Source organism: Poecilia mexicana, unplaced genomic scaffold, assembly GCF_051168715.1.
Source record: "Poecilia mexicana isolate PSO_F unplaced genomic scaffold, ASM5116871v1 scaffold_18, whole genome shotgun sequence".
Classification (NCBI taxonomy): domain Eukaryota; kingdom Metazoa; phylum Chordata; class Actinopteri; order Cyprinodontiformes; family Poeciliidae; genus Poecilia; species Poecilia mexicana.
The window spans coordinates 6,230,420-6,291,591 of record NW_028263387.1 but is presented as its reverse complement, the minus strand read 5'-3'; the positions used below and the strand labels follow the sequence as shown (position 1 = coordinate 6,291,591).

The 61,172-nt window shown below is 40.8% G+C and overlaps 1 protein-coding gene across 2 annotated transcripts; it reads left to right on the top strand.

Annotated features, from left to right (window-relative positions):
• Positions 1–10,190: 10,190 nt before the first annotated feature.
• Positions 10,191–59,236, top strand: arhgef40 (Rho guanine nucleotide exchange factor 40). Of its 2 annotated transcripts, XM_014985553.2 has the most exons (27): positions 10,191–10,470; positions 19,326–19,415; positions 21,600–21,707; positions 26,113–26,398; positions 27,280–28,414; positions 28,584–28,819; positions 28,915–29,106; positions 29,221–29,335; positions 30,009–30,102; positions 30,240–30,326; positions 31,632–31,748; positions 32,210–32,308; positions 32,395–32,546; positions 35,724–35,862; positions 36,778–36,897; positions 37,299–37,490; positions 38,278–38,793; positions 40,266–40,645; positions 41,014–41,263; positions 42,107–42,196; positions 44,282–44,488; positions 47,304–47,483; positions 47,576–47,756; positions 49,136–49,246; positions 51,666–51,775; positions 52,458–52,501; positions 53,631–59,236. In XM_014985553.2, the coding sequence occupies exons 1-26, from the start codon at positions 10,468–10,470 to the stop codon at positions 52,482–52,484; spliced, it is 5,217 nt and encodes a 1,738-aa protein (XP_014841039.2). In that variant the 5' UTR covers positions 10,191–10,467; the 3' UTR covers positions 52,485–52,501; positions 53,631–59,236. The 2 variants fall into 2 exon arrangements, with proteins under 2 accessions (XP_014841039.2, XP_087871293.1); XM_088015167.1 differs by lacking the exons at positions 52,458–52,501; positions 53,631–59,236 and having other exon boundaries at positions 51,666–52,446.
• The last annotated feature ends 1,936 nt before the right edge of the window (positions 59,237–61,172 follow it).

Genomic DNA, 61,172 nt, shown 5'->3' with positions numbered 1-61,172 from the left:
CGTGTGTGTGTGTGTAGAAAAAAGTGATAATACTTGGGGTGCCATAAACTGGAAAGTAACACTCAACATATTTCTTTATGCATAGTCAAATGTCACAAAATATCCCCGTTAAAGTTTGAGGTTGTGACTTTACAAATCGATTTCTTCATGGCCATTTTAAGTTATACAATAGCAATTACAGAGTTAATTTGAAGTCATGCAGCTCTAATTGAAAGGCTTTTGTGAACAGCTACTGATTCACAGAAGGAAACTAAAGACTGAACATGTATGAAACTCCACAGACCAAAGCCAAAAGAAAGCAGGATTAGGTGTGCAACTGATCTGCAGTAAACTCATGTGAAAGTTACTAAAGGTTAAGACAGCTGATCTAACAAGAAAAATCCACATTGCATGTCTTTGACAAAAACTGATCAGTGGTAGTTTTTCTCTGGCTTGTTCATTTGTCTTCAAAAGTCTCGTAATTATAACTCTTTAGTTATTGTGTGCAAGTCATTCAGTAATTCTTCATTAATCGTGGCTCTGTCACACCGCATTGTGCTCCGCTTCAGTGGCACTTCGACTTCTCTTTAGTTTATCACCTTGCAACTGAAGTTCACTTAGCAAGAAAAGCCTCTTTCAAAAGTGAATAGTTACACATAACTGAGGCCAACAGAAAGTGAACAAAGTTCTTCCTGTACGTATGGGGAGACTTGCCTGTTCAACTGGTTGAACAGGAAAGGCACTGGTTCCTCCAAACTGAACTGATAGTATGAATCTGAGGGGCAGGAATGTGATGGAGAGGGTGTTGCTATGTGATCAGTGGAAGAAGCATGCTTTCCACCGTCAAAGTGACTGAGGTGTGTGCACAGTATCACAGCACTCATTGCCTGTTCTGGTTTAGTTACTAGTGCAAAGTGAGATACACTAACAGAACCAGTCGTCCACGGAACCATCATTTGTATTTTAATGAGCAAGATGACTTGTCTGCCTACTGGGTGCAGTCGGAAAGTATCGACAACGCGTCACCTTTTTTCCACATTTTGTCGTGTTAGAAAATTTTATTCATTTGTTTCCTCAAAATTTGACACACATCGCCTTGTGGTGGCATAGTAAAAGAAGCTATTTTCTCATTTTAGTCATTAGCTGTGGCTATGTATTGATAAAGCAGCTTTGACAGCAAAGTTCCCTTGGGTACGTGACTCTCAGCCTGGGGTATTTTCTCCAGTTTTTCTGTACGTGGAATGCCTCAGCACCAGCATCTTCTGATTTGGTTCACCATGTTTTTAAAGCAGGAAAACAATCCATAACTGAGGTGAAAGGTGAAATATCTGAGGTGACTGTACGCCAGCAGACCTTGGGTCTACAGAGGGTGCTAAGGCCTGTTTGCTTAGAGACAGGAGATGAGGAGTCTGAGCTAAATTGAACCTACTGAAGGTGTTTCAGTCACTCCAAATGATCTGATTTTGTTCGAGATTATATATGTTCATGTGTATTTGGACAATTTATCTTTGCTGGTGAACTTTGCACCTATGAGTTTAGAGGCACCTTCTTGCCAGCTGTCACCGTACTCTTTAGCTCCCTCCAGTGTCTTGACCAGATTCAAATTAGGACTCTGTTTAAATAAATCCCTCCACACTCCACCTCAGTGAACTTTATAATCTGAAATATTGACATTTTCCGGTTCGTACAACCAAACAATTGCGAGCAACATTCCCCATACATCATCGCACTCACAGAATTTGTCCTTTCTGTTTCTCCAACAAACATTTCCTCCACTGTAGCCTTGGTCTCGTATACCTGCTAGAAAAGGCGCATTGTCCTCGTTTTCGAAATCAATCATCTTCCCCGTCTGCAGTTATTGTTGTAGGATTAGACTGCGCGATATGAGTCACAGCTGATTGACGTTATGAAGCTAGGTGGAAAGTTATAGGAAGGTGAACGACTAACGCAAAAGGAGTAAAGATTTCTGAGTTTAGCTCAAAATCAAACCAGATTTCTTTAGTACAATGAGAGAGTTCAGTCTACTTCAGGCCTTGTTAGTCTGCTGCTCAGTTTTCTCCCTGATTCTCTAAACCCGGATCTGTTTGCTGGCAAAAGGGCTCATTCATTGTAAAACCCAACCCGCTTTGGTTTAAAACCTACATTTTGGTGTGAGAAACATAAAAGATGACGGATAACTGAAAAGATAAACTGAAGACTATAATTCATAAACAATATCTATTTAAAATAAACCTGTGCGATCGTTTCTCTTTGACCCATTGTATTGTAGTTATAACCAAAATGACACAGTACGAGATGGACAATGAGGAGGAGGCATTACGAGAGTAATGAGGTGTGCTTGTCAAAAACAGAACAATATGTTTACTCTGATTCATATAATTAATGTAGTGGGTCTATTTTAATCTCTGATTAAAATAAACTCGTGCACTCCTCTTCTTATAATCTATCTCTGACCCATTATGTTATAGTTATTACACTAACGTCACAATAACAGATGGACAATGAGGAGGAGGCATTGCGAAAGCGATGATGTGCGACTGGCAAAAACAGAACAAAACGTTGCTCTGGGAGCGGCGCGATCCTGAGTCTTTAGCACATGGCTAATTAAGATGACCGTTGCAGGAGTGACTCGAGTGTTGCATAAACTGGGACAGTGAACTCCCAGAGACTAAGGGTGAGTCTCAGTAACGACTTCACCTGGTCCTACTAGTCCTTCAGGCCTGGTTTCTCTACAGCAGGTGTGGCCAGAGCCACGTTGTTATTCACATCCAAGATAAACAGGGACAAAAACAGCAACAGATAAAATGAATAATACGAAGAATAAGAATTATATTAAGAAGAAGAATTAGTTGTTGTAAGTATCAAATGACATCATCTAGCTTCATATTGTATTTGGAATCTCCAAAGTGCAATTAACCTCCTTTCTGAGATTAGCGTAATAATCCGCACGACACACTTGTTTGACTTCAATCAAAGTTATGAATATATCAAATGTGTATGTTGTTCATAACAAGAAGAGTTTTGAAGTAGGAGTTAAACACAGATGGAAAAATACTTTTCAATTGGAGCAGCTTGTTTGCTCTAAAGGAGGGAAACTGAAATTTAAAATGGATACTTTCAAAAATCTAACATCAGTAAATTAACAGTACTGTTGATTAAACATTAGCTTACAAAAGTATTTGCAACTTTTGAACAGCTTTTTTGTTTTTTTTTACTTTGTCATGAAAGAACCAGAAATCTCAGCACATTTTAATTTGAATATGACAGATCAGAAGGAAATTTGGAGTAATTGTCGAGGAAGGAAAAGGATATGTTTTTTAAATAAGAAAAAATAACACAAAAATCTGAATGGTGTTTCAGATGCCAATCCACTCACCCACATTTCACTACAACTACAAATATTTTGGGGAAGTGCTAAAAAAAAAAAAAAAAAAAAAAAAAAAAGAACAAAATCACCTCCCAACAGCCTTACGCTGCCTCCTTTGTGTTTTATAGGATGATGCATACATAAAGCATGTAACCACAAAGCTTTGCTTTTGGTCTCATCTGACTACGTACCACAGGTTTTCTGTGTCACCTCCATTGTTGTTGTAAAGTTACCAAAAGAGGAAGCCTTCATGTGGTCTACATTCTGCTGCAAAAAGATAGCAAAAACATAAAATAATATTGCTCTAATCAACCCAATAAACTTAAAATAAACGTTGTATTCATGTTGCAACCCGTATCTTTGGGCCTTCCACAGTGGCTTTTAAAAACTGTGACCAAAAACAACAATAAAAAAAGTCAACAGAGGTTTTTAAAATAGACTTAACAAATGCAAGCTTTAGCAATTTTTCAGTTTTTTCATTAATCATATTTAATTTCCACAACAGTGACACTTAAAATACCACCCATTTTTATTTAGATCTATTTTTTTGTAATACATGAATGGAAACTGTGTGCAAATGTCCCATGTAAGACAATGTAGCCATTATTATTATTATTTTTTAAAAGGTGTATGTTTTTTTTATTATTATTATTTTAAAGCCTAAAAATACAAGTGAAATAGTTGTTCAGATTATCTGTAGGAGATATTTATCAAAAATCATAAGTCGTCTTTTTTTTTCTTTCTTTTTTTTTTTTTTTAAAGTTGTGTAATATTTGCGGCTCAACCAGCCTTATTTAGCTGGATTGAGGAAAAAAATGGCTCTTTGGATTGTAAAGGCCGCAGACCATGCTCTAGATTTGTAGACAAATTTAATATTTTGACACTTTTACAATCCATAGTTTTGAATTTTATTCAGCATTTTGTACATTTTATGATTATACTGCCAGAAGTTCCAACACATTCTTACAAGTTTTAATTTATTTAATTCATGGGTGAATATTAGGCCGGTATTGTTCCTGGGATTTCCTGGTGATTGAAATGCAGTTCGCCATACACTAGAGGGCGCTGTCTATCTTTCAAAAAGAAGGAGATAGACTTTAAATGTTTCCCCCTTGCAGGAGCAGGAACACAAAGCTGAATTAAAAGCGAGTTACTGATAAATCAAAAGAGAGGTTGATTTTAGAACTTCAAATCTGTGACAAGCCACATTCTTTCTGGAAACTCTATATTATTACTTCCTGTAAACATAAATCTTAATATCACCTAGATAACTATGTGTTTTCTGTCTTGAATCAGTCTGGGATTATCCTGAGCTCAGATTAAGAGGTTAACTAATCCAACCTGTCAACACTGGTTTAGAGAACTTGTTTAAAGGGCTAGTCGGTAATTATAAGCTTCATAAAACGTTTATTCGTCTCTTTGGGAGTGGTGAGGACTGAATGAATAATGTCTGCGGTATACTCAGAGGGTTTAGCCCAAGTGCTGTTTTTGCTATTTTGTATGGTTTTGACTGATACAGGGGAAAGTGGTGAACACTTTACGGTAAAGGAAAAGAAAACTGAAAAAAGGCTGTAACCAAGCAACTCACAGCTTCCCCTGAGGGACTTAAACAAGACGACTGCTTTCAGGTGTCACTCCAATGGTTGACACGATGCCATGGGCCTGGGAGGGAGGGAGGGAGGGATGGATGGATGGACGGATGGATGGATTTGCTCTTTACTCCAATGTGAAAGAATTTAGGATGAGAACTGGTCACGTGAAGTGCAAATGCTACGAATGTATCACATTTTCAAATATTGTTTTTGAACAGCCACAACAATGATGTCAGCCTATTTATTACTCCATTGACAAAATATTTCTTCCGGTATAGACTTAAAAACCGTGTCTCATTATCAAGTTGTTACATTAATGACTTCATAGCAAAAAATAGTATCTTATACATACTTTAATGTCTGGGATATAGAAAGACAGGCTAAACGTAAACAAGAAAAACTGGAAAAATTGTTTGTACAACCTTCAAGACCTGACTTAGATTGATTTTTTAAAATAATTTTATTAGTGCTGTGTTTTGCTATGAAGTCCAGGACAGGACACAAATGGGATCAATTAAAGTGTATTAATCAGTACAAATGTCATCAATTAAATTATATCAGTGATTACCAAGGGAGATGAGGGACTTTATTTTTTTATAACAGGGCAGGTTGGTGTTGGCAACATTTTTACCTTAATGTATAAAATTATGACTATAAAGCAGGATTTAGTTTGTTTGTTTTTAGTTGCCCATTTGGGACCTGAATAAATCTGAATCCGAATCAACATTAGTGTGAACAACAGTGGAAACAGTACTTGTCTAACATTACATTTTAGGAGGGGCTTGTCAGGGGGAGGGGAACCCAGCTTGGAACGGTTCGTGCTGAGACCACGGTTGGTCTGTAATGGTGCTCTTTGCAACATTTACAGCCTGCTAAGATTATCTGAGAGCTTTTAAATATCTCATATGTAACCTGAGGTCTACCTGGTTTCTGAAGATGTTTCACCCTTCTGCTTAACTGAGTAAGAACAATGGGTTCACTGTTTAACTGTGTCTGAGTAATGAGTTTGAGTTTTCTTTCTCTCACTGCCGAAGCATAAAACATCTTAAGGTGTTAAAATAAATCCAGAACCAGTTGATCTGAGCCCGTTTGAAAAGAGGTGGTGATTTTGGATGTTGCTGAACACAAACAAAGCTCTAAAGGGAATTCATGGTTTGACACGGGCCCCTCGTGGTCTCCTGGGTGCATGTGTGGGTCAAACATCTGTGACCGTGCAGACTCAGCTACTTTACCCATTGGTTGGTCTCCTTTTTAGAAAAACAACTCTGACAATAGCTCTGGAACTACATGGATGTTTGCCATTATTCACACATCAATGCTTTATAGAGTGCAGAAATTTCAGCTGGCTGGTATAAAGGAGGTATGACGAAGGATGTGAAACAGATATTACACTTTGTTGAAAACAGGTAGTTAACCTAAATATAGAAAGATTTGACCAGAGTTGCAAACTATTCAATGTGAACTGAGGGGATAGATACTGCAGATTGGTGATTTTGGATATGGCCCCATGTGGGCAGTTGCCCAGGGAGGCATTAGAAGGGGAAACATATGGTTTACATGAAAAAAGAATTGATTTATCTGTCACTTTTGCCCACAATAAGTGTTGTTATTCTGCGACTTCTTTGAGTTGGATGTGTCTGAGCTGAACCTTTAGCTACAGCTTACCAGAAACACTGATGGCATTATAGTGTAGCTCAGGAGTTAGCGGTAAAAGAAGGATGTATTTTTCGACTCTGCTCAGCTATCAGGACCAAAACTCTGAATTATTATTTTAATATTACGACTATTATTATGTCCACCACTAGTGTAGAACATGTCTAACTGTATAAGTTGAAATTGTAGCACACAGTGCTCCTTAAAGTTTAAAGATTAAAAAATAAAAATCATAAAAGTAGTTTGTAGATTCACCTTTGAAGAAACAAGTTTTTGGGGGTATGCTTCAACCAGCGTTGCACTTCTGAAGACTGAAACTATTGTCTATCCATCCATCCGTCCATCTACACGTATACATTCACCCATCTTCCATTTATCTGAGATCGCATCACAGATACAACAGTTTCAGAAGGGAAACTCAAACATTCCTCTCCACAGCGACATCCTTCAGCTTATTCCGGAGACATTCCAGCACAAGACAAGACCTATAATCCCTCCAGCAGGTTTTGGGTCTTCCCCAGGGTCTCCTCCCATTGAGACGTGCCCAGAAAACCACCAACGGCCATCCTGATCAGCTGTCCGAACCACCTCAACTGACTGCTTTCAATGCAGAGTAGTAGTGCCTCTACTTTGAGTTCCTCCCAGAGGACATAGCTCCACCCCTCGCCTCAGGCTGAGTCCAGTCACCATCTGGAGGAAAGTCATTTCAGCCACTTCTTCAGCCATGATTCAAATCTAATGACCACGGGTGAGGTTCAAAACGAAGATACTCATGCAGATCAAGAGATTTGCTTTTTGGTTCAAATCTTTCTTCACCACAGCAGACTGGAGCAGTGCCTTCATTACTGCAGACAAAGCCCCAATCTGTCAGTCCATCTTCTTTTCAATCACTTGTGAACAAGATGCTTCAACTCCTCTGCTTGTTGCACATTATTTTTCATAAAATTGATGATGATTAGTCAGACTGGGTGGGCAGAGTCGGTGAAAATCAATCAATTTTCTGGCCAAACTGTTGAACTGTGAGCTGTCTGAAAAAGCAAAATTCTAAGTTTGCGCGCTTTAAATCTACTAATCGCAGACAAAAACAAGACAGAGCTAATAAAACATTCTCTTTGTAGATCCGCCTTTCACTGCATGACAGCTGCAGGGCTTTTGGAGTATATCTCTACACGCTTTGCTCATCTACAGGTTAGAAATTTTGCCCATTCTTTTTAAAATATCTTAAATCCAGTCAACTGACACACTTCCACACAACCCGAAAGGTTTCCAAAGTTTATTACGGAATGACTTTTGATGAATAAGAAGTCAGTGCTTTCTCTCATCTCTGCAACAAGATTCTAAGGAGAGAGAAACAGTGACTAATAAACAACGTGCAGCAGGTACTTTGTCTGCTTTCGCTCCATTGACTCAGACCAAGATCCTCTGGAGCATGAAAAGTGATTGTCAGATCGTAGAGAACAATTTGGCAGTTGATTATCGCAAAGGAGGAGTGGAGGTAATGGTTAGGGAAAAACTGACGAGAAAGAAAATGATGGCAGGGTGAGTTTTGGCAATAGTGATGAAGGGTTGCTGCCAGGGCTGGTTAGAGAGGAGAAGTAGGCAGAGAGACAAAATCCACCACTTCCAAGTAGGATGAAAACAGTCGGCCACTGGATACATGAACTCGATTCAACAGAGGCTTATAGACCGAGTTGATGAAACAAACAAAAAAAAAAAAGAGAAAAAAAACCACACACTTGACACATGAACTTAACAGTGCTGGAACTCTGACACCAAAAGCCACAAACAATCTGGCAGGAAGAAAAGGGAGCATATGAAGCTGAGTCAGCACACTCAAGCAACTAGCAAATCAGAAACAGAACCGTGGACTGCAACAAGTTGCACGTATAAGCATAAACTCAGAGCGACACATGATTAAACTGGGACCATTCCTCTTTTATCCACTATTGCAAACCTATTTTCACTCCACTCCGATCTTTTTTTTGAAAATAATTATGAAATAATTATGGGGGCATGGAGGCAAAACATGAAACTGCTCCTACATACTCAGGTGTAGTGCATATACACATTCTCTGGACCACTTCACTGTCGGCGCATGGTTGAGATTTCATAGTCAAGTCATGACAAATTCTTTTATTTCCCAAAATCAAAATGGATGCTAGAAAATCTGATGAGCTAGTTGGGCACTTGGCCTAATTTTGTCTCCACCATTGTAGCCTCCGCACACCTTTTAGCACACACAGAGAGCGCCAGTCATGCTGCGTGTAACGACGACTGGTTACGCTCAACAATGTCAGCTCGGTGTTGCATACAAAACAACTCAATGTAAACCCTGCTTCCCGCCGAGCAGTTCACATGTGGATCAGTGTGTCACTGAGTATGCGTTGGCAGTTGTAAAACATTGACCTTTGTGGGGACGTGTCCATAGAACGTCCGGTTTGAGTCCCTCTCGAGTGCGCACTGACCTCCAAGGGGCAGAGTATACTTGAGTATGTTGGGGGCAACATGAAACTGCTGCTGCTCATGTTGCTCAACAGGTTGTTGCTAGGTAACACATGAGAGAGTGAGTTGAAGCCACCAGTCTTAGACGGGCTGTGAGAGGTTGAGTGGCCAAAGCCTGCCGTCTGCCTACATGCCCCAGAATGCTGTGCAGTTCTGGAATGCAGTTCAGTGAAATCATTCAACATTTTATCAGGCCAGCGATGTACACTGACAGACTCTAGGGGGAGCTGGAGCACCTGTTCATTTTTCTTTGAACAAAATTAAAAAAAAAACTGTCCTTTTTAAATCTTTTTTTGTTTTGTTTGTTTTTACCACATTCTTTCAGTTTATTGCAGTTTGAAGACATGCATCTAAAACAGATTTCTCGACAATCCGAACATGTTTAGGACTGGAATTTGACTGGGCCCTTGCAACATCTAATCTTCTTTTCAGCTGTTGTCTTTATCATTGTTGTGCTGATGAGCCCAAATCATCACCCCTTCACCACCATGCTTGGCAGTTTGCTTCCATGCTAAACACTAGGTTAAGCTAAGATCCAATGTATGCCCAGTTGAGATGATTGAAAGATAAGAGGCAAGTTTGAAAAGAAAAAAATGAATTTGAACAAATGAGGTGTTGGACGTTTACAATGAACAGCCAAAATTCCTATTTTTTTAAGTGTTAAACATGGCTATATCTCTTGGTTTTGTTTTACAGTGTATGTAGTATTTTCTGGATATAACAGCTTACATTACAAACACGTTTGGTCGTGAAGTTTGGAGCTGTTTGGTGCAGAAATAGGCTCCTTTTGAAGCCTAATTACATCCTCCCAATAGGAGGAAAGAGCACGCAATCACATCAACAGAGCGTGATAATAAAACAGCGGAGGTTTCTTTTCTTTGGAGTCTCGGGCTGGGTGGGGTTTTCATTGTCTATTCATTAAAGTTAGTGAAGAGGGAGGGAAAAAAGTGGAAAGTTTGAGAGTGGAGACGGACTGTGGTGCTTCTGTTAGGTGAGAGGAGGGGCGTGGGGGCTGGAAGGTGGTGGGAGGGGGGTGTAACTGCCGGGGCAGTCGGAGAGAAGAGGAGAGGGGAGGGGAAATGAAAATGAAGGCTGGACATTCCCACTCTGGGAAATCCAGCGCAGACCGTGGAGGACAACAGAGGAGGACATGTAACTTTTTTCTCTTCACATGCTGAAGACCTTTATTTATTTACATTTTCCTCTTTTTTTTGTAAAAAAGGGGAAACATTTAAAACTGGAAAAGCATCTGATGAAGGAGAGGCGATGAGGGGCGGATGATGAGCGAGAGAAGAAAGTTTGGTGGAGAATGCGGAGAGGAAGCAGAGCCAGGAAAAGGAGCTGAGGACTATGTAGGAATTCCTGACTGAAGTCATGGTAAGTCCCCGAGCTTTATGAGCGTCTCTGCATGGAGGCGCAAGTTCCCTTTTTTTTTTTTTTTTTTTTTTGTTGCAGTCATGTAAAGTAATTATAACTGCCTTAAATATAGTGCTTGAACTTTTCCACATTAACTCTAAAACCCCCAAATTCACTAATTAGTTCAGATTTTTGTAATAAACCGGCACAAAACAGCAGATAGATGTGAAACAGAAGGCAAAATCACACACGTTTTTGAAAAATAAATCTGAAAGGTGTGGCATGCAATGAAATAGGTAGCCCCTTCTCCTCTGACACCCCACGTAAAATCCAGATTTTGGGAAATTTCTACTAAAATATATTGAAGTTTTTGCTATAACAGGGGGAACTTCCTTCCAACTTCCTACAGTGGACCTTGTTAGCGTTTCTCCTTTTTTCAGCTGTATGTCAGGCAGGGTTGCATTGTTCAAGCAGATCCAACCCTCAGCTCACGGGACAATAAATTCCCACAGGCTGTAAATTATGACACGACTTCAGTTGCGTGACGTTGGTGACGTTTTGTGGCTCAACTCGCACAGGAGCGCAAAAGAGCGCTCTCTGTTGCATCCATTGGGATAATGCTCACATTCCCTCCTCCACCCACTAATGGTCAGAAAGACAGATGGGGTGATGGCAGAATTATGCATGTACAAATGAACAGAGAATGAATCCAAGAGAGAGAGAGAAAAGAGAGAAACGACACAAGGACTGAGCTCTTGTTCCAGCTTCTGTGTGCCATGCTGGGTGGAGCTGTTTGGCATGGAGAGGAAGAGAAACAAAATCAGAAAGAGAGGGAGAAGAGGGAAGAATAAAAGCGGCAGGGCAGGGTTACTTTTTTTATTTTTGGAGTCTTGGACGGTTGCAACGGTGGTTTCGGTGATGCCGCATTTTCCACAGTGGAGCAAGGAGAAATAGAGAGGGGCGGAGGGAAAGGGAACAAGGGATGGCATGGTCTGAGGAGAGGGAAGAACATGTGCTCCGTAGTTTCTTCCCCTCCATCACTGCCTAGGACTGGGAAGCTTTAGCAGGAGAAAAAGTTGCAGTTTGACCCCAAACTTCAATGTGTTTTCAATGGGATAGCGTACAACGGAGGAGCTGTCTGCAACCTCCCTCCATTTAAATGAAACCCGTCCAGAGCCACAAACGTTAAGGTCAAATTTTGAAAAGAAAAAAAAAAAAAAGATAAATATATCTATCGGAATTTTGGTGTAATTTTATTTTTAAAAAATGTGTTTTATTTCTATTTTTAGGTTTTAAAATACAGAAATATGTGAAACTTTGTTTTGTTTTTTTGTTTGTTTTTTTACAATCTGAAGACAAGACAAAGAATCACCTGTTGTGAAAATTCACTGCAATTATACCATGGTAACAGAGGAGTTAATACTGAAACTCAGCATTTCTTATTATATATGTACTTAAAAACATTAGTTGATTCTATGTAATTTCTATTTAAAGGTTTGAAGAGTCCCTGTAATAGACAAAAAAAGGAAAGCAATGAATAATTGCAAGTCAGAATGCTAAGAAATAAAATAAAAATCTGAAAAGTGTGGCATGTATTTTCCACATATCGCCTAGATAAAAACAATGGCCGCCATTTACCCTCAAGAGCCACCTTGTTAGTAAATGGAGTAGGGCTGAAACGATTCCTCGAATGATTCGAGTACCTCGATTACTAAAATTCCTCGAGGAAAATTTACCTGCCTCGAAGCTTCGTTAATTTATGTTTTATTAGTTAGCGCACCGTGTTCCGGCCGGGACTCAATTTGCGTTGCGCGGAGCTCTCACTTCCGCCTCTGAGTTGTTGACAAAAGCTAAGTCTCAGCGGCATAAAGTCCAATCTTCAAGATTGGCCCATGGGGATTTTATTGATTGATGATAATGCCCGACTTTTTATCGTTTTTGGGGAACCAATAAGCATCCTTAAAATGACTGGGGGAATGCCTGGAGTACGGCAGCATTTCTCCTCCGGGGCTGCTGGTTGAAAGCGAACGGCGGGAAGAGCACTGAGGTGAGCGGATAGCCTGAACAGGGCGGGCGGCTGAGTAGCTGATGCTTACCGTGTAAATGTAGCTTTACCGACGAACCGCACAATAGATTTCATATCCCGGTCTGAAGAAACGGGTGGCGGAGCGCATCGTACATGGCTGGTAGATGAGTTTCTGAGTGTGACCAGTGAAGGTGTCGTAAATATCCCGTATTGCTTCCCCCCGTGTTCGTCCCCCGGTCTAACGGTTCGTCAGTCCGCTGGTCTATTTCCTCCCCTCCACCCCATCTTACGTTCTTCATTCGCCCTCTCCTCCCACTCCAGGCGGCATTTCCCGTATTTTCAAACCCAAAGCGTGACAGGTTAGGTGGCAAGGTGAGTTTAATTAATCTATTAAACTCACTGAAGATGAATACATAAACTAAAAGCTGGATTGTAGACATTTTTTATAAGCATATTTGTGAGCCTGCCTCTTTGTTATTAAATTCAATATAATTTCAGATTTTTCTATAACTTTTCTTCTGGTTAACTTAGAAAGTGAGCTATTATTGTTACAGGTTAGTTTTCTAAACTACAAAAAAGCAACTGTTAGGGATGCTCAAATATGAAAAATTGGACTGATATTGATATCTGATAGTAACACCGGTATTATGCCAAATTTACCAATATTTCATTTTATAATTTTTTTTATCCGATTACTCGATTAATCGTAAGAATAATCGATAGATTACTCGATTACTAAAATATTCGTTTACAACAGCCCTAAAATGGAGCTCCACTTTTTAAATGCATTTGCTCTGTGAAGACATCAGGGGTTTGCTAGGTAACTGTGCCTCTGGAGGAGCTGCAGAGATCCACAGCTCAGGTGGGATAATCTGCTGACACGACAAATAAAACAAATGCAAGTCGTTGACTCCTCAGATGTACGGAAGAGCGATGGGAAGAAAGTCACAGCTGGAAGAAAGTTGTTAGAAATCCTGCCTAAAGTCGACTTTTGCAAACAGAAAATATGTGAAAAATGAAAATGAAGAAAGCACGCAGCGTTGTCATGATGAAACATGGCAGTGGCTGCATTATGCTTTGGGGATGCTTTTTTTCCCAGCAGGTTAGAGGCAATGTGAAAATGGATGGAGGAGAACAACCCTTAAACATAGAGCCAGAGATACAATGAAATTGTTTAGATCGTATTATGTCCATATGTTAGAGTGGCCTAGTCAAAGCCCAGACATAAATCCAATTAAGAAATTGTGGCAAGACATTCAAAGATCGTCTTCATCCAAATTGACTGAGTTTGAACTATAATGCCAAGTACGACGGTGCGAAGACAACACAGGCATTCTCTGGTAGAGACATTTCCTGGAAGTGCTTCAGCTGGAAATGCGATGAACGCTGCTGCTAAAAGTACTGACTCAAGGATCCTGAGCAAAATTCCACATCTCACTTTTCACATCTTAAGAACCACACATGCTTTTCTAGCAATCGGCCAATGATGTACCACTTTGTCTTGGTCTGCCGTACAGGTCGCAACGTCACAAAGCGTGAAAGGATTCCCGGAGTGTCAATACTTTTACGAGGCACTATAGATGCAAATGATAGAAACTTAGCTCATATACACGTAGGTGTTAAAATTTACCATCAAGCTCCTCTGCTGCACACATACACACAGCTATACAGCCGTTCAAACATTGACACTCCTTTGCCAAGAATATGTGGCAGAGGGTATTTCCATTGCTGCTGTCTGGAAAGATTTTGTAACTAGAGGTTATGTACCAGCCCTTGATTTCAGCCAGCGGACCGCCTAATTTGGCCTAATGAAAGCTAAAGCAAACAGCTCTGGCTGGAGATAACAAACCAGACGCGATCAGAATCAGCGTTGTCAGTCACAGGAATCTCACACTAGCGTGAGTTTCCTGCAATTGTCCAGAACGCAGTGCATGCGGCATAGCAAGGATGGGTACATTCCTGCTCAGCAATCCCAATCTTGTTGGTGTTTCACGTCACATCTATTCCACCTCTTCATCATCCTTTATCTTCTCAACGCAATGAAATAGTCAACAGTGACGCAAACGTCACCGTTGCGGATTAGTTTATCAAGCTTCGGCTGCTGATATCCGTTTGGAGCTCGCCGTTTGCTTTTAGCCCCGTTATTAACGGGCGGAAATGCCCCGATAAACCAATGTTTCCACATGACTTATCTCCTCGTAACCAAACAACCAACAAAGATAGCAATTTGGGAAAAAATGGAGCATGTAAAACGCTAAAAACAGATGATTCCCCTGGGAGTTTGTAGAGGATCAGCAAATTAGAGCAAAAAGGGAAGAGGGGGGGATTTAGTTGGAGGAAAAAAGAGAAAATGCACATGGGAATACAGCAATGTTCAAAAGAAATCAACAAGTGGGAAGCATCCGAGGGGAAAACAACGCCTTTGTGCCTGTGAGACTGTGTTGATAGGAGAAAAAGATATTTAGCAGAGAGTCATAACAATTTGTGTCATAAAACACAAAATGCTGGGAACTGGTTCATATCCTGGCAGCTGCATATCATCATGCAGACAATTAAGAACTTTGTAACTTTATATTTACACATACATGTTTTGCTTAGAAATTTGAATTACTTTCATGTCATAATGAGAAAACATTCTCATTTTAACGAGATTTACAATACTTGTTATACCGAGGTTTATGTCACATAAAAAAACAAAATATCTACTTTTTAAAAAAGAAACATAACGCAACAGTAAAACAGCAACATCTGCTGCTCTTTTTAGATGTTTTCTAGAGGAAACAAGGTGAGAAGAAGGAGCTCATGTGTCTTTTTATGCAAGTCATAATCATGACTTGTCATATTAGAGGCGTAGTCAAGTAAAAGTTTCTCATTATAACGAGACATAAAATTAGTTTTGTCAAAATAAAAAACTATTTTCTCGTTTTCATAGGAAAGTTTCTCAATAAAACGAGAGACCGCTCCTGAATGTGGGTACAAGCTTCAGCAGTTAAAAGCCTCCATGTGAAACTGATTATAACTGTATAAAGATACATTTTACTCATTCTTGAAGGTGGATTTTTAATAATAATAATAAGAATAAGAATAATAAGAATAAGAATAATAATAAGAAGAAGAGATACCAAAAGTGAGCACTTAACTAATTGGGCACACTTTGAGAGCCGCTTATCTCTCTCTGGCTATATCCGCACCACAACTCCCTCCTGCTATCAACAGAAACTGTCTGTTCCCGCAAGGTTCTGCTCGGGTCAAAGTTTAAAAAGTGTGACCTCTCAGTACCAAAAAAAAAAGCTGTGCCCAGTGAACCAAAATTTCGAGAATGCAGCATTGATCAAACTAGATGAAGTTCAACTTCGCTAACTCAAAAACATTCATGAAACGAAGAGCGACTCGACCACAATCATCACCAACTCCATATGGTGTTTGTTCTACAGAAGAAATCAAGACAGTATTATTATCTTAGCTGGATTTCACTTGGCGGTGCCATTTAGTAACCTCAAGCAGTCTGGCTGCAAGACCCACTATAGGTTAGGTTAGATTACAAAAGCTAATTTAGGAGAGGAAATCACTGTCAGGCTCGACTGCTTTACTTTTCTTTGTCCTCATTTCCCTTTGTCTGTTTTTCTCCCTTTTTCTTCTCCATTTTTCCCCCCAAATCGTCCTCTAATCTTGTCCTCCTCTATCAGCTCCACATTTTGCAAAGTCCTCTCAGATCCGTTGCTCTTCCTCGTGTCCTTCTGGTACATCTGGTTCCCATCATGGTTACCGCTGCTCTCGTTTCCCATCGATCTCTCCCGCTGGTCAGCCTCCTCCTTTTTTCTTTCTGTCTGAGCTCTCACTCACTGAAAATTTGTCTGCTTCTCTCAATCTTTTTTTTTTTTTGCAAGTCTGCGGCTGTTTTTGCTTCTTTTTTTAAACTTCTCCAACTCACATTTACTCACAGGTTTGATGTTTTGCCAGTTATCTTCATCCCTTACATCCAGTTTATTTGATGCTTCAGCGGATTTCTTCCAACATTGGTTTTAAACCGCTTTCAGTCTCATAAAAAATGGAATCTTGAGTAAAAGCAGCTTTTTCAAGCCTTCTTCTTATTCTTCTTGCAAACTTGTAACTGTAGGAGCACTTTGCAGCACATACACACACACACACACGCATACGCACGCTACAAATAACAGTGGTGGAGAGAAACGGGACAAAGCGATAAAATGTTTCCCGTCAGGTTGACGTTTACAAGAGCGGACACGGTATTCACAGTTCCGTCCATACTGAAATAATATTAATCCAACATAACCAGTTTCCCCATCGCCAAGGTTGAGGAGGTGAGAGCTTGTAAAAGCAAATATTTCACTGGCTTGCTCCACTTTTCATCTGCAAGAAGTTGGCTAGAACGACAAATTTAAGACTGTGGCTTTTCGAAACTTGATTTTCACAGATGCTGCTTACCCATTCTGACCGATCTCGTGCTATGCCATAAAGCGCACTGGGCAACAATATCCGTTTTTAGAAGTACAAAGATGGTTAAGACATAACCCACAAGATCTGAAGCTTCAGCAGCAAAGAAAGGTGCTTCTACAAAGCGCTGACTCACGGGGGCTAAATGCAAAAAGAACATCATAGTTTCCAGATTTTTATGAGGAAGTTCTTTTCCCTTTCACTTTTTTCTTACGAAAGGATATGAACACGTTTGCAAGACACTCCACACAAAAGTATTAGAAATGGTGACATTTTCGACACTAAACTATACTGTCATCTTTTTTGGGGATATTTGATGCTTTGATGGTACTAATTGCTTGAAAACTTCAATAAGTCTTTATTTGAGCAGATTTTTACCAGGTTTTACTTGAGGATCTTTTCATGTCTCTAGCAAATTGAGTTCTTGGGTAGCTTTGACAATGAACGACAAGAGGTTTTAAAATTTACATTCGTGACATATTATTGCATACTCAATGATACGCCTCGTTGCTGTGTTGCTAAAAGCAGCTTTAATCAATCTTATTCCTTCTCCATTATTGCAACCATTGCACGTAAACAGACAAGTTACATTTTTGAATCTAAACATTTGTAGAAACTCGTGTGCACAGGCATGTGAACACTAACAACTCAAATTGGTTCGGAAAAGGAATGCAAGTTAACGGGTAGGGGCAAAAAAATGTCAAGGCAAAATTCTTGAGAAAAACTATTAGTCGCTAACGTTGCTGTGAAGAAATTGTGGCACATTTTTCTTTCTGTTGCTCCAGTTTATTAATGTTGGCAGACATTCATTTCTCTCAAGGTCTCTAAAGGGGCAGAATTTCAATTATATTTACACCTTGATTTTGACACCTGGATTTTGACTACAGACCATGGCAAAGTATTTTCCTTTGAATATTTTTTTATTTATTCAATGGCCGGTTGATGACTCAGACTGAGATTAGTTCACTGAAGATTTTCCATCCAATCTGACCCCAAAAGCTAAAACTGCAGCAAAAATTCCAATAAAATACAATGACATTTGTGGCCAATCTGTATGTTTTTTTTTTCAAGTGAAGGGAGTTTTTTTCCTTTCTCTTATTTGGTTTGAAAAGTTAAGAATTAAGTGTCTAGTTTCACACATTAGTTTACTGAAGTTTTGTTCACCAGGACCCAAAGTAATAATCGTATTTGCATCTGGAAAACTAATCCCTGTTGTCCACCAACACTTACGTAAGTTTAACTGTTAGCTTCTCTGAGCCCAGCACCGGTCCGCTGTTAATTGCTGCCATTTGCTTTCCATACAAGCTGGTAGTTTAGCTAATTATCGGCAGTAAATGGAGTCTAAGCAACTTTTGCAAAAACAAATTTCTAACTTTTATCCAGCGCCTTTCTACTTCCTGAGCTTGGGATTTCTGTTCAGACACAACTGGAAACTGCACGTGACATTTGTTTGAACCTGAACTCTCGGCTCTATTTTCTCAATACCTATCTGTCAAAAGTTGGACAAGAAGGTAGCCACATTAAAAAACTCCGACCTCTTTCAAATACTTTCCTGTTTATATAGCTCATTCTGCCCTCCAGAGTGGCTAACCGCGTTTCGTCTATGTACACAAAACAAAACCCAGAGAATAATTCTTCCTGCTCCTGAACCCGGTTCCTCTGCCATAAACCCCCCCCCCCACACACACACACACACACACACCGCTTCCAGCTCATTCATTCCTGGCCGTCTCTCACTCGCCACTCGTCTTTTTTTCCACAGACCCTGCTCTCTTTGTTTCGTCTTTTACGACCGCTTTCGATCTATCCCCTTTCGTTCGTTGTAATTGTTCGGCCCAGTGTATGGAGAATCCAGACGTAATTGTTGTCAGATGACAGAAAGGCTTGTCGAGGCGAGGTTCAGCGCCGCATTGGGGTGGAGGGGAGGTTGATTTGGGTATTGGAGGAGGGAGCGTAGGAAAACACGGAGAGAAACAGACTGAATGTCTAAGGGGAAATGTGAGGGGAGGAAGAAAAAAAAAGTTACAGGTTGCCATGCCAACAGCACAAGCAGAAAAATAAACAGCGAGGTCCTCGTGCTTCGCCGGAGCCGTGTTCTCAGATGCGCGCGCGTCTGCATCTGTCGGGGGAGTTTGCACTTTGTTTTGAACTAAGGGCAGGAGAGGGGGGGTGGAAGAGGGGGGGGGGGTCACTGGCCGGCGGGGGAAATGTTTGACACTCCCCAGATCTTACAACAGGAAGCTGAAAGCGGCGTATCTGTGTATATTAATATGTGTGGGTGTCAGCATCGAGGGAGAGGAGCCGGCTGTTCAGCAGGACTCGAACCCAGACGTGAGAGTCCAATCAAGTGGTCCACTTTGGGATTATTAACCCTTTCCTCACTGTCTGTGTCTCTTAGGGTTCGGAGGCAATGGAGGACTGCGTGCAGGGGGCGCTCTCGTCACTTTATCCGCCGTTCGAGAGCACGGCACCACCCCTCCTCTCTCAGGTAAAATGAAAAGCACTCGCTGTACATTTATTGCAAGGCTACAAGTTTCCAAAAGTTCATACAACTCGGTTAATGAGAGGGTTAGAGAAGGAGCACTCAACCAAAACTTAACCAAAAGGTAGAATTGCTGAATGACCTAGGTTATACATTTTCCACATGTACCTCTCAAAAGATTGCTTGAAGTATAGCCTATTCCTTCTGACAGAGCTGTTGTGACAGTTAGTTTGTGAACTACATATCTCATATAACACCTTCCTTAAAGTTTTGCCCACAGATGATATTGTAAATGAAACTAAAGTCAGGGCTCTGTGATGTGCCATTTGCAAACATTACCTTTGTGGCTACTCTGTAGCCAACCTGGTGGCATTGCACAGTAGGAAAACCCAAGCTTTAGCTTTAGCTTCATGGGTGATGTCTTGAGATGTTGCTTCACTATTCTTTCCCCATGATGCCATCTGTCAACCAGCTTGTGATGTTGCCTTTGGATTGATGACCTCTTCCTTCCTAAGTGGCCTTCCAGCCCATGTGGGTGCAGGATTTGCTTCCCTGTGGATAGAAACTCTCTCACCAGCTAAAGTCAGTATCGTCGCAAGGTCGTGCGCTCTTCTTCTTCTTGGATTGAGAGGCATGTTTCACACCAAAACATGTTGATACTAGGGATCCAGACTCAGTCTCCTTCCTCAACAGGATGATGACTGGACGTGTCCATGATGTTTATATTGGCGTATTATTGGAAGCAGAAGACACTTTTAGACATCTGGAAGTTGTAACCGAGGGTGATTCAGATTTGTTGTGGATTTTCAGTTTTTAGACCTGCAAAATTTCAGTCACAATTGCTCTCATTTTCCCATAGAAAATGAGTGTACTTCAGACTATATCGGTTAGAACTTCAGTAATTGCTTTGTTTCCAACCAGTTTTCTTTGTTACCATGGACGAAATGGCAGTTTTGTTGATGTGATCTCAGGTCACGGTCTCAGAGCTTTCCCACACAAAGCCAAATCGATGACAATAATGACCCACGGCTTTTAGGGTATTGACACCCCTTCAACCTTTCCTTTGTTTCAGGATTGCCTGAGACTTAAACTTATCTATGTTGTATGTATTGTCTAACAAATAGTAGTGGGTAATTATGACCTTATAAGGTTTTTAGTTAATTTTGTTGACAAAATTTATTCTAAAAAGTGTGATGTGAATTGTTTTTCATATACTTTTGCTTGCATACCCCAAAATAAAAGCAGGGTCGGACTTGACGGAGTGAAATGGAGTATAGTGTTTTAAGAAAAACAGGTTTACATGCAAAGGATGTAAACCTTGAAAAGAGGTGTAGATCTACCTCTGTTAGAGGGGCACAGTCAATGTTCACTCCTACACCCATATGAGAATAGGAAGCAATATTTGAAAATTGATGTTCCCAGACGCTTACCATCAAGTCTAACTGGTCGGGATCCATTTAGCAAAGACAGATGGGAAAAACAGTTTGGTCTCTAGATGAGAAACGCTGGTAGAGAAATACTCTGAAAGACCTGCAACTGTAATTACAGGTAGTATTGCAATCTGTTGCCGCAGGAGGCAAAATGCAAATGCCCAGCATGCTTCTTATACTTGTACTGGTGAAAAATGTAAAAAAAAAAACATCCATCCATCCATTTTCCTTCACCCTTGTCCCTCAGTGGGGTCGGGAGGGGTGCTGGTGCCGATCTCCAGCTCACGTTCCGGGCGAGAGGCGGGGTACACCCTGGACAGGTTGCCAGTCTGTCGCAGGGCAACACAAAGACACACAGGACAAACAACCATGCACACACACACTCACACCTAGGGGCAATTTGGAAAGGCCAATTAACCTGACAGTCATGTTTTTGGACTGTGGGAGGAAACCGGAGAACCCGGAGAAAACCCACGCATGCACAGGGAGAACATGCAAACTCCATGCAGAAAGACCGGGGCCGGGAATCGAACCCAGAACCTTCTTGCTGCAAGGCGACAGCTCTACCAACTGCGCCACTGTGCAGCCCTTCTAAAAAAAAAAAAAAAAAAAAAGAAAAAATTATAATGTTATAATGTGGTTATAACATTAAAACAAAATTGGACCAAATAATACCAAATACTCATATCTAGTTTTTAACCTTAGTATTTTTTTTTTCTTTTTTGTCTATTTCTTTTCTGATCCTCCATTGTTTCTGCAGGTCTTCTCGGTCCTGGAGTCAACCTATCAACACGACAGCCTACGCTACCTCCTGGACTATTTCGTACCTGCCAAGCATCTCCTGCACAAGCTTCAGCAGCATGCCTGTGTGAGTTCCAAAGTGCAAGCGCGCTGCTTAGCGAGAACACCCACAGCGCCACATAATCAGAAGCAGAATCTGCTGTCACAGGCAAGAAGTCTGCTATGGGAAATGTGTCAGCTTCTTGAATCCTCTGGTGAAAGTTGTCCTCCGGCGATGTTTACGCTCGCGCCCCTGGGGACAGGCGATTGACCAGTCGGTCCAAGTCGAACCTCGAGTCGTCAAAGCAAATCGAGTCTTAAGCTTTATAGAGGTCGCAGGTCGTTCAGCTGAGTTTAGAGAAATAAATAGAGTATTTAAAGTCGGCTTAGACACATCCAAGTCGAGATTTATGTTTTCTTCATGAGGATTAACATGAGGTCAAGTTCATGTAAGCTGAGATAGGAGACACATCTACTCAAATTCTGAAGGACGATGCCTTATTGGGTTTTTTCTTCTTCTGCTAACTTCTAATCTGATCTTCAGGTTATTATTGAGTTCTAAAGTGAAGGCCTGTGCACCGTAAATATTTAAAACACATTTCTTGCTCATTGAAGTTTGAATCCAGTACGTAGGCCTATAGAGAAATACCTCACCTTATGTTTTAGGATTTACAGGCAGACAAAGGGATGAGTTACCAAATGGACCAACTGACCATGTATCCGATGGGTCAAAGGTTGAAAAGCTGAAGAACTGAAACTACCAAAAGCACAACAAAATGGTCAAGAGAGTGACAAAAACAAAATGCATTGCAAAAAAAGAATGAAAGGCGATGCAAGACAAGACTAAAGAGAGAGAGAAAACGTGAAACAATTTGATAATCTGTACAATTGAAGTAAGAAAGACCTCAAACACGGTATGTGATTAAAAAAGCAATGTAGAAGTGATACAAGTACAAGAAGAAGCAAATGATTGATACAAAAACAAAATGGTTACAAAGTATCGCAACATGATGCAGCTGTCTGAGTAAGTTAAATTCAAAGATCAAGACAACTTTAAAGAGACGCAAAATAGTAACATTTTGACACCTCAATCTACAACTTAAAGGCATCCTTACACTAATTAGGGACAACATAATTCATACTCCTGGTAGATTAAGGCATAAAGGAATATTTTTTTATTTTTTTATTAATGTTTCTTCAGTAATAAAGTTTTGGAGCGGCTAAACTAGCATCCTGACCTCAATCTGATCATGAATCAGTGGAAGAAGAGAAAAAATAGGTTGATGTTGAGGAAGCCTTCCAGCTTCAAAGACTTTGAACTTATCACCAAATACAACTGGTAAAAATACCAGCAGAAACATGGTCAGAATTTATGAGAATACTGTCACGATAATAGGGATTTTTCTGTGGATCAGTGAAAATGAAAATCAAAACCGATGTTTAGTTTCTCAAACAGTATCTCCTTTTATATTTCTGTATTTTATTTTGAGAAATGGCCGTCTCGTTTCTTAGCAAAACTAAAGTTTTTGGGTGGGATTAAAATAATTTTGATTCTAAGTCTGCCAGGAGTATGAGTCTAACCAAACCTATTACCAGAAATATCTTCTAATTCCCTCGTGTTTAGACCAAAGTTATATTATTTGTGGTAATTTGAGACAAAGTACACTTCCTACGCCAGAAAAACCTTTAAAAGCAATTATAAGCATTAGCCGTTGACATACCGTTTGCAAGTATTTTCAGTCTAACACATGCTTGACCATGTCACTAGACAAACGATTTTTCACCATCCCAAATTTGCATCCAAACAAATCCAACAAACAAAATGAAAGACCAGAGACAATACTTATTGGAACACAAAGCATTGTGTTCCAATACAGGAGAGTCTATAGCTATATTTTCATGTAAAAAACTAAAACAGATTACCTTCTTCTTTGGTCTTATTTTTATTTAATTGACTGCAGTGCAGCGTCACATACAGGCCAGTGTTAGTTACTATAAATTTGGATCATGTTTTGTGGTTTTGAAAGAATGATGAGAACTTTTGAAGAACTTTTTTTTGTGAGGACAAGACCGTAAGAAAATGTTTTAAATTCGCCGATTAAGACGTTTCACACAGAAAAGATATAAATGACCAACATGCAGAAAAATGAAGCATAAGTGTGATATTTTGCTTTTTAATTCAACACTTCAATTGACCCCTGGCCTTTAACCCTAAAAGTAAAACACTATGTTAAAGACAACCATTTGCGAAATTTGTCTAAATCGAGCAAATTCGGGATTGCACTAGCCAAACAAATGATAAGCGCTACATGCTCAAACAAAACTCTGACGCTTAAATTTAGCAGCTCTTTCATTTTACTTTGTGAGACACTCAAAGGCAAAACAACTGATGGGCTCCAGTTCAAGGGTTCGTGCATCAGCTTTCTCGCATTTCTCTGTAGAGTTTTCCTCTCTAGACTCTCGGTAATATACACGTCCGCATGCAGGGGCCGTGAGCGAGCGATGTTTTCATTGTCGCTGAGTGGAGTTGCCTGGGACGGGAGTCAGACTCTGAGTCATGACAATAATTCCTTCCATATGTGATTGGGTTACTGCTGTGAGAGAAGGAGGAACTCGCACAGCGGCGGTGGGGCTTTGGACGAGAGAATGGAGGGAATGAACATGACCTTCATTCACTGTGCTTGTGTTGAGTGGTTGAAAAAAATGGGGGAAGATGTATTTTGCAGACCATAGTGGTGTGATTGAGAAATTTTGTAAAGTGGGAGCTGGGGGTAGCAGGGGGGAGAAGGCGCAGACACAGGCGTACATTGAGTGAAAAGTGGGTGGAGAGGACCGCAGGACACAGAAAGTTTCAGAATGTGGACTTGTTTATTATGCTAATGCCCAGCTCTGAAATACATTAGCCTTCTACTTGCCTGAAGCTTGCCCTGAGCTGGAGAAAAGACTCAGAAAGAGACAAAAGAAAGGCATAAGAGGAAGAAATTAAATAAAGGGCAGCGAGGTAAGAGTAGGAAACATGGAGGAGAGGTGGAGGAAAGAATTTAATGTGATCACGTCTCTTGTGTCTGGAGGGAAGGGAGCCGCACCAGGTCAGTGTTTTAGACGTGACTGAGAATAGTGAAGCTGAGTTCAGGCTTTACGAGCTGAGATCTAGATCTGACACAGCATTCATTGAGCTCGAGTTACTTCTTTCATTAGGGAGCATTACTGTAATAGATCAATCCAGTAATAGCAGTGGAAGGCCTCTGCAGGCCTCCATTCTTTGCCCAAATTCTTAAAGTCTTTCCAGGTAAAGAGTCTTTTTTACCCTAATTGAGTTAAACAAATGTTCTTCTCTCATACTGCTTTGTCTACTCGTATTTTCCTCCTATGAGCCAGGGGGCTTTGTGTTGAGTTGGTCACCTGTAGCTTGTTGTCTGACTCACAGTTCTCCACAGTTCTCCCCATTGTCTCAATTCATCAAAGCAGTTGTACAAATCGGAAAGGTCACATGAGTCATAAGGTTTTCTTTGGTACAAACATTAGGCCAGTTGATCAACCTTGTTACTGTCCAGTGCGGGATAGGTTCTAGAAATTCAGTTTGTCAGAGTGGCTAAGTTAAAGCAAAGCAGGTAGAAACTCACCCCTGCCTCTCATGAGATGGGGGTCTAAGATTGTGGCAGAGGGATAAAACAGCTCGTATCAATCTGGTATTTAGAGGTTACTTTCCAGAACTTTCATGGAACTTATTAGGTTTTATCTCTGAGCTTTATCTGTACTTTCCAGACATTACTGGGTTCTTTTTCTGCTATTTTTCCTAAAACTTACATGTTACTTTCCTGGAAACTGAAACTTTTATTTACCATGCTTGTTACTTTTCTGGAAAATTTGAAATACTTTCCTCAAACTTTTTCAAGTATTATTACGGGGTTGTTTCCCAAAACTTAATGAGTACTATTCTGGAATTTACTGGGTATATTCAGGCTGTTTTATAATGTCATTTTACATTTGGTATTTTCTCAGTACTTAGTTTCTGGAACTAACAAAGTATTTTCATGGACTTTTCTTGGAATGTTTGGGCACCTTTGTTGAACTTAGTGAATACATTCAGGATCCAGGCTGTATTGTGAGTTGATTAAAAAGTTATGTTTTCTTTTGAATTAAAAGCTGCTCTTTAATAGAATGTACTGATTACTTTTCTGAACCATCCTGGTTGTCAATCCAGACCTCACCGATTACTTTCCTGAAAAGTACCAGGTAAATTTTGGAAAAGCACCGGGTAAAATTAGGTAAAAATTGGTAACATTTTACCAGGTAAAATTTGGAAGTTATGTAGTTTTCATAACTTCCGAGAATGTTTATGAAAATAACCATTATGTTTCAGACTTACAGACTGTATTAATGAATAAATGACTCTGATGATGTTCAAATTAAAGACTTGGTTCACAAAATATACATTTTGTAAATAATTTTTTTTTGTCTCTCGCTAATCTATATGCCCTATTATCTCCCAGTCTCAGTATTTGGGATGCTTGTTCCTTCACTCCGGCTGGCCCCTCTGCCTGGGAGAGAAAGTGGTCGTTCAGCTCTCCACCTTGGACTGGAGGCTCCTGCGCAGTAATGACTTCTACCTGCAGGTGGTGCCCTTTTCTACTCGCTGCCCACGACTGGCCCTAAAATGTCTGGCACCAGGGGGTCGTACCGTGCAAGAAATCTTGGTGCCCGAGTCACAGCATCCCCTGGTGTTCACCTCTGAGTGGCTCCACAGCATCAACAAAGAACGGGGTCACAAGAGAGAAGGTAAACTTTCTCGATTGGTCGTATCTGTCTGACTGACATAGTTAATTAAAAGAGGAAGCAACACTCAGCTACAAAGCTATTTTTCCCTCTTGATTTTCATGTTTTGAGATCGTTAAATACAGAGTTTAGCATTTTGTTGATATTCAGCATTTCAAAATCCAGTTATGCTTTTTCTTTTAAAGAGAAAAGACAATCATTTTCAAGGCAACGCATCTGCAAGTTGCGCTGTTTTGTAGTTTGTGCTCACAAAATTATACTTAATAAGCCATGAAACAAATTATAATTGTATAAGTGAGTCTGCAGAACTGAGCCTGATTGTTCAGAACAGCATGGAAGCCAGTTATTATCCAGGTCACAATCGTTCTCCATCTTAAGTGGACATGCATCCATTGAGCCAAGGATTGGAAAACACTTATCCCTTTGGCTTTGTTTGAAGTGACTGTGAACTTCCTGAAAGAGAAATTTTGCAACCTATAGCAGCCAAAACACTTCAACACTGATCATACTCTAGCAGGCCTAGAAATAACAGAAGAGCCTTTGTAAGAGAAACCTTAACAATAAAAAAACGACTGTTTGTTGTGACAGTTTATGACCTATGAATAAACCAAACAACCAACTAAACCAGTGAATCAATGTTATAGTTTGTTTGGAATAAATTATTCAGGCTTATAATTTAGATTCTCTGTGTAAACATTAAGCAATGACTAAGTTATGCTCAGTTTATCTGAAGTAATATTTACATTTCTCCAGTTCATTTTTTACCTCCTGGAATCTAAAAATATAGAATCAGATTAGGTTGTTTCGTAGCATAACTTAAACTAGAGGCACTTTTTTAAATACAATTTTTGTTTGAACTCCATCCTTTGCCATCTTTTGCTTAGTTGGAGGGGGACTCGACACCTGTCTGGTCAGCACATGCGATGGCGTGGTAAGAGTGCCGTGGAAGGAAATAGTCTACCCAAAGTTCCTCCATGACCCTTCTGAGGAGCTTGGCCTGGGTTCCAGCCACCTTTCCAGTGAGGGGGGCAGCAGCCTCGGAGGGTGGGGTGGCTCCTCCTCAGGAGACATGGACTCCTGGTCCTGGGACGATGAAGATGATGACAGTCTACCACCAAACTGCATGGGCTCGGACCCTGCCATCAGACGGCGGCGCAGTGAAGACGGCCTTGGGCGGACTGCGAGGCAGCCTCAGATGGATGGGGATTATGTGGAGCTTTTGGAGCCCAGAGGAGGACCTGATGGAGGGGTTGATACCAAACAGAGGTACTTGGAGATGCACGGGATTTGTAAGACCAGAACTTTGCCCTTATGCAGGAGAGGTAAGGCCATCAAACTTCGCAAAGGAAAAGCTTGGGGTTATGCAAAACCTGAAAGATCAGGAAGCTTTCGGGGTGCCTATAGTACCAAGGAGAAGGAGGCAAATCCAAAGGATGACTTGCTACCGCCAAAACCTCCAACAACGGTTTCAGGATCTGCCAGAGTAAGACCGTCTTACTCCTCCTCTGCTCATGACTCAGATGAAGGAGATAAAACAAGCAGGGATAACAATAGCTTGGAAAGCCGCAGCCATTATTTTGATGTTCCACTAAAAGAAAGGAGACCTGGTGTGGGCAAGGAAAGAGACAGCAACGGGTTCCCACAACCGACCCGAGATGGACACCAAAATAAAGACTCCCAGAGAAGCGACAGCTTAATAGCAAACGAAATCTACGACTTAAGCCATAAAAGTGGCCATGACGTTGAGGGCCAATCGGATCATGGCTCACATTCAGACTCTGTGTTTGAGGATGCAGATAAACCACTGAGTGGAGACAGCGATGCTGTTACGCCAACATCGGACGCACCAGAGAGGCTATTTACTGGAGTCTCTGGAAGCAAAGAACCAGCCAATGTTCAGTCTAAGACAAGGAACTCATCGAAGCCGAAGATTCCAGATGAAAGGACTGAAGGGCAGACAGAGGACAGAGTGTGTCCCAGAGGAAAAGAAGTTAAAACAGCCGGATTCAGAGCTCCACGGTATGGAAATGTTACATTTTTCTCATGATAGATTACATACTTTCCTTATTCTTACACATGCATATTACACTGAATTGGATGGCACAAAGAAACCTCCAACTAATGAAAAAATGATACTCTATCCCCTCTACTGTAACCTCAGTAAGATCTTCCTGTGCTTTGTGTTTAGGAGGAAACGGAAGGGAAAGGGCGCCAAAGGAAAGGCTAGGTCTGGTGGCAAAAACCAAAAAGGCACAAAACTACAGGGTAAAAGTCCTCTGCCAAGTCCCACAGCCCACTCTGCAACTACAAAGCTGCTAATCCCAGAGGAAAAGAAGGCAGAGGAAACAGAAAAGATTGATAAACCTGATGGAGTGCCCACAATTGACACTAAAGGGAAAGAAAACACAAGGAAAGGCAGTGGAGGTGGGTGGGAAAACCTATTCAGCCGCAGTAATATTTGATTTTTTTAGTCCCCCTGGTATTCCTATTGTGCTATTTCTGTTTTTTCCATCTTCCAGCTGACACAGAAGATGGATCGTCGCCTGTTTGCAATGGTCAGTCAAGCACGTCTTCATTTAACCACTTGACTGTGGAGGCTGGATCACCGGAGACGTGTCCTGACCAGATAAATGGTGTTACCTCTAAAGAGCCGGCGCTTTTAAGGGAACTGGATACAGAATTACTTCAGTCAGGGAAGCTGCAGCTGACAGGTGACCTCCTTTCATTCAGTCCTTCCTGTTTATTCAGCATTTCTCCCAAACAAGCCTGTCACATAGAGACAGGGTAGCAGTTTACCTTTAATTACAGACACCTCATCTCTACAGGTACAGTGGACAGATTGGGGCGAGCTCTGGTTTTCACAGATGCAGGTGCGTCTGAGGAGGGGTTCTGCTCGGAGGAGGTGGCGCGGGTTCTTTCCTGTTACCACCGGATCACTCGGTGAGTTTGTGTGTGTCCACTAAATATTGTTCTGATTCTGGCACATGATCTTCTTATTTCTCAATGTTTCTCTGTATAACAACAGCAACAACATACTCCACCTCTACTGACAATGCTGGTAAAGATGTAAAAAGCCCAAAAATAATCTTTGATTGCAATAGGATAAAGTCACCCTAACCATTCGTCACACAACGTCTGCAATAAAAAATATTTGAAACCCATGCATGTTTTTTAGTTTTTAAAGGTAGAGTTTTGAGGAACTTTTAATGACCAACATTTCTCTTAGCCACTCTTCAAAATGGGGAAAAACAAGAGAAGATTTTGAATTGCGCAGTCCAGCGACCCCCGCTGGACTGCGCACGGAGTAAAAAACTTGTGGGGTCTAAATGACCCTGTTTCTTAAGAGGGTTAAAGCTCACAGGTGTGCAGGATATCAAGAGCTTGATTTGTGATTTGGGGCTTGTCTCTGCGGGTTTATGGTGAGGACTGTTTGTGAAAGAGGCCATTGATGTTCTAACAGGTATTTCTTTGTCTTAAGCTTTTTACACGCCTCATATTAAACAAATACTTTCCGATTTACAAACTTTTCTGACCACTGTGGCTCTTTGAAAGCACGTTTTCTTTAAAAACTGTTTTAATCTTACATTCACCTTTGTTTATCATCCCCCATCAGGCCCGAAGCCAAAGAAAAGGGACTAACTGTGCTAATAGACAGCAGATGCTCCCAACCATCTAGTCTTTGCCTTTCTGCTCTTAAACGGTTCCAGGTGAGGCGAAGGGAAAACAAAGGAGTTGTTAAGACAAATGTGCCTTTTTTTTTTTTTTTTTTTTTTGCTTGTGTGCTTTAATTGTCCTACAAAAGGGCTGGTAGCACAGACGCATGTGTTTTCTGTGTGTGTTCCAGGTCTTGGTTCCTGGCGGTCTAGGGTCTGTGTTGGTCCTGATGGAGGAGCAGCAGGAGTCCCTTTCCTTAGCTCTAGATGGGACAGAGGTGACAATATCTAGGAAAATATCGCTGTTTTACACAAATGTGAAAACTTTTAGAGTATTTGAAAATGGCTAAACTCATGTAAATGTGGGTCCAGCTTACTAGCTGCTAGTGTTCTAAAACTGAGAGGACTTATGGAGTTTTCTACAAACTCACTGCAACATGATGTCTTTCTACTCCAGGGAAGGGAACTATTACTAACTATATTTCTCATCCAAAGAGTAACTTTAAAAGAAAATTTAATTAAGTGTACTTCTAAATGTCACCGTCTTACCTGCACCAGACAGTAGTATAATCTCCCTAAGTTTGAAAAATCAGTGAGTAGTTCTTACTATGCAAGTTTTATTTCGAAAAGGCGTGGAGGCCCATGGCCTCTTACAAATAATGTTTAAAAGATGATGCATTATGGGCCGGGCCAGACTTTAAAAAGGCCTCACTGGGGTGGAAGCTCAGAGCACTGAGTTTCAGGGCCGGCAACTTTCTGTTTCTTTTTTTTAATGAATTTATGTTTTGCTAACAATGTTCTTATTTTAATACAGTTGGATTTTAATGAATATAAACAATAACTAAGTAAGCCAGGCAAGTCCGACATAACAATAAGATGTAAGAGCATAATCCATACCGCCTCGGGTTTTTTGGTGCATTTCAGTGATTTTGCCCCGTTTTCACCATCTGGCAGTAGACATTATAAATGGATGTGTAAGCCTACCTAACCTACCAGAAAACTACTTTTATTTCATCTGAACCCAGCAGTTATTAACTCATAGATTCAAATTTATTTCTGATATTTCACCACATAAAACTTGTTCAGACAGCTGTTAGCTGCACATAAGCTACTGCTTCCTTGTAACTAAACAACAGAACGCTGTTACAAAAAAGAAACCTCTCTCTTTAACATAACTATAATCAGATTTTATATTCTGAGTTCTTCTAGTTATATTATGTTGGATTCCATCTGCCCTGGAATAAATTCACTTTGTGCTTAAGCCTCAGGGTGCATGCTGCACATTTACACATTGCAAGTTCCTCTATGAATCAAGTCAGAACTTGCATCTGTCAGCTCACATGTTTTTCATGCACACTTGCAGAGCAAATTTCTTTGTGACATGTGGTTTGCATTACGGCTTGGCAGCACCAAAACTTTGGTTGTTAAAGGAAATTCCCGCCCAAATGATGTTAAAACTGTTAGGAGAGAAGAGTTCTCCTGGATTTTCACCTCGTTTTTCACTGCTTATGATACTGTTTGCCAGACTTTCTCATCCTGTCCTGCTGCTAATGTTTTATTGCATCTTTACATTCTCTCCTCAGACCCACATTGTGCGCGGTACAGGAGTCCTTCAGCAATATGTAGACAGTCAGCAGCTCCCTAAACAGCTGGATGGAGACTTCAGTCACACTCACTCAGACTGGCTGACATTCAGACTGGTAAAAATCCTGCTTCGCTTTGTTTTGGTGACATTTGTTCCATTCAGAGGATTAGGGCCACTGGGGAAAAAAAAAAAAAAAAAAAATCTGACTTTTTTTTCTCAGAATTCTGATTTTAATCAGTTTAGTGATTATTTTCCATATAATAAACAACTGACATACACCTAAAGTGTTTTGTTATTTATTTGGATTTTGGTGTAGATTGGCACAGTGTCAAAATTCCGAGTTAAAGTCAGAATCTTATAATTTATTTATTTATTTTTGGTGGCCGTAATCCTCTTCCGTACATTCTTGATTAAATCCGGTGGGATAGTTTCCCCAAAAACAATGTTTGTAGTTTTCATTCCTCTAGTTTATGTGAAGCCGATGAACACAAAAATGAAGAAGGCGAGCTAAAGGCAGGAATAGGAAAGCTTCAACCAAACCTTCACATTTGCTTTACTCATCTCCCCCCCAAACAGAGGTTGGAGAAACTGACAGAGCGTTGTGAGAGCGCCCTCTCTCTGCTCGGAGAAGCCCTGCAGTCCATGGAGATGGAGGAGATGCCGAATGACATCAAGGTTGACTGCGGTCACTACATCATCACATGCTTTGTGTCCTTTGTCGGAAAGAGGTCTGAAAATGTTGAAACAATGATCTCGTCCAGGCTGTCCCTGAGAGCATTGACAAACACAAGCAGCTCATGGCGAGTGTGCTGGCTGACCAACGCTTAACTGAACTGCAGCAGAGGGGCGGAGCCTGGCTAGCGGGACTGACGAACTGTTCGTCCGGACTGGCGCAGAGGTCACCTGACTGCAGGTACCACACACCTGAGTTCACCTGGAGCTTCATATTAAACTAATACTAGGAAACTAATACTGAAATGTTCACACATTCATCTGCAGTTCAGATGGATGTGTGAACCATCACAATGCTTTTCTTCTAAAAGGGGTGGGGGAATAATGGAGAGATGAACGGAGATAAATACAAGAACATCCTGGAAATAAACTTTAACAACAACAAAAAACACCAGTTTCATTGGAACACTTTACATTAAAGAATATGCATAAGTATTGAAAACTGATGTTCACAGAAACTATTCATTCAGTCTGGCTAGACTTGAGCTATTGAACAAAGAAGAATGCAGCTGCAATTATGGTAAAAAGTGATTCAACAAACTTCTGTCTGCAGTTGACAGAACATGTTTTGAAAAGGTATCCTTTTCCTTCCACTTTATAATTTTATATATCAGTGACGTGCGGTGAGGTTCACTGCTGGTGAGGCACTGACTTATGACTTAGACACCATGCATGTTATTGGACGTATGGAAATTTCGCGCATGCATACAACGCTGGAGGGCAAAAAGATTAATAATTTACATGTCATCCATAGCCGCGTTAACTCAGTGAAACTTAGAAATGTAGGTACTGATTTCGTGCTATGATCCACAGCAAAGTTATCTGTATTCGTCAAGCTACGCAGACTCGTTGCCATAGCAACTGACAACAACGCCACTTCATGTTTTAGGATTTAACGCCAAAAAAACATTCAAGAATTTTGCACACAGAACAGAAGATTCAGTCTGTTGTAGTATGTTTTAGGCTTAATGTTTAATTAATACATAATTGCTGTGGTAGATTAGCTACCGCTTCTACTTTACTGAATTGTTTAGACATACAAACTGTAGCCCAAAAAACGCACATTTCATTAAAAAAAAGATCTTATTGCTGTCTTACCTTTATGTATCAATGAAATCCATGTGCCGCTAATTCTGCAGAAAAATATCCGTTCATCCAAAGCCAAGTCTATCCTCGGCATGTCTTTTCTACTCCGTTTGAGAATCGTCAAACTGTCTCGAAGCAAAACTTTCAGATCCGGTGTTGGTCTTCCTTTAGTTATTATCTCCTGCTTCAATTGAAAATCCACTTTAGAAAACTGTTTATGTGTAGAAATGTAGTCTTTCATGTTGACGTCGGAAGAGAGGAGAAAACAAATATATCGCTGTACTTTACTTATTTACTGTATGGCTAGCTCCATAGCTAGCTCACTGTGTCTCACTCTGCAGTTGTACAGTCACAATATCTGGGATCATGAGCGCCCCCTGCCATGAGGCAAGAGAACTGCCTGCCTCCCCTGGAGTCTGTACTCTGCCGCTTCTGATCGCTCCTCCTCACACAAAACACGATACACACACAGTCGGTGACAAAAAAAAAACACTGTACATTATATACATAAGCGAAATTATGGAAAATCAGTCCATATATTAAGTGTTTTTTAGCCATTTATTACCGGCGTACAGACAGGACGAACTTGCTCCCATAGAATGGCAGCCAGTGCAGTTAGCGAGAGGTTGCGCAATCCCAGGTGAGGCTCAGCTCGCTGCTGCCTCACCGGCTTCACTTCTGAGCATTTGAACGGGAAAATGCGAAAATCCAGTGATTTTGAAGAAAAAATAATCAGAATTGGTTAAGCTAAGTAAAAAATAGGTACTTTATAGTACAAACCACAGGGTGAACATAGCAATGTAAATGGTTTTATTATTTCATATTATTTTTCCATGATGACGTGACCGCACTAAACATAATCCCATAAAACCCGCTGAACTTTTTAGTTGCTTCGTGACTGGGGTGTGAATACTTTAACTTGAGGCACATGGTTTGTTACTTTTTTGCCAATAGAACATCTGGCCTTTTTGTTTTGGGTACGTACTGCAGGTTTTTGTCCCTCTTATCAGACATGGCACCCGGTTTTTTGGCTATCTTTACATCTTGTCAAGTCTTTGACCATATATCATTACAGACTACGCATTGAAAACCAGGCAGATAACAAACTGAGCTTTGTTTGTTAGTGTTGGCATTGCCACTCAGCTGATGATGCATCCTCCTACGACATTCTGAAAGTAGTTAGTGGTTCAGCCACAACACCCTCTACCCCCACCGACACACAGTTTGTACCATTCATATAGCAAGAGTTTATAGGGAACTACTTGAAACTGAAACTGGTTGTATATGCCATTAGTACGACTGCAGGGATATAAAAAACTGTTTCCTCTTATGTTTCTTCTCTTTTGAAACCTAAATGTTTTAGGTTGTTAAAACAAGAAAAACGAATAAAGTTATCAAAACCAACCTGAAGAGGTATTTACCCTCTACTGTAAAATCATGAATTAAGTGATTAACCACAAGTTTGACTCCTTTAGTCAAAAACAGGCCTAATTCAGGTTTTGGAATTGCCTAGTCAAAGTCTAGACTTAAATCCAATTGAGATGTTGTGGTGTGACCTTAAACAAACAAAGCTCTCAGATGTGGTAAAAAACAAAAACAATTCTGCTAGGAAGAGCTAACATGCCTCCACAGTGATGGACTCAGATGGTTGGTTCAAATAGTTTCTTCTCTCTAAAAGATCAAATAATCAATTGAAAACTTTTTTATGTGTTTTCTCAAGATGTCCTGGCCTGGTATTAAAGTCTGAATGAAAATTTGAAACATTTAGGTGTCACAAAAAGAGGAGTCAGAGGAAACAAATCTATGTTCACATCAACGCACACAGTCTTCTAGTTTGTTGTGGGTACAGAAGTTGAAACATGTTAAGAGTCATCGGTTCGAAAACAGTTCCCTGAATGTGTCGTGTTTTTTTTTATTCTTCAGTCACAGAAGCAAAATGTTCCGACCTACTGCAGTTTGCTTTCTTTGTTAAAACGCTCCGCTCAGGGTTAAGATTTTTAATCAGGCTGATAATTAGACGAAACAACAAGACTTTCGATTACAGCAAGGTCATGACAAACATAACCGCTGTAATTGGGCCACCTCTGTGACTCGTTTGGTCTTAAATGACATGAATGGCTCCTGTTTGAAATATTGTTTGGTTGAGATGAGTTGGGTTTAAACACCACTCTCTGGTAAACTTAGAAAAGTTGTGACAGAAATACAAACCAGATGGAAATAAACTTGATTTTTGGAATGAAAAACAGAAACAGAACTTTCTGGTCTGCTACAGGGCTGCTCTCAATGCCACTTCGCAACTCTACGACGGCGTGGACGATGCCCTCCATCGGCTCGTCCAGGTTTCCAACCGGCGAGGTCGTGACCTGGAAGCACTGGGACGACTGGCAGGAATGGTGGACAAACTGGAAAAGGTGTGTGTGGTTTTACTTACTTCACTTTTATTTATTTTTTTACGATTTATCCAAAGCAATCATTTGAAAGGTTAACGTTAGCCTGGTAAAAACCAGCCTCTGGTTCTGTGCCTTGCTTCGTACAGAGGGTCTCGGCCCTCAACAAACAATTGATAGCTGGAGGCATGAACTCTGTTAAGGTTTTAAACTTTACCTAATTGCTCATGTTTGCCCCAATCGCTGACATCTGCCTAGTCACAAACATTTGGCCCAATCGCTAATGTTTGGCCATGACATATGTAATGTCTCTCAGAAATCGGAACTTGCCTGCACTGTAAATAACCATCCCCCTGTGCAAAGAAAGAAATGCAGAGCAAAGTGTTTCTTCAATATTTGGAAGCATGGCTAATGGCAGCTGCCATTACTAAAACCAAAGGCAGGTAGTCTAAAATTCTAAAACAGCACAGAAAATCAATATCAAAACTTATTCTGTTCAATGATTCGACCGGCTTAAATTCTACCGGAGGGATCCAAGCCAATGGGAGAAATCTTCAGACTGAGCAATGAAGGAAGATGAGAATTGAGAGGAATTGCATATAGGTAATGATCAGGATAGGAAAACTTTTTCAACTTTTTACTTCTTCTTACCAGGGATTTATACTACTGTTCATCCTTGTTGTTACTTCCCTTTTTTGCGCTCAAAATGGACTTGGTGGAAACTCCTAGACTCACTTCTTCTTCTCACGTTTTTTTTTTTCACTTCCTGTCAACATCACAGCCAGACAAAACAATACCAGTAGCAACAGCCTCAGATTTCCTCGTCTTCATTTCCTCTCTTCTGCCGTCTTGTCCTGTGACTTCATGTTGCGTACAGTGACTCATGCCCCCTCCACCACTAACCCTCCCTTCCTGTCTCTGTCGACCTTTGACCCACAGTGTGACAAGGAGATTGAGCAAGTACAGTCCCAGCTGGAGGAATACAAGGACCCTCCTCTGTCTCTCAGCAGGCTGTCGCTGAAGCAGCAGAAGTTTAGAACGTTCAGAGAAACGGCCAACGTGAGTGACACACAAAAAAACGCTATTTGTGCAACGGCAGCAGTTTCACGCAAAAAAAAAAAAGAAAAAGTAATCAAAAATCATCAGACGTCATAAGAGCTCATAGTGGGAATTAGATCCAGTCTGCTGATCTGAGGGCGTCTGTCTGTGGGAAATCTAATCCACAGAGATGCCACAAGCCACAAGGCTTTATGGGATTTATTGCTAACAGCCCAAAAGCAGACGTCTCAGGACGCCCACCCACCCATTTAATTCTAACAATGGTCATAATGTTTTGACTGATTTGTGTCTAACAAAATAACCAGTCCTTGAAAAGGGTTTGAAAAATGACCAAATTAATAATAAATAACCTGTTATCAATGTAGAATTGAACTGAACTTAAATATCTCGTCCTGCTTCAGGAGCTGCACAGCGACACTCTGTCGGTGCTCAGCGATCTGGAGGGCTGGTGCGAGCTGAACTGGGCCGGCCTCAGCGACATCCAGATCCGACTCCCCCCAGTGAGGGAGAAGCTGAGAGACATGTCCCACTGTCTGTCCGACTGCTGGACTACTCTGGACAACACCCAGAGGCTGCTGTCCACACTGACAGAGGTAACACGGCGCAGGACGACGCTGAGGCATCAACGTCTTCCCCTGTCTAACCCTGCTTTCAATCAATCATTCCAGTTTTAAAAATTACAAAGTTTCAAAGAAAACACAATACAGTCAGCAATTGAATAAACATCAAATGTGTTGGTCAATATTACATTTGTTATGGTTCGAAATCAACTCTAGTCTAGATTTAAAGGAATTCAGTGTTTCAGTTATTTTGCAGTTTTAAGAATTTTTTGTTCCAGATTTGTGGTGCATAGAAGCTGAATGCTGCTTCTCCATGTTTGGTTCTGGTTCTGGGGATGCAGAGCAGAACCTGAAGGGTCTGGAAGGTTGATACAACAGCAGCAGATCTTTAATGTATTGTGGTGCTAAACTGTTCAGTGATTTATAAACTAACAACAACAGTATTTAAAGTCTATTGTCTGAGCTACAGGGACTTTAAAACTGGTGTTATGTGCTCTAACTTCTTGGTTTTAGTGAGAACACCAGCAGCAGCATTCTGGATCAGCTGCAGCTGTTTGATTGATTTGCTGGACAGACCTGTGAAGATGCTGTTGTAGTAATCAATGTGACTTAAGATAAACGCATGTATGAGTTTCTCTAGATCTTGTTGAGACATTAATCCTCTAATCCTGGAGATGTTCTTCAGGTGATGGAAGGCCGACTTTGTGACTGTCTTCATGTGACTTTGAAGGTTCAGGTCACTACTCCCAGGTTTCAGACCTGGCTGCTACTTAAACAATGAAACTGGATTTAATTTAATTGAACTGTACTTTCTTGTTAGGCAACCCAGTGGTGTGATGCGGTTTCCTCCACCCCTTCCTCCCCCACCGCCTCCTCTTCCACCTGCCCGCTGGCGTCCCTTCCTCCGATCCCCCCGTCTCGCTTCCAGGACGCACGGTCCTTAGCCATGGAGCTGGGAGGCGGGGCCCTGCTGGACCTCTGGACCCAGACAGTGGAGCGCTACCAGCGGACCGTGGCACAGGTCAAACCTCGTTTCCTCCACTCCGAGCGGACGCAGAGCCACGGCCAGGGGAAGGCCAAGACGCCGTCCGGCAGCACCTTCTGGGATCTGGTGGGGCCCGATGGGGAGGGCGACTGGGGGCTCGGAGGAGGGGACGGGGGCCTGCAGTCCTGGGGGTCCCTGGCGTCACTGTTCAGGCCTCAGACCTGCTCCACTCTAAAGATAGGAGAGGACAAAGGGAACCGGAGGGACGGGTCAGCGGGGAACGTAGGTGGAGCAGGAGGAGCCGGTGGAGGGAAGTTTCTGCAGAACCTTCTGAATCCTGGGAAGAAAAGTGTGAGTTGGTTTCTGTTTGTCCTCATTGCATCAGATCTGTTCTGTCTTCTTTTTAAGTGTATTAAGCTATTTGGACTAGAAACTGGATAAAAAATACATGGTGTGATTTCATGCTTTTGCAGTGCTCATGTGACAGACCAGCACACATCATTGCATAACTGTAGTTCAAACCAAATGGTACTTGATCATCAACATTTATTTCATGAAAATCTAAAAAACTGAGCATTAGTATTCTCTCCCCTGAGGAGTAAATGGCTCCTAGAGCAGCAATAGGTGAACCTTCAGCCCAGCCTCAGGTTTTCGTGTCTGGGGTTTCACAGGTTTTTTCATAAGATTTAGTTCCATCCATCTCCCTTTGCTCATCTCGACTGAAGACGAGGGCCCCCACACCATGATGCTGCCACCAACCATGATTCTTAATGGAGATGTGTCAGTGGTGATGTGCAGTGTTACTTTCCCACCTCCCACAGTGCTTTACATAAAGATCAAAACATTCAATTTTGGGTTCATCTGGTCAGAGCACATTTTTCACGTGTTTACTGCCCCCTACAGGACTTTTAGCAACCAGCAGATGGGACTTCCCATGGGCTCAACACCTTTGTTCTCAACTAAAGGCTCCACAGGTTGTTCCCTGATCTGCATGAGAAAGAAATGCAGGCCACACTTTTCAGACATATACATGACTGCCTCCAATCAAGGGCAAGTCTCTGCAGGTTATTTACACATTCTGAAAATGTAGATTCTAAGTTTTCCAATTATGACAAACACATGGAAATCTAAAAAGAAATGAGGCAGATATGGCTACTTGAAAATCAGCACTCAGAAAACCAAATTTCAAAGAAAACATCTCTCAAAGTTTAAAAAGAATTATTTCCTAAAACTGTTCAGGGACCTGGAGGAGCTAACAAAGACTGCTTTCAGGGGCATTTTGAGTTATTTATAGATTCTAAAAGTGTGGATTATACTCTTTCTAACAATGTCAAAAACATTAAAGTCAAAAAAAGACTTCAATGTCTTCTTTTGTCATTAAAAAGACATTAAAGTCTTTTTTTAATGTCTTAAGACATTAAAAAATGTCTTAAAAATGTCTTTAAAAAATTTAAGACATATTTTAAGACATTAAAAAATTTCTTAAAAAAGACATTTTATAAGACATTAAAAAGACATAAATGGCCATTTATAAATGTTGGCGCTCAGGAAACCAGATATCTGAGAAAACAGGCATCAACGTTTCAAAAGAACGCTCAACCAAAACTGAGGAGCAACCTGGGATTGTTAGCAAAGGCTGCTCATTTACATTACTACGGTATACATCACATTATCTCCCTCCTATTGAGCACTACTTTGTGTTGGTCTATCACATGAGATCCCACTAGATTGCAATTTTGCTGTTGTAATGTGACCAGACGTGGAAAAATTCAAGGGGTACCGATAATAGATATTAACAAATTTCCATGTAAATGATCTTCCAGCCCCCAGATGCCCCGCTCCCTCCCAAGCCTCCCAGGAAGCGCCACCCCAGCTTTGACCTCCAGGCTCTCCTGGCCCCCCGCAAAGGCACCGCCACCCCCAAGCCGGAGTCCCCCGTCGGCGGGGCGAGCCGCTCCTCACCCATGTCTTGGCTGGGGCGAAAGAACATGGCGGACCCCGTCATCGCCACCAGCATGGCGGCAGCTATTCCCGGGTGGGGCGTCGGAGTAGCAGGCGGAGGTGGAGGGGGTGTGCTGATCCGAGGTGTAGAGGTCAGCAGCAAAGAAGTGGTGGATCACACAGGGTCGCCGCGGCAACACGTCCTGCTTGGGAGGACGGAGAGGGACATGGGAGCAGACAGGACCGGGTCAACTGCACAGAGGTGTGTAGGATTTTACTCTCTCGTTTTCCTATAAATTGTCTTTGAGGATGTGGAAGTTTAGCTGAGTGCACGCTTGGCCTAAAACTCCCAAATCCAACCCACTGAATAAATTAGATTAAGCAGGGCTGAGATGAAAAAGAAAATGCATGCATCATTTTGGGGGGGGGGATCAATCAGCGTGCAATCTGTGATCATTTTTTCATCATCGACTCTTTGATCTCCGTCCACTGCCTGCTGCTACGGCTTCCCTCCAACATCTCTGCTTTTTCTTTCATGTTTGTTTCTCGTTTTAAAAAAACTATTTACTTTCTTATTCGCATTAACCGATTCCTGTTCCCATCGCTTCCCCCCCCCCATTCATCCCGCAGTAAACTGTACCTGCTCTGGTGCAGGATGCTGAGCTCAGAGCGGCAGTACGTCGCCGTCCTGAAGGGAGTTGAAGAGACCTACCTGCCCCTGCTGGAGCTCTCCGACACCCCGGCCTCCATCAGGGGGAAGGGAGACACCCTCTTCCCCAACTGGGGCAGCCTCACTGCCTTTCACTTGCGGGACCTGCTCCCTGCCATGGAGGGCGCTCTTGTGCAGAGTTTGTTGCAACAGGACTGCTTCAGCAAATATGTAAGTCCCAAAATCTGCTGGGAAGGTACAGGAGGTAACCTTGCTGCCACTATCTATGTTTCAAAGTCTAGCTATTAGGAATTCACAAGCTTTGGTAAAAGGATAATTAAAGCTTTTTTTTTTTTTTTTAAATGGCAACATTGAAAAAACCCACACCCTTGATGAAGCTCATATTGTAAAAACAAAAAGATGTTTAACCCTCCAGCGGCCTTAGCATGACGGTCAGGGGGGTGCGGCAAATGTCACGGTTTGACAGCGCGGAAATGGGGGTGTTGTCTATCAGACCGTCAGTTCCCGAAACCACACACACACACAAAAACGTTGTTAAAGCAACCCTGCCCGCAACGCTTGTGAGGTTCAAATTAACATAATTTATTAGGACTGTGTTTTGTTTTCTGTTTTCTTTCTTTTTTTTTTTTTTTTACATACAGAGCAAATGTTACACAAAACATGACTCAAACCTCTTTTTTTAAACTGTATTTTCGCTAAATAAAATTAAGGCCCGTCTGAAGTTTGCCTCGTCTAAATATTTATGACAGTTAAGTTGATGTAAACACATGTAGTCCAGAAATCTTAAAAACACAGAAAGAGCCCCTCAATTCAGCAACAAAATGTGAGCTTTATATCACAGATCAATTTCAGTTGAGTTGTCTTTAAGTACTCAACCTTTCCATCTGAACTGGTTGTGCAAAACATCAATAAAAATGTAAATGAGGTTCAAATAACAAACTGTATATTATTCAATTTACACTTCATATTTTACCTTGTGCTTATTTAAATGACAGCTAATGTAAAAACACACTGTAATGTTTTTATTTCCCCCTCTACCCCATGCATCCAAAGAGGGAGGAATTTCTCCAGTATTCCCACTACATCCGCTCTAAACCAGAAATGGATTCTCCTCTGGTCACACAGGCAGCTGACTTCTTTAAGGTAAGAACCAGCAATTGTTTCCTGGTAATTTCAACATTTGAATACAAAAGGCAGGTTCTACTTGCATAGATTTATTATCAAGACATCCATAATTTGCTCCAGTGCCTTTTTCCCCCCAACATACAGTCAACTCATTAAAAAAAAAAAATCACATTTTAAGCTAAAGAAAATGGAACAGCTTTGGGCCAAAAATGAACTAAAACATGTTTTCAGATAAGAAGAATATCAGTCCAAGTATTTTTTGTGTTCAAGCACAAACCAATCAAAGTAGCTTTATTTTTCAGTGGCAGCAATTAAGCTGTATACAGTGATGCTAATTATACGTTCAATATAAGACCAGAAAAGCCAATTAAGGGCAGATTATAGAGAAAGTAATTTGAGCATCCAAGCTACAATTAGCTAAAACTAATCCATCAACAGCATGATGAGATTACCACCAAGACTTTACACGAAGAGATCAAAGCGCCGGAGATCTCGAAGGGAGTCCTGGAAAGTGCGGCCGACCACCAGCAGGTGGCAGTGTGCGCTAGTGATGGCACAACCTGCCTCTGTTACAGCAGCTTGAACACATGGTAGATAATGGGAATGGGCAGGTTTATGGTTATGGTAATGGCTGTGGAACGGCATGCTGGCTGATGGTGATCATTTAATGGGAGTGAAAACAGGAGCAGCAAGGCTTTCAACTTGTTCGTGTTTTTTTGTTGTTGTTGTTGTTGTGGGAGGTTCAGAATGAAAAGGGATTTCCAAATTAAACTCCAGTTAAGACTACTTCATTTTGAATAGCTTTAGCTGAAAACTGAAAAATCCAAAAATCTTTTTTTTTTTGTCATTTTAATATTCTACACTCTAAACATAATATAGCATCCAGAAAAAAAAGTTATGCTTTTTTCAACTTACAGTTGAATTTGTTATGGCAACCTGAATAGTTGTTGGATGTCCATACAGCCCCATTATTACATTATTATACTGTCAGTTTATATCTAGTAGGAGGCTTGATGTTAGAAACTTAAAAAATAAACACTTCCTAATGTCTTTCATTTTAGGTTTGGAGAAATAGAAAGGACACCTTACCAGAGCATCAAGCTAACTTTAGCTAATCAGAGCAAATTTGATTTCTCCTGTTTCAAACATTTTGTCACAACTTATTCAAATACTCTTTAAAAATAAACTTTATATCACCACACATTTTGTACTGAACAGATATTTACACTGATGTCTATGTATATCCACACTGAACATGTTGATTTATTTCAATTAACCAAATCATAAAGTAATTTAAAAAAATAATAAAATAATGAAAAAAACAAAAACAAAACTGAAACACCATTGATGATGAAGTGCAAACTAACTCAACCCTAAGTTTAGCTGAGAGTTAGCATGTCTACTTCAAAATAGTTTAATTTCTATAGGTTTATAAAATAGTGTTACCATAAGCTGCCATGATGTTTCATGAGCTTAGAGTTGACTACAGATTATTAGCTGAGTAGCTTTCAGCTTAATACTCCAGAGAAAATTAAGGGGCTTCCAGGTTCTAAAAGGATTTAACTCCTGCTGTTTCTGCATTTAGCATAGTAGTAAAAAGTTTGGACACCACTGTCGTAGAGGCTGGCAGCATTATCCTCCAGACCCAGCTACTTTTACTAAATGAAGACTCCATTAGGTTACCCAATACAGAGAAAACATGAACTGCTTCTTACCTTCCAGCAGAAACTAGCTTCAGAAATAGTAAGCTACCCCTTTAAGTTCTACAATTTGCATGATTGGACCTTCATGAATTGCATTTTTGAGTGTTTGCCAATCAGACTGACCTCTGGGAAAGTTTTAGGCTACAACTCAAACTCTTTAAATCGTTCCTTGAAAAGTCCCTGAGGAGTTTCTGTTGGGCAGCTTAAGACATTTCGCTGCGTCAGCAGATTCGGTTGCCACGGAGAGACGTCTGATCCGCAGCAGTTTTTTGAATTGGTGTTAGAGAGTGACACTCACACACTAGACAGTTTTTTCTGATGTGAACCCAAAGCAGAGACAGAGGTGGCATTTATTCTGTTTCTACATTTCTGCTCGTCTTCCCCTCACCCCCACCCAAAGTCCAAACTCCCCCAGGCGTCCCCCCTCTCCCCTCTGTCTTTCCCTTACTGCCTGCAGGCTCCCATTCAGAGGCTGGAGCAGTACTGCGAGGCCCTGGAGGAGCTGGGGGGTTTAAATCTGGCCTCAGACTCCGCCCTCTCCGTCCTGAGACACGCCCAGCGGCACGGCGAGGACCTCAGGGCCAGTGACCTCATCGTCGGCTGTCCGGTGAGAGTGCCTGTCCCACATTTTTTCACAGTCTGCAACTGACAAGTCCCACTTTCTTTTCTTAGATGGGAAAAACCTAAATAATTTTGATGAGGTCAGGCTGAGGGGAAGGGAGGGGAATCTTTTCACTTCAGTTTTTATCCGTTTTTATTCAGCAATTAAAAGAGATTCAAGTAGTCATTAGGTTCACAATGTTTAAATATTGTTTTAAAAATAAGCATTCATACCCTAACTTCGAAATAGTATCACGTTACAACTAAGAACTGCATCATATTGTGTGAACATTTTTATGTGACACAAAGTAACACATAACTGGACATTTGGAAGGAAACCGAAATTTAGTTCACTATTTTTACAAAGAAAAACTTGAAATCCGTAAATATTTGAGACCGCCTATAAAAACACACATTTTAAAACTTCAAACACATTAACAATACTTAATATGCATTATTAAATATTGCACGTTCCTTATTTCTGTTCTTGGGTGTACAGCCAATCAGCACCAAGGACAGTTAGAGGCGCTCCTGGATTGGCTGCTTTGCAAATGTCAGCCAATAGAGTGTCAAGTAGCGTTCCAGCTAATATTTCAGCTTCCCAAGCTACATTTTCTTTCAAATATTTTAGATATACGCTGCAAACAAATCTGGGAACAAACTAATTTTCTGAAAATAATTTGGATTCACAGAAAAATCTGCAATTACTGTTCCATACGGGTGGACGGATCGATCCAAAAACAACATTATCAATATCTAGTCGATATCAGTATCAATCGATCGACACTAGTGTGATTCCATCTAGTTATTTCAACTCAACTTCACCTCAGAAAAGATTTTTTGTTTTGCTCTCAAATTATATGTATTTTTTGTTTTTCAGGGGAAAAATGCAAAGAATTTCTTTGTGTTTCTGTCGTTCCAGTTTATCATGTTATAGTATTTTGTAGACATGTATAAACTTTGTCCAGATTCTCCCAAGTTTTTGACAAAATAATTCAAAAGAAAAACTACAAAAACAACCAAAAGCTCTGAAGTTCATTGACATATCAAACTTAACTAAAAACTATCTGTATCAATATGGGTCATACTTCCCCTATATGCACTTGGTATCGGATCATAATAGATGGAGGGTTCACTGCAATGTGTTCTGTCTATAGTCACATAAAATCCCAGGAAAAAACACATTGAAATTTGTGGTTGTAACATAATAAATAACCTGTAAATATTCAATACTTTTTCCAAGGCAGTACCAAACAAACTACTGAAACAAAAGTTTAGATCGTTTCTAGATCTGAAAGCTGCTGTTTAAAATGACCTGAGGTTTTTCTCATGGAAATAGTCAGGTAAATATTCTATAGACTTTTGAAACCTTTGTTTATCTTATGTTACAGAAAATACTCACCCACCTTTTGACACTTACAAGCAGAGGGAAAAAGAAAAAAAAAAAGAAAACGAGAAGAAAGATATTGCTTTCCTGTTCAGACCGTGGAAATGTTCGCAGATTGTGCAGTTATTGTGGATTTTTCTGAATATATTTAGGCTTTAGAAGAAATTCTTTGACAAAAACATCTCCTCTTGACCTTCACATTGTTAGTCCAACGCGGCGGCATCGTTCAGAGGCAGACACGACAAGCGTTGGACTCCCACACACACACGCGCACACACACACACACACACACACACACACACAAGCAAACACAATTTATATATGAGGGGAGAGATTAGGAGTGCACAAACACTTCCATTGGAGCCTCTTCACATTGACAGCTCTCCAGGTAAAAAGTGATTACAAGTGCAGGTGTTTTTCAGTGGGCGTGTGTGTGTGGGTGCTCATGATGTATGTGAAGCCTCACTTACATGATGACCCCCCCCCTCCCACCAACACACACCTCACCTATCCACAGTTGTAAAAATAAAGCTGCATGTCAGTAAATCGCCATAACTCTTTAATCCACTTCGGCGGACGAAACGTTCCAGTCGCTCTTCGCCGTTTGTTTGCGCCTGGTATCTCCTCCCGTAGGAGCGCTACGCAATTTCTGACTTTTACGAGTGTCTGTCTGCCTTTTGTTATGAGTCTTAACAGCACGAAAAAAAAAAAAAGTCTCAGCCCCTGTAATTGACGCGAACAATGAAGTCACATGTCTCGCGAAAAGACATGACTCATTTGGCCAATTAGAGCAAAGATCCAACAGATAAGAAAAAGTGCTTGTGCGAAGGCAGCATTTGCCTCTATAGAAAGCGGAGGAATAATAATAATACTGCTTTGTCTTTTTCTTTATTGGACTGTGAACAAGGCCTATCAATCTTTACAGATGAAATGTTTTTTCTTTTTTTTCTTTTTTTTTTTTTGAACACCAAACTAGGAAACTGGTAGCTGAAGCGGCACTGGGTACAGGAGAATAAAAAGACTTTTGACAGAATCAGAATCAGCTTTATTGGCCTAGATTGTGTGCACAAACAAGAAATTTGACTTTAGTTTCAAGTGCCTATATTGTGACTCTCACCTTTGGCCTTGATGGATTGATTATAACTAAAGGAATGCAAGAAATTAAAAGGACTAGAGGTCAGTGAGAAAATTTGTCATCCGAAGCAAGCTCAGACCGAGTCCACATCACCTAAAGGAGGCAACAGAGGTGGCTAAGATGCGTCTTCGGAGGTTTTCAAAATTTGTCCCATTGGAATATTAGACCCAAATGTCTTTGATAGCAATTCAGGTGAACAGAGGTTATACCGTCCCAGAGACAAACCCTTATTTATAGTTAAAATTTCTTTAACAATATATTTATAGAAGCCCCGAGGCTAACGTGTTTTTCTGTTTTCAGATCTCAGTGGCAGAACGCGGTGACCTGGTGCGGCAGGGTGAGCTCACCGTGTGCGGGGGACCTCGGAGGAAGCGGGCGGGTGTCAGGAATGTCTTCCTCTACCAGCACACCATCATCTTCACCAAGCAGAAGAGCCCGAGTCCGGGTCGCACCGTCTACAACTACAAGCACAGCATCAAGGTTAGAAGCTAGAGGCTATTTTCTTTAAATGGCAAAGTTTGGATCAATAATTCAAACACGATTTCATCTTCTTCTTCTTCTTCTTCCGACAGATGAGTGAAATGGGTCTAACTCAGAATGTCGGTGATGAGGGAGTGAAGTTTGAAGTCTGGGTCCGACAGGCACCCAGGACCAGAGACTGTATCACCCTTCAGGCCCAGAATAGAGCAGGAAGGGAGTCCTGGGCTCATGACATAGCCCATCTGCTGTGGACGCACGCCATAAACAATACAGGTACACTATAAACTTCAGTGCCAAACGCATCAATCACCAAATCCCATTGTTACAAGTCTTTCATACACTGAAAGTAGTGAAGTCAAACAAACAAGTCCAAACCTTTGTTGGACTTGTTTGTTAGTGTTAAAATACAGGAATAAATGTCTTAATATTTCAGCATTTTCACATCACATCAACTTTCAAAATGCTATGATTGGCCTATACTAAGGTAGGCCTATGGTGTTTTTACTCCTTGCTATAATTGCTATTGGTTGACCACGTAGTTATTAGCCATGTTGTTAGCCATGTCCACCGCTCAATATGCTAAAGAACAACAAGGACACCAATCTGCTACTGCAGTACGGGTCCTTTGATATTTAGGGAAAGAGTATTTGCTCCCTTGTAGATTACAACATTTTCTGATACACTTACATGTGACATCAATCAGACCCCATGTGAAACTGCCCTGTTTGATAAATCATAAGTTTCCACTTCAAAAAAATAGAATGTTGCTAACAACTTGAAGTAACACTTCAAAAACACAACATTTTTCTTCAGATCAAGGCCTATTGTCTTGATTTTTGGGCTTCTTTAGCATTATTGCAAAAGTACAAAATCTTAAAAAGTATTTTCATTTGAAGAATAAAATAGTTGGGACTACAGCAAAAAAAAAAAAAAAAAGGCAACACTGAAGGTCAAATACAGTGGTGGATGTAAAACTAGGATGACACGCCATACTTGACAGAACCCTGAATTTTGGAGTTTTAGAGTCACTGACCGAAAGGAAACAGTTAGAAAATGTAAAGAAAAAAAAAGAAAAAAAAGTAAAACTAGAAAAGTTCAGGATCTTCTTCCATTATATTTGCTGTTGCCACCTACTGTTGGAGAGTTGGTATTAGAGTATTGTTCAAGGGAGTCCAACAGTTAAAAAAAAACAAAAAACTTTAAGATGCAAATATGTTCTTTGTTTCAAAAAGTGGAACAGTATTACTAGCATTTCCTAGAAGTAGAAAACATATGGAAACCAAAACAATGGTTTCAGTTTGACATTTTTTCCCCCTTTGTTTATGCTCAGCTTTCTAAACACATCGAGCTGCTCCATATCATGTGTTCAAGCATCGCTTCCTGCTCTTGGCTTAGATTTCAGTATCTCCCTGCAATATGGTGCTCAGAAGCTCCTTATAAGAAGGGATTAATTCTGTTCAGATGGTAATGTTCTCCAGAAACAATGAATTGTTCTAAACAAACAAATGAAAGCAGTGAAGCCAGAACATGGGATGTTCCTGAGATTATTAACCGTGATTTGGATGACAATGCATAGCTATTCGTAGGGGAGAAATGATTCCTGGAAATGCTCACTGAAGTGATTTTTCGGAATATTTTTGACTCTCTCTCAGAGCTGTGTCTGAAGGAGTCGCTGTGCATGGGAGTTTCCAGTAAGCTTCTGCTGGACGCTACAGGAACTCCGGGATCAGAGCTGGACTCCATCTGCAGTCTTAGCGACAGAGGTAGGAGCACAGTGTCTACACCACCAACATCTTTTCACCTTCATACCACAAACTTCAATTTATTTTGTTGGGATATTATGTGATCAACATGAAGGGACAAGTTATGGTGAACAGAAGGGGAAACAATGTCATGAAACACTGAAAACTCACTTTTTTTTATTAGTTCAGACACTAAATATACCTCAAAGTGCATAAAGATGTACGGTGAAAACCATCTTCACCCCTACCGCTCTACTGTCTTCCTTATCTCTGCTTTTGGGGGTACAGTCAAATCAGCACAAAGGAAAACGAATGGCTTTCTTTGATTGGCTGCCTTGCCAACACCAGCCGGTAGCATTAGCACCTCGGTAGTTCAGCTTCCTTTCCTTTCAGGACGGCCTATCGAATAGTTTAGAAATGCTCTATGAAGAAATTTTTTCTACCTGAATTTTTCATGAATAATTTGTTCCAAATTTCCTTTGTATTCAAATCCTTTTACTCTGGCAGAGTTTCTCCTTCCAGCTGGTCAATGAGCCTAAACATAAAAGCAGAGCTACCATGCACTGGTTTATGTTAAGAGTGTTTTCACACCTGATAGTCTGGTAGACTCTGCCCGACTGGAGTCCATAATTGCTGCAGTTCGCTTTCACACTGCACTCTGTCGAAAAAAAAAAGTTCCTCCCCTCGTCTGTGGTGTCACTGAACCAAGAACCACTGAAGGAAACGACACTGAAATCCTTCTTCACAAAAATGGAGTGGCGATTTTAGCGATTGTAGGATTTCTCTTTTTTCCTTGGTACAAGATCGTGCTGGCACTAGACTCTCGTGTTTGTTTGGGTTATATTTACCCAGAATACCCTGCGCCATAGTCCTCTTCCTGCTTTTGGAGCAGTCTCCGGTCCGCTTGGCGTTCACATATGCATTCAAACCGCACCAGAGTTCACTTCAAACGAACCGAGACCTAGGTTTTTATTGGTCCACATCAGAGTTTGATTATGCATTCACACTTACTCAATCAAACCAGACTTTCTAGTCTGGTTTGATTAAAGCGGACTAAATAGGTCAGGTGTGAATGCACACTCTTAAAGTATAATCAAGACTTCAGTCAGTTAGTCCAAACCCAAAGACTCCTGGAGCTTAATACAAATTCCTCTTCTTCTCAAATTTCTGTCACATAAACTCCCAATAAATTACACTTAATTTATTGGAATTGTATTGGGGTTTTAACACGACCCCAATATGTGGAAAAAGTGCAAGTGACATGCACACCACTGCAAGTAACTAATGGAGTTCAAGAGTTTCTGCCTGGAATGCACTTTCACAAGGAGAGAGCGATGGAGCATACATTGCGTAATGTTTTGCCTGCACCTCTTGTTTGATTGTGCCTGTAATAGTCGGCCGTAACATCCCGCCGTAATTGAAAAAAACGAGCTTTTCGGACACATTAATTGAATTTCTTTGTTTTTGAGCCGCTCGGAGCAGCAGATCAATCTCTTAACAGAAAACGTATTATCCTCCTGTAAAAGTTAATATGGTTGATGAAATCACTGTGGGCGATACACCGAGAAGACGTCTTCCCCCCCTCCTTCATTTGCAGTTCTATCTGTTTAGTCAGCGCACCTCTTCGGAGGTCTCGAAACTAAAGTCTTCTCCGAGGGACACGCTGTTCCTTTTAGTTATGCAGCATTCAAAAAAATGAAACATTGTAATATGCACACTAAACTATCTGACTTATCTACTTTCAGAGTAGCTTTTTTTTTTTTGCGGGGATTCGATTGCATCTTTGTCGATCTTGCAGAAAAACACACCGTTGGCCTTTGGCAGCTGAGCAAATTCAAAGTAACCAACGATTTCTGAAAGGAACAGAGACGAGAGACGTGATATAAATAGATAGGGACATATTCACAACAGCTAGAGCACACTCGTAAATCTGTCTCTTAAATACAGGGAGTTAGGGAGTGCATTCATGAGCGTCGAGGGGGGAAAAGAAGGCTAGCATGCTCTGCAAACTGCTGCCGCAGAGTTTAGCTGTTATGAGTCTTCTGTTTTTTTGTTGTTTTTTTTTTAAAGATCCATCCACATCTCTGAAGAGAACTGTCTGAAAGTGATTCCCCAATTACACCTCAGTGTAATGCGCGTTCTGCCCACCAGGTGTCTTGTTGAGCAGATTTCAGGCCATGAAATGTCCTCAGGGACAGACACTGGTGTTAGAAATTCACCAGTACAGATGGAGGAGGGAAAAAGAAAATAATTTCTACCCTGTTGTCTTCCCCTATGCTTACTAATAAATAAAAATAATAAACATAATGACACCCCCCCCCCTCTGTATGAAGTGATTCATTGAGAGGGGGTTTTCTCCATGGAAAACGTGTTTTTGTGCTGAACGTGTTCTACATTTTGCGGCTCCGTTTTGATTGGACCCCCCTCCCCTCTGCTTCAGTCCACAGTAGCTGCTCAGACTCGTCCTCTGTGGGCAGCCAGAAGGAGGGGGGATCCCCGGCGTCTGGGAGGGACCCCAGGTCAAGCTCCGGATCAACAAGCTATTCACAGGTGGGCACGGAGTTTACACACAAAATCCGCAGGCCTCACTGAGGTGAATGAGAGCTGGTTTTATTTGTAGACATTACTCAAAACTCCCAACATGTGGCACTTGTAGGTGGCACTTGGTTTGTAGGAAGTTTTTGTAGGAGTGCATCATGTTTTACAGTGTAAAAAGAAACATGGAAATAGTGCTAGTTACATCATGGTATCAAAGACTATTTGAGTGTTTGTTTAGGTGAAAATGTCCCTGATTATGACTTTTTAAAGAGATTATTACTACAGTTTTTGAGTTGTTGTTGTTTTTTTTAATAAAAAGGTGTTTGTCCCCAAACCATAAATTCACCTTCCATATGTTTGCAAAGCAGAAACACGACACTCGTCTTCAGCTGTGAGCAAACAAGTGTGCCAACCCAGAATCAGATGCATTTTTACTGTTTAAACACATCCACACACCCACACACACACACACACACACACAGATTCCCCCCGATCTCCTTATCCAGCAAACAGAATATGACAGATTGGCAAACAGACTGTGCCGGGAACAGATTGACGGACAGACGGACAGAACGGATAAGGGCAAACACACAGGCATCGACGTGCGCACATTCGTCAACAGGTTGAAGACGCCTTTGGTGTGGGAATCTAAAATGTGACTTTTTTTTTTTTCTCTCCCTCTCTCTGCCCACAGAGTCATTCTCCCTCCACAGCTGTGTGACTGTCATCTGAACAAGAGTGAGTTTTATGGGCAGGTCTCTTCCTCTCCCTCTGTTGCTCCTTTTTTCTTTATTGCGTTGCTCATGTTGCTCACTTTGCTCACTTTGGGGATATTACGAGCAGCGTTGGGCATTTATTGTATCGTTTATCATTTACCAATAAAATTTTCTTATAAGAATTTTGATTTATTGCTGCCATGATAAATTTCAGTTACTGATGGTAAAGAAAAATACAAAGCTGACGTTATCAGAAATGTTATTTTTGCTTTCTTCTACACTGTTAGGAACATCTATGCATATCAGAAAATGTTTAAAATATGACTAAATATAGGTACGGTGCGCAGATTAGTGATATAAATCACTAAATAAATGCAAAAGAACAGTATTTGTGTTTGAGGCACTATGAATGTTGTGCCATGCCTTCATTAGCTGTGTTTCCATTGACCATATAATTGCACACATTTAAATTACGAAATTGAATTTGCTTAACACACCAATTTTGGAAAACATGTTTTTTGCTGAAAAGTTTTTGCTCTTGGAGGAGGTGGTTTTCCGACTTAAAGTGTGACGGAAACACTTTTTTTTGCGTCACACGAGTCATGTGATCACCAGCTGCTCGTCTTCTACAACGAAGAAGAAGACGACAGAAAGTAGTGGGAGGATGATGGTTTGTTTTCCATTTGTTCAGACACCACAGCTCTCATAGCATTGAACAGTTCATATCAGATGTGTTGAATCCAAAGCTCTTCTGTAAAAATCGCTGACTACAAATTCCTGAAAGTGCCGAGTATGTAGCCACTCCCAAGTATAAGGAGCTTGTTGCTCCAGCCCCTGAATAAGACGCCGACGTCGTCTCTGATGGCTGACAGATGAGCGCTAGCAACATGGCTGATTTTTGAATATCTCATGTAACTTTTTACATCTGTTGTTGCCATGATTTTTAATGACTTACTGCATGAAAAAACTTATTTATGCATGATTTTAGTTTAATTTCTTATTTAATAGAAACACCCCAATTGCAAAATTGTTTTTTTTTTTTTTTTTTTTTTTTTATGATCTGAGTCCATATCATTCTCACCTAATTGCAAGTTTCCCCCCTTCCCACTGAAATAGTTGAAGTGACACTCCTTTCTTTTTTGCTTTTTAAGGAGCAGAAACTGCACTCGGGACTCTTCGTGGCTCCCGTCATCTCTGACTTGACTCAAAACTGGACTTCACCGACTTCCATCCGAACTTCTCTCGTGCCCTTCAAACCTCCTGCGAGAGTGCAAACGACGCCGGGGGGTGGAGGGATCAGGCGCAGCTGCACCAGTCCGCATCCAAACAGGATCAAAAACTCGCCCGCTCCCCCCCCTTCCTTGTTTTAAACCGTGACAAGCGCCGGTGGGGGGGTGAGGAGGTGGGGGGGGAGGAAGGGTGGCTCTCCGGCGCTCCGCCATTTTGGGTCTGCCAGTCTCAGCTGCTGGCAGAGTCATCGACACCGACGGCACTTCAAGCTTGCACAGTGCGGCCATTGTCTGCCCCGCAACTCCCCACTAGGCCAAACCACTTGGTCTGAACCACTGACTGGCCGACTCTACACATCACATGCTCCGGCATCTGATACTAAACAGGAAGTAATATGCTGGGTGTAAATGTGGCGTGGGATTGCAGATTTAGGATGTATTATGTACTTTATCACCCTCATAACGCTGAATGGAGACTGTACGCTTTTTTTTTTTTTTATCTGCCCTGTGTTTTATTTGTGTGCGTGTGTGTGTGTGTGTGTGTGTGTGGCTCGGGTTAGGTGGGATTGGATCTATGTAAATGAGGTAACAAGCACACTCACACAGACACACACAATGTCCCCCCCGACACATGCAGTCACTCTTATTGTTATCAGACAGTGGAGCACTGTTCACATTCACATGGTCTCCCCCCCCCTCCAGCTCCCTCTCATACACACACACACACACACACACACATTGCCCAGCTTAGAGCCTGGTACAGTGACTAAATGAGGCGAGCTCACATCTGAACACGTACAGATGATGAAGAAGAGAAGTGGTTTGCAGTTTCAAAACTGTTGGGAGTGTGTAAGCAAATTATATGGCTTTTTATGAACAGTACTAAGAAACTAAAGTAATAACGGTATTTAGTCGTTCTTGAAGTGTAAGTAATGGTGCTGTAAACTTTTCATCCCCACTTACAGTTTTTTCTTTTGCATCGCACTTCAATATTTCAGATCAAACAAGTCAAGTTTACTTTTCAGAGCACATTTCAGCAACAAGGCAGTTCAGGCTGTTAAGACATAATCGATTATAAAACAAGCAATAAATATTACATTTTGTCAAAAAAAAAACATCATCAAACAAATACCAGTGTTTTTAGCCTTCATTTAAAGGAACTCAGTGTTTCGGCAGTTTTGTGGTTTTCTGGAAGTTTGTTCCAAAAGGGGTTTGTCCCGTTACATTATGTGCTAATAGTAGCACATAAATTTAACCCTTATGTTTCTGTCCAAGTGTCACACATTTTTGAGGAAACCTTTTAAATGTCGCAAAAAAGAAGAAAATGCAAATTAGTCATGCATTCATCTACTGGCTTGGAACAAATCAACCAGGCTATATGCAGCGTAATGTCATCAGATGTTCAGGTTACACATAACTAGCAGTAAGGCAGTAGAGGTTGGAAGCTAGCATGGACCTCACTTCTCAGAAAAATGGAGAGAGGTTTTCAGGAATGCGTAGCTATTGAGTTGTGGTTGTTCCGTCACGTCAAGTCATACTGGCGATGTTACCGCCTGTAAGGAGACATAGAGAAAGAAAATTCTAACACGCACCGACAGCGGAAACAGCTAATTGGTCAAGTGAGGTACAAGTTTGCTACATCGTAACTTATTAGGCAAATGTGCTGCCATCTGCCCTTTATTTTGACAGCCAAAAACCAACACAAGCAAGCGAAGTAACTTTGTTTTTTTGCAAAATCGAGAACACTACTGTAAATTTTGCTGTTTCCATCAACCTTTCCTACTTCTAAAGTATGCAATACTTCAAAATGCACTCTGGAAAACTTTGATAGAAACACAATTTATGAAGCACGTCTGCGAGTCCAGCTCTGGATGATACAAAAAAAGTTTTGGAACGTCTAATGTGACAAAATCAAAACTATTTTGCCTCCAAGGGTAGGATGGCTGTTTTTTTTTTCTTAAACACTTTTTTTGTGTAATTAGACGGGATTATCTTTATTAATGGGTACAAACATGTTTGATGATCTGAAACATTTAAGTAAGAAGCAAGAACAAAAGATTACCTGTAAGGGGGCAAATACTTTTTCGCAGCATTGTTTATCATCAACGTCTTGGTGCCTGCACTGAAGAATCTCCTTCAGTGTACTGAAACTGAATTTTACTGCTTTTGTTGTTAGATGCCATATTCTGTTTGCCAAAGGTATGAATGTGTGTCAGTGCAATGTTTACTTGTGTTTTAAACATTATTGACTAGTTTTGTTTTGCCACAAACTGTCTGCACGCTCCATAAAATGGAGGAAAGTGGATCATTACGTTTGCCCTATTCTCTGTTTACGAGTTTCATTCTTTAGGCTAGTAGACATGAACGACATCTGATCATTTTTTAAGGAGCAATATAACAAATTTAATGACAGTATTATGTTTGAAGAAAGATGTGTAAAATTTTCAGCTTTGTGTATAAATTTTGGGTTAGGTTTTTTTCCCCCCCCATGTCTTTCTTGACGTTTGAATGAATCATGTCCATACAGCAAATTTTGGAGGTCGAAGGAAGCAGTGAGTTTGTCTTTGCATTGAGGCAGGAAACACTGATAACTAAAGATAACCACGTTTCTGCGCTGCTGTCTCTACATACTGGGGATGAAAAAATACGCTAAATGGCACCAAAAAACTCAAAAGAGAAACTTGAGTTGCATGAGTAAAAAAAATTAGCTTTTTACTTTTCCCTCAGTTCCTTGAAAGAAGGTTTTGAACTCTTTTAACCTTTCCACATTTTATCAACTAAAGAGTATTTTATTTCACATCCATAAAACTGACATAAAGTAGTGCGTTGTTCTGAAGTGGAAAATCCATAAGATGTTCAAAGTTTGGGATGAGTAAACCGTCTTCTTTACAAATGTGTCCCTCACTTTTTACATCGGGAGGGAATTGCTTGTACTGGATTTTGTTTTGAAGTAGTAAAGGGGCCTGAATAGACATTCAGTGCTCAAATTTTTGTAGGTAAAATCATTTTAAAACCATGTCTTCTTTTTCCCCTTTCAACTTCTCAACGTTTGCTGATTTATGTTAGTTTGATGCATAAAATCCCAAGAAAGTACACTGAGGTTTGTAGCGCTAACGTGACAAAATGTGGACAAGTTTAAGGGGTGTGAAAACATTCAAAAGGGACTGGATACGACGCTAACAACCAGTGTGAGAAATAAAACACGCTTCTCACCACCGCAGACCTTGATTTTATAAACCAGGGCGACATCATGGTTTTGTCAAGGTCTGAAATACATAAACGAACACGGCTGCTAGGCCAACCACCTAGCAAAGCGAAAGGACATAATGTGCTAAAAATCTCTAATGGTGTGTCTTACAGCAACAAGCTTGTCCTTCGCTGTCTGAAACGTGTAAAAAATTCATAGTCCTGTCATGTCTTTCTGTCAGAGCAGCTTCTCAGAGAAAGATGAAAAACATTCAAATTACTAAATTAATTAAGCCTAACGTTCATTCCTCAGCACTATTACTCTTTTTTTTCTTTGTAACTCATATATATATATATATATATATATATATATATATATATATATATATATATATATATATATATATATATATATATATATATAAAATTTTATTTTTGCAATATTAATTTCCAGAATTGCTGAGTGGAATTTCTTTGTGAAGCTCCAGTGGAAATATGTGCTTACCGAAGTCACGAATTGACCTTGAAGTGCTTAAGACAGATCTGAGATGTGGAGATAAAGTTGTCCAACAACACTTAGCACAAAGACGTAGGTGCTGTTGGACAGGCTAGTTGTTGGTGAAAATGTAACTTCTGGATCTCATATGTTCTGTCCAAATTTAGCCTAAGCAAACATTCTGAATGTCAGGCTTTATTAGCTTGTGTTAGCGACCTCAATCCCGTCTTTCAATCACGTTTAGACTTCAAAATATGACCTTATTTGGACCTTTATTCACCTTTCTGATTTCAAGCACATTTTTATGTTCTTTTGACGGAAGCCATTGTTGTTCAAGATACTGTTTTATTTCTACCTGCCATTCCATTTCCCTTACTGAAAGTGTTTTTGACTAATTTAGAATGATTTTGACTGAACTGAATTTTATGCAATTTATCTGAACATATCAAAGAACCAACCTGTGTTTTATATGTTTCTTACAGAAGACTCTGGAGCAAAGACACACAAAAAAATGCTATCATTTAAAGTGCTAGATGAGCAAAACAACCAGCAGTTGGAATAGTACTACGTTAGCTAGCTTATGTTAGCCAAATGTGGTTTAGTACTTCACTTTAAAAGTACCACACCTGAACGTAAATATGTTGAACTTCATGGAGTCACAGAATTGTTATTTCTCAGCCTCCGTTGTAGAGCTTTGTTTCTATTAGGTCAATGTTTGTACTTTTATAAAATCATTGCTCAGCTCCACTTTTTTTTAACCTTACGACTTGGAAATGTCTTCAAATTTTCCTAAATTTTGTGAAGCACTTATTATTGAACAATTCAAGTTACATTTTCAGTCCATACGTGGTTTTGTCTTTTTTTATGAATAACATTACTTATTGCCTTGTTCAGAGCTGTCTGCATGGACAAACCACATCGAAGCGGCTAATGCAGATTTGATGCTGACATTGGAAACAAACAAGCTAAACAGCCACAGAGTGCAGTTTTGTCTATTCATATTTGAATTGACTAGACGCTGAGCTAATATCTGCTTCTGGTTTTTGTGGTTGCCATCTTCTCTAATTTATTTATTTTTTTCAACAAAAACATGCAACTGGTATCTTTTCATAGAACAAGGGGAAAAAAACAACATATCCCCAAGATGTCAAACCATTCCTTTAAGAGACCTCAAAACTAGCATAGGGAGGGATAAAAATAACTTTCGCTTCCTCCTCGATTCTGCAACACTTGCTGTAAACCTATTAATAGCTATTTGTTACACTGCTATTTACACACTCGGATATGGAAATTACACAGAAAGAAAGACGCATACGGCTTACCAAAATGTAGCTATTTCAAACAGATACAGTGTAATTAAAAACATGTTCATTTAAAAAAGAGAATGTCATGTTTAAGGTACAGACTTACACGATGCAGGAGAGGCAGTCCGCTGCCGCAGTTTGTGGCTGGTTTCACGTTTCATATCTGCATCCGTATTGAAAAGTTGCAAATGGCTATTGAGCCATTTTTGAATCAATATCTAATTTGTTGGCTTGAAGAAGTCGGCACACTTCGCAGCCTTCAGCTGTTTGGTACATTGCATTATATTGGAAGCAATGTAATAAACACCATCATTCATTTATACTGCAGCATACATTTTCTCACTTTTGTGAACGGTGTCATTGTAAACAAAACTTTTTTTCCTCCTCGCTTTTGGTGTATGATGAACTCTGCAGGATGTTTACATTGTTTTTTTGTTGTTTTTAAGCAAAGTGGAATGTTAGAAATGCATGTTTCGCCTACGTTACGGTTGTCTTTTTTTGTACTTCTCTGTTCTGAATTAAAACTGGACTTTAAATTTAAAGTGCACCAATTGAGTTTTTTATTTCCTCCCCCCTTCCCGCCTCGTATGGCCTAACACGGGGGGCCTTGTAACCTTGTAAGCCCTCGAACTCGCCGTAATGAGTGCGTGGTCTCCTCTGTGGAAACCAGCTGTGCTGCCGCGGCCGCACAAAAAGCAGAATGATTAGATAACTACAGTACAGAGCCATATCAAATAGTTCCAGGGATCAAATTCCCTTAAGGAGGGAGGGCAGCTTCAGAGTCCATCTGTGCATGTGAGGCGCACCGAGAGAGGAGTGGGAGATAAAGTAAAAAGGCTTGGGGAGGGGGAGCGACAGGAAGGGACATAACAGAGGGAATGAGAATGGGAGCGACAGAGGAGAAGGACAGGAGACAGTAGGTGGGAATGATGGGAAATGAGCGAGGGCTAAGGGGCAGACAGACAGAGAGGCACAGTCAAGGGGAGAAACAGGGAGGGGAATTTAAAAAAAAAGAAAAAAGGGGCGGGGGGGGCTTATAGAAAGAGGGAGACACAAAGTAGAGTTCGAACTTTTTTTTTTCTTCCAACGTTGAGAACCAAGAGAGCCGCAGAATAGATGGAGGAGAGAGTGCGCGCGGGGTAAAAAAAAAAAAAGGGGGGGATGTTGACAAAGCAGCGAGACTGTGGCGAACAAAGAGAACGTGAAGAGAATGAGTCGGGGGAAACATCAAAGGGATTTTTCAGGCCCGGTTACCGGGACAACAGACATTTGCATGCGATTAGCTTTTTACATCATATTAAGAAGGGTTAGGGTGAGGGAGGGACGGGAAGAGAGGGGAGGGGGTTATGGAGAGAGGCAGGGAACTATAGATCATACACACACACTCACACACACTGTATGAAGGAAAAGCAGAAAAAAAAAAAGAGGGACGTTGGTCATCTCAGGCGGATAAACTGACTTATAGGCAGCCAGCCAAGGGTTTTCTTTTGTAAATGAGAGAACATGTCGGGGTTGGTGGTGGGGGTACAGTAATATGCCAGCACAGAAATTTTCAGAAAGAGAGGTCAAAGCAGGCATGGTGTATTTTACTTATTTAGAATAATATGTATATTTTTACATTTTCTGCCAGGAATTTAGGTTTGGCACCAATAACTGAAAGCACACTTCTTAAAGCAACCAAACAAATTCGTTTATAACCTGCGGATTCGCAGGATCTCGTACTCCTTCGTTCAAAAGTCGTCAGACGAGAGGAAAAAAACGCAACTCAGACCCAGATGAACCCTGTTTTAACACTACGGCCTCAATATCACAATCAATGTCACATTATTTTTTTTAAATTACTTTTTAAAATCACTTATGGCAAAACAAATTAAAAATGACTTGAGCCATTATTTTAGGAAGCCGACGGTACTCTAAGAAATCTTGGAAACATTTCTGTATTTATCTGCTTTTTCTTTCTATGTGAACGAATATAAATTGCGCAACATTTTCAGATCTTAAAGACGTGATGACATCTTCATAAAATGAAATATAATCGACATTAAATCACAACACTTATTGTCCCGAAGTAAAAATATGATCCGTTTTGACGTAACCGTTAAACGTATTGCCCAATATATTAAACAGATTGCCCCGACACATAAAATGAAACACACGTGTGTGTGTGTGTGTGTGTGTGTGTGCGTGTGCGTGTGTGTGTGTGAGTGTGTGTTTTACATGCTGAATCCACCAGTTAATAAAACACCAAACTAAGAACATACACCTCACACTACCTTCCCTCCAATCACAAAAGCCATTAAACATGTTTCTACGGGCACACACACACACACACGCACACACACACACACGCACTCACACACACCCTCCGGCATTTTTACACATGTAACATTATCCCAACCTATCTCCTCTCCTCCACCTCCCTCCTTCATTCCTTCCCTCGCTGCCGTCTCTCCATCAACCCATGTCCCCCTTCTCCCC

What these genes read in the sequence shown, in the direction of transcription:
- arhgef40 (XM_088015167.1), top strand. An exon ending in ACGGGGTCACAAGAGAGAAG is followed by an intron (nt 26,399 to 27,279) that starts GTAAACTTTCTC and finishes TCTTTTGCTTAG; the next exon opens with TTGGAGGGGGACTCGACACC. An exon ending in GCACGCCATAAACAATACAG is followed by an intron (nt 47,757 to 49,135) that starts GTACACTATAAA and finishes ACTCTCTCTCAG; the next exon opens with AGCTGTGTCTGAAGGAGTCG.